The following is a 72,089-nucleotide window of genomic DNA, read 5'->3' on the forward strand; positions in this document are numbered from 1 at the left end:
CTCCCTTGGAGAGAATCTCAGAGTAATACGAGTGGGACCCTAGTGGGGACCCCCTATTTATAACTTGCTAGCGAAGAAAATCGACGGCTAAGACGCCCTATTGGCAAATCGATGGTCAAGGAAACTATACTGCGCAGGCTAATTTGAATGTTTAATTTTGTGTCCCTAACTTGCACGCTCATTTAAAATTTCAAAACTTTAACCTCTCTGTAGTCCCACCCATCCTTGAGCTGAGTTGGAAGAGTGAGTCGAGCGATTTGTGGACTAACCGAACAAATTACTGTAGACTAAGAAAAATGACTACGAGCTACTTCCTTCTCCTAGCTAGTGTCAACTCGGGAGTGGGGGGGCAATTGATGAGGGATAATTTGGCCCTTTGAATGACATCATGACATGTGGCATTTCAAGACAACTCGAGGACACCTAAACTCCAAATAAGTTGATCACCTTGGTAGAGAAGCTAGTAGTAGCTCGCCTAGTGCCGACTTATAATACCTTGGCCTTGCCGGTCTAAGGGTCTTCGATGTGAGAAGTGACCTCCTCAATGGCCTTCCTAGTAGACTAGGGTCCAAGTGGTGACCTACGAAATGTGCTCGCTGACCTATTCCTTAACCTTATTATTAAGGCCAACTTCTCCAGGGTAACAACGCTCAATCGTTAAGTCCGCCTACTCGCATAATTTGCATTAGAATCGATTGAACGAATCTCATCCCTCTGCATGGATCACGTAACTAACTTAGATATCCTCTCTGAGATTAGCAGAAGCAGTCCCTCGGGAATCTCAGACCCATTATAAAGAGCCTTCGGTTCCTTGCACCTATATAAAGGCATCACTTCCCTAAGAAAAGGTATGTGCAACTTATCTCTCATAGCTCTCTAGCTCTCTCACTTTTAGCTTTCTCAAATATCTTTAATTTGCTAACTTAAGCATCGAAGTGCCCACCTAGGTAAAGCAGCCTGGTCACTCTAACACTCTCTCTTTACAGGTCGACTCGACGAACTAGCCAGCTTAACATCTGAGTTGTCCTCCAACAAGGAGCTACCAGATCATGCATCATCAAATAGTACTATAATTTTATGGATTATTAAATTCAATAAGTAATTAATATTTTAAAATTTAAATAAAAATATTATTTTAATAAATAAATAATATTGAAAATAACTAATTTCATTTATACCAATTAATAATTCTAGAAAATAACTTTCAAAAAATTATTGTTTATTAATAATAGTTTTAAAAACTTAATATTTATTTATTATATATTTATCTATACTAAAATTAATATTTAATTTCAGTAATTATTTATTGTTTTTGTGATAAATATATTTTCAATAAAATTATGTATAAATCTATTTTTCTTTTGTTATTTAATAGAAAGTTTTCAATAATTATTAGAGTCTAAACTACCATTATTTAGCATTTTAAATTTAATTTATTGTGTATTTTCAATATAAATTTTTAATAATTATTTGAGATTAAACTATTGTTCATAGGTTGGTTCAGTTTAGCTATAGGTTGTTTGGCCAACAAAATCGATCTGGTTAGGTTGGGGGGTTGCTCACTAAGGTTATATCGGTTTGGGTTAATTTTCAGTTTGGTCGATCGGTTCAAAAAATTAAACTTAAAAAAATTAAATTTAAATTAAAAAATTACAATTGCATTATTTAAAAAATAAAATTTATGATATAAACTATTTTAGCCTAAGAAACATTGGAATTTTCCCACTTTCTCGTAAAAAAATATATATTAAAAGTAATATATATATATATATATATATATATGGTTGGTTTATTTGATTTTAGTCAATTTATAAATGGCCAAAGTGAAACTGATCTAACCCAGTCAGGTCAGGAAATTGTTGAACCAAAGTCGACTGAAAATATTAGAATTCGGGTTGGTCTGTTCTATTAGTTTGATTTGGAATGGAAACGGGGTGGGGTGGGGACAAGGAGCCTCTCCCCATCCCCATCCCCATGAAAATCCCCATCCATGTCCCTATCCCTATCCCTGCTAATGGGGACAAAGTTATCCCCATTCCCGTCCACACAAGGATCTCCACTCCTTATGATTCTCTATAATGTCAACCATTATATTTTTGTTTTTTATTTTATTTAAAAAATAAAAATAAAACAAATAAAACTTACAAACATATTCAACCATTATGCATATATATATAATACATATATATTAGCGGGGATTAGGGACTACACGGGGCAGGGGGTGCTCTCCCCATCCCCGCCAATGGGGATGAAAATTTCCCCATCTCTGTCCCCACGGAGGGAAAATATCCCCAACTCCATCCTATTTGGGGCACATCCCAAGATAATTGAGAAAATGGAGAAAATTGCCATCCCTAAATTTGATAAACAACCTTATCTAAAATGAATTATTATTATTTTTGTATTATAAAAAATTATTAAAAATAGTATATAAAATATAGATAATTATTAATTATTATATAAAACTAAATAATTGTATACTCTTACATGTTTTTATTTACTTATGTTTAATAATTACTAGTATTAATTATTAATTAGGGTAAAATACAAAAACCTCCCCTCTAGTTTAACTTTAGCAAAATTCTCCCTTCTATTTTCAAAAGAATTGACAAAAACCTCCTCTCCGTTAATGAATCAGATGAAAAACATTGAAAATTACGTTTTTATCCTTATAGATCATCTAAGCTATTTTCAAAATACCAGTTCTACCCTTATTCAAAAAAACTCATTACTCTCTCTTTGGAAAACAGTCGAACCCTAAACCATAACATTAATAGTTGCAAGCAGACATAGTGCTCAAAATATTCCACTTCCCAGAATATTCTAGCAATGATTCTTCATCGGATGACGGTCGTTGATGAAGGGTGATTTGGCCCGACCTAGCAAAAAAGGGACACATGGGCACAACCTGACTAAGAGATGACAGCTCAGCCTGGCAAGCTTAGTTCGCAACAATTGAGCTTGGGTATTCAATCACCTCGGCACAAGATCACATCGGCGTAGGGTCACCTCAACGCAGGGTCACCTCGGCATTCAATCCAGTTCAGAACAAAAAGACTGAAGTATCAACTCGGGGCTACCAACTCGGACTGCCATGTAACGATCCCGGAAGTCTCTCCAAAAGACTCCGAACCTCATGGGATCACGCCGCGTAACAACAGGCCTAATCTTCTCCCCGTCCGGATCAGGTGGATTTGATAGTCTTTATCAATTGATGCGTTATCCCCCAATTAAAGTGGAAATGGATCCCCTCAAGATGAAGATCCTAGAACTGGTCTACAAAACCCGCAATGGCTCAACTATATATAGGCACCAACCCCAATGACATGAGGTAAGCGTGATTTTTCTACTATCTAGCTCTCTAAGCTTTCAGCTCGCATCACAGTTTACTAACTTAAGCATCAGAGCAACCTCGTTGGGTTAACCACCTCGGGTTCTCTGATCCGCTGTCTTGCAGGTTCACCTAGCTCGTTGGCAGGGATATCCATGATAGTTGCAACAAAAATGAACTGTCATAAATAGTACCGAAATAAAACAAAGAAAATACAACAAACAATGACCTACCAGGACTCAAACCGGCTTGCATGAGCTTCTCCTCAACCACGAAGTCTTCGAAATTCAGGCTAAGCTCCGCCCAAAATCAAAGCGCCTCCCTCGTCTTCAGGTCCAACCTGACACCAGGGTCTTGGATGGATGCCCTCCAATGGGTCAGGAAAGGCTACCCCTCAGTGTTGCGGGCCATGAAATAGCGCCTCTTCCAGGCCGAGACCTTGTTCGGGAGCTCGTGCAATAGTTTGAAGCCAGGACGAGGTGACAGTTAATAAGTTCACCTGTACTCGGGCAGAACACATGATGAGTTCTTTTTGATGGAAAGAGTAGAAGAAAAGTAGTCTTGAAAAAGAGAAATGGTTCCTACGACGTTGCGGATGGAGTTCGGGTGCAACTAGTCTATGGTGATGTTGAATAATTTTAGGATTTCAACTATTAGAGGGTGAAGTGGAAGATGAAGACCAACTACGAGCTGTTTCTCAAAGATCACGATCTCGTTGTGACCATGTTCCCAAGGGAAATTACCTATGGAGATACTGTAGACGAGGTCATTGGAAAGTCTGTACCAGGCTACTGGGGATAGGAGCCTGTCCGCCGTCATTGTCGATGGGCCAAAGTTATCTGGCAGTCGACCTTGACGTGAGGTGGAAGCTAGGCTACCAGAGGCCTCTCGCTCCCCCCGAAGTGAGTGTTAGACAGTGTATGCACTTAGCTCCAATCAGAATGATGTACATTATGACATTTAATGTAAATGAATAAAGTACATATTTGATTCATGTTATTGTGGTGTGTTTATGTGTAATACCCATAAACTGGACACATATGAGACTTTGTTAGTTTAAAATGTTCATAGCCATTGGATAGATCTAGGAAGATTTATCCTGCTAAGGCTGACACTGATGTGCCACCAAGTTGGTTGGGGTAGCCTAACTCAACTGCCAGGGTGAGACCTGAGGTACATGCAGTGTAGATTTACTTGAAACCCTAAGCCAAACCAGAATTCCAGTATTGCCCTGGACCTTGGTGATTAGTGGGAAAAACTGGAATGTTACACCTGATCCCTAGACTCGATTATGATACTGCACTAGGTGTCAGATTGGGTTGTCTTTGATATGCCAATCGGTGAGATCCTTAGAGGGGGTCAAAACCTGTGTATGTTGGGACAGTTCGAGAATTCATCTGAGTGGGTGATCATAATGACAGGATCAGCCCCTTTGTCGGACAAAAGTAATGATCGGGGATGCACTCTCTCTGATGGAAACCTAAACTACCGGTAGTTGATTTCATTCGTTGAACTTTGTTTGCAATATATATATATATTATGGTTTCAAAATGTTTGCAAAAATGTTTTAATTCTCGGGATCCAAGTAAGTAGAGAGTGCAACACTGTTCCTTGCAGTCGAGGGAGAGGTCCTCTCTTGTCGGGCAGTGTTTGAACATTATGGGCTGAGAGGTTAAGTGTAAGACCATTGAGGGTAATACCTGATGGGCTAATCTTGCATCTGCCCATAGTCCCTAGGTTTTTATAAGGTGGCTTGGCCTAGGGACCACTTAGTGTAAATGTTGGGTCCATTAAGAGCCCATGGTGATGGGCTCAGGGGTTCACTGTCCATAATAGTGAATTCGGCTAGGCCTTGTAATAGAGGATAGGCTGAACCCATGTGGCTGATGTGTAGATCAATGTTTGGGTCCCGCACCATACAAGGAAGCCCAAATGGGCATCAGTTTGGAAGGTTAGTGAGCACATGGACTTAATGGGCCTAAAGCCCAATTTGAACTAGTTTAATTAGATTAATTAAAGAGGGGCAGATCTAGGATTTAAATCAGTAAATAGGATAGGGAGTTATCCCTATCCACTTAGAGAGTCCAGATCCAAATAGAGATTTGGATCAGGAAGCTCCTAATGAGATTAGGAGGGCTAATCTAGATCTGTAGATGAGATAAGGGATTATCCTTATCTCTTAAAGAGAGTCTAGATCCAAATAAGGATTTGGATTAGGAAACTCCTAATGAGATTAGGAGCTCTCTTTAAGGTTATAAAAGGAGGAGGAGGGCGAACTTTCAAACACAACAACTCAATCAGATCCCAGATCACAGAAAGAGAGAAGACATCAACAGTAAGACTGCATCATTTTCTGCTCTTGCGCCCTCCTCCTGCTACCGCCATTGCCAGTTCGTTCTCCACTGTAGGAGCGATCAAGAAGTGTTCTTGATATTAGTTTTTGGTGAAAAAATGATCTTAAGTCGTGCTCACATACCCTCCATCGAATTCTTGCTGAAGGACTCGGTTCTTGTGAAGAACCACCTACTAATTCTGCTCCACCCTACGCTGTGTCATCTTTAGTGGGAGTATTCTTTGGAGCTTTCCTTCGGTGTGAATGCAGATTTTCTAAAATAGAGAATGTGATTCCCACATGGGAGAGAGAGAAATTTTTTAAATTTTGCCTAACCTACATGCAGGGTTCGGCTATCCATATGATGGATCTCTCATCCCTTCAGTGGTATCAGAGCCAAGTTCAAATCTTGAACCGAAATAGATCATATCTGAACCTGCACAAATGGGTAGAAGGTGTTCTACCCGATTTGTGTCGATAATTGTTTTTCTAGGAAATCGGTTCCCAGATTTAGGGCGAATGATCTGAAATTAAATCTTTTTAAATCTAATATTTATTTAGAATTGTTCTTTATAATTATCTTGATTTATGGGTTGTTCATACGGTGGAGATCGAATTCTTTAATGGCGTAGGAAATCTGCGATTTTGCAGCTCTATTAATTTTGGTCTGTAATTAATTTTTTTTAAATTTCTAGATTGAATGTATAGGAATTCGATATGATGTAATAATAATAGAAAATTAGGGTTTTTCTATTTTATTTTGTTTTATGATCGAACCTGGATGCGCAGGAGAAGGAGATTTCGTAGATGGAGAAATCACTATCTGCAATTTGCAGTTTGTGAAACTGCAAAATATGATCTAACATCTGCTTTGCAGGTTGCAGATGTACGAACAACCCTAGTTCTGATTTTTGATTGTCTTTAATCAGTGATTTAAATTTTTTTTATATCAATTCTTGAATTAAAAATCAAACCCTAGACCCATTCGAACCAGATCGGACCAAACTGGTTGGACCGAATCTGTGGTTCGATGGGGGCTGATTTCAGCCCTAATTTCCCACTCTTGGATCAAGAGATTGATGTTTAATTGTAAGACTTAATTCGGCCCACACTTGTAAGGCCCAGTTTTAAATGTTAAAACTGCTCAAGCCCACTAACAGCAGAAAAGCTATATGGATCGAACTGCTTAATGCTATTCAGCTCATATACCTAGATAATATTAATCAGTAATATTATGGATTAAATTGGGCTTTAGTGATGGGCTTTACAGATATTAATTGATTGGATCAATTCTATCCCTGCATGTGATGTATGGATGTGTAATGTGCAACGATCATGCGCCATAAGTACTTGGCCCATGCAGATATGATAGTGGCTCTTGCACACACCATGGCTGAATGCACATCATTGCCATGATGTCCCTAAAGATCATTGGATGATCTCCCTTTGTGGTGGGACCCACACCTCCTTGAAGAGGATCTGTGTGGAACCCTATCCGTTTAGGGCCCACCAAAATCTGGCTTTATGAAAGTTAGTAGGAGCCATTTTGGTTTGACCTAAATTAAACTAGGGCGTAGTAACTTTCTTCCCTCCTGAAATATGAGTGCATGTGATAGGGAGATTCATATGATGAACTCTCTAAAGGCCTTCCATCATTAGCATGAAGATGGATCCTTCAGTAATGAGGAATGTCTCATAAGTTGATAGGGGCATCATAGACCGATGTGGGAGGGGCCTATCCTAAAATGGAAGACTCTCTCACGGTACCTTGGCGTTCACGAATATGATGGGTGAACTCTCACTGGACAGGAAGGTTTAACCTAAAATGGCAATGAACCTTGTCTGACAGAGGCCAAAGGGAAAACTCATATGATGAGTGGATATGATCTTTCACAGAAAGGTAGTAGGGTTATGCAGCTGAAACAGTTGGCTCCATGCACCCTATGCCCTTAGCTCCAATTAGAATGATGTACATTATGACATTTAATGTAAATGAATAAAGTACATATTTGATTCATGTTATTGTGGTGTGTTTCTTTGTAATACCCTTAAACTGGACACATATGAGGCTCGTGTTAGTTTAGAATGTTCACAGTCGTTGGATATATTTGGGGAGATTTATCCTACTAAGACTGATACTGATGTGCCGCCAAGTTGGTTAGGGTGAGACCTGAGGTACATGCCGTGTAGGTTTACTTGAAACCCTGAACCGGACTAGAATTCCGGTATTGCCCTAAACCTTGGTGATTAGTGGGCAGAACTGGAATGTTACACTTGACCCTTAGACTCGATTAGGATACTGTACTAGGTGTAGGATTGGGATGTCTTTGATATGCCAATTAGTGAGATCCTTAGAGGGGATCAAAACCTAGGTATGTTGGGACAGTCCGAGAATTCATCTAAGTGGGTGATTAGAATGACAGGATCAGCCCCTTTGTCGGACAAAGGTAATGATTGGGGATGCACTCTCTCTGATGGAAACCTAAACTGCCGACAGTTAATTTCAATCATTGAAATTTGTTTTGCAATATATATATATATATATATATATATATATATATATGGTTTCAAAATGTTTCCAAAAAGGTTTTAATTCCGGGATCCATGTGAGTAGAGAGTGCAGCACTGTTCCTTGCAGCCAAGGGAGAGGTCCTCTCTTGTCGGGCAGTGTTTGATCATTATGGGCTGAGAGGTTAAGTGTAAGACCATTAAGGGTAATACTTGATGGGCTAATTTTTCCTCTGCCCACAGTCCCTGGGTTTTTATAAGGTGGTTTGGCCCAGGGACCACTTAGTGTAAGTGTTGGACCCATTAAGAGCCCATGGTGATGGGCTCAGGGGTTCACTGTCCATAACAGTGAATTCGGCCATGCCTTATAATAGAGGCTAGGCTGAACCCATGTGATTGATGTGTAGAACAATGTTTGGGTCCCACACCATACAAGGAAACCCAACTGGGCAGCAGTTTGGAAGGTTAGTGAGCACATGGACTTAATGGGCCTAAAGCCCAATTCGAACTGGTTTAATTAGATTAATTAAAGAGGGGTGGGTCTGGGATTTATATCAGTAAATAGGATAGGGAGTTATCCCTATCCACTTAGAGAGTCCATATCCAAATAGAGATTTGGATCAGGAAGCTCCTAATGAGATTAAGAGGGCTGATCTAGATCTGTAGATAAGATAAGGGATTATCCTTATCTCTTAAAGAGAGTCCAGATCCAAATAAGGATTTGGATTAGGAAACTCCTAATGAGATTAGGAGCTCTCTTTAAGGTTATAAAAGGAGGAAGAGGGCGAACCTCCAGACACAACAACTAAATCAGATCTTAGATCATAGAAAGAGAGAAGACAACAACAGTAAGACTGTGCCATCTTCTGCTCTTGCGCCCTCCTCTCGTTGCCACCATTGCCAATTCATTCTCCACTGTATGAGCGATCCAGATGGGTTCTTGATATCAGTTTTTGGTGAAAAACTGATCTAAAGTCGTGCTCACATACCCTCCATCGAATTCTTGCTGAAAGATTTGGTTCTTGTGAAGAACCACCTGCTGATTCTGCTCCACCCTACGCTATATCATCTTTAGTGGGAGCAGTCTTTGGAGCTTTCCTTGGGTATGAACACTTTCGTTGGGAGTTACTGCTACTCCGTATCAGGTATATCCCTCTCCTACCTTTTGGTTTCAGATCTGGTTTGGTTTAGGTTCTATATTGATCCTTTAAAATGTAGATTTTCCAAAACAGGGAATGTGATTTCCACATGGGAGAGAGAAATTTTTGAAATTTCGCCCAACCTACCTACAAGTTTCGGCCATCTATATGATGGATGCCTCATCCCTTCAGTGAGTCCACCTCAGGAGGAATCTACTGCCCGAGTCGAGGTACCCACCTCGGCTCCAGCGCATTCACTGCTCTCGTTAAGAGGCTATCGAATCTAAAGCTAGACATAATAGAATGACACGGAATCGAAAAAGAGAGCTAGGGGAGACTCACCAAAAGAAAGACCGGAGAAAGGAAGACGACCTCGGAAAGACACTGAACTAAAGGACTCGAGCGCGACCTCAGATTCCGAATTAGCGAACTTGTGGTGAAGAAAGTGAGGCCCTTGCCTCCTATTTATAGTCGGTGTGTCTGTGGATCAACGGTCGAGATCACCATGATCTGACAGCTCCTAGGAAAACTGGTTGCACGACCCCCAAGGTTGAAATTGGTTTAGCGCTTGTTTTGACGTCCACAGAGTTTATAAAACGGCGTGATGTCCGCGTGTACATAAGACACAACCTGGGTTATTCCTGTTTGAGTCAGGCGTCCGAACAGGTTCGACCAATGATTCGCCCATCAAGCCGCCTAGACCTCGTGTCAAATCCACCTAGACTCGTCATGAACTCCCCACACCGGGTTGAAACCCCTGGCTAGGGGAGTGGGGGACATTTGATGAAGGATGATTTGGCCCGACCTAGTGAAAAGGGGACACGTGGACATGACCTGACTTAGAGATGACAGCTCAACCTGGCAAGCTTAGTTCACAACAATTGAGCTCGGGTATTCAATCACCTCGGCACAGGATCACCTTGGCACAAGGTCACCTCGTCGCAGAGTCACCTCGACATCGAGGCACCTCAGCATTGAATCCAGTTCGAAACTAAAAGACTGAAGTGCCAGCTCGGGGCTACCGACCCGGACCGCCACGTAACGATCCCGGAAGTCTCTCCAACAGACTTTAAACCTCATGGGATCACTCTGCGTAATGGCAGGCCCAATTTTCTCCCCGCTCGGATCGGGTGGATTTGATAATCTTTATTAATTGATACGTTACCCCCAATTAAAGCGAAAACAAATCCCCTCAAGACGAAGATCCCAGAACCAATCCGCAAAACCCGCGAGGGCTGAACTATATAAAGGCACCAACCCCAATGACACGAGGTACGCGTGATTTTTCTACTCTCTAGCTGTCTAAACTTTCATCTTGCATCACAGTTTACTAACTTAAGCATCAGAGCGACCTCGCCAGGTTAGCCACCCTGAGTTCTTTGATCCGCTGTCTTGCAGATTCACCTAGTTCGCTGCTTGACTGGAAGCCAGATCATCCTCCGGTATAGTCATTACTCAGATCACACTACATCAGTCGTGTTTCATCTTATTGGCCGATTTCTTCACCAAAGTTCGTTTTCTTCACAAGAGTTCATTTTCTTCTTCGCGAGAGTTCGTTTTCTTCATTCTTCATGAGAGTTCGTTTTCTTCTTCCTTCTTCACTATAGTTCGTTTTCATCTTGCAGTGGTTGTGTTCGGAATAGTTCGTTGTCTTCTTCACTGTAAGTGGGTAATAATGGAGTGATAGAGACCGACGCTTAGGAAACATTGGACGGTCACTTAGGACCCATCAAACATGCGTAACAGGGGTAGCTCTTTGGAAACATTGGATTAGGAAGAAAACAGGGGCAGGTCCGATCCGACCACAGATTCCAAAGAAATGGTGTAGTAATTGAGTTGAGGTTGCGTTTGAGGCCATCAGAAGAGAAGATGAGATTTGGGAATGGTAAATTACAGAAACCTAATCGGTTGAAAATTGTGCAATCTGGTCGGTTGGAAATTGCAGAAACCTAACCGGTAATCCCCTCTTTCTAAACCACTGGTAAATCATTGGTAAATCAGAACTAGAACCAATGGTAAATCAGAAATAAGGGCAGTGGCTCTGTATTCATCGTCTTCCTTCTCCGGTAAATCATTGGTAAATCAATCCTGCATGAGAACCTTCAATCAACATATCTGACGATAATAGAAGGAAGACAGACCAAGATTGCCAAAATGACAATGATTTACCGCTGTCAGAACCTTCAATCAACATTGCCAAAATGACAATGTAAATCAATCCTTCTATTATCGTCGGAAATGATTTACTAGTTGTTCATCGTCAGAAATGTTGGTCTATGTTCATTGTCTTCCTTCTATTATCAAAACCAGAACCACTGGTAATTCATTACATTCATTGTTCTACCATAACCACTGGTAAATCATTGGTAAATTAGAACCAGAACCACTTTCAGTTGTGCTGCCTGAGAAACTAAGGTCCAAAACTAAAATTGAAGACGAACCATCTCTATCTACTGGTAAATCCCTAGCGAATTAAAATGGGGCTTCGTCGTTCCTCTCCACTGGGACCGAAGGTAGCGTTCGTTCCCCTGTTGTGAAGAAGGGAGGATTTTGCACTTCTCGGAATACCCAGAGTTCGTTCGTTCTCCAATGAGACCGAAGCAGAGTTCGTTCGTTCTCCAATGAGACCGAAGTAGAGTTCGTTCGTTCTCCAACGGAACTGAAGCAGAGTTCGTTCGTTCTCCAATGGGACCGAAGGCAGAGTCTAGCCCAAGTCATTTTCTTCTTCACGAGAGTCATTCCACTTCTCGAATTATTTGCTTCCTGGTTCGTTCTCCTGTTGCCACTCTCCCTTTCGTTTCTCACCCATTCTTCAGGAACCAGGATAATAGGAGAGGGAAAGGGTATTTTAGTAAACATGGATATACAATAACTTGTATAGGGGTAAAATTGGTATTTTAAAAAATTATCATCGGTTTAACGTTTTTCGTCTGTTTCATTAACGGAAGGGAGGTTTTTGTCGATTTCTTTTTGAAAATAAAAAGAAAATTTTCGTCTGGTTCTTATATTTTACCCTATAAATTATTATAAATTATTATAAATGTTTAACAAATCTCTTACATCGCACGGGCCCTGCTACTGATATTATATAAGGAGGAATTCTGGTGCAAGCAACCAACTCCAAGAGATAGCTAAATTAGCAGAGGGACATGACTAACAACAATCTTCACGTCGTCATGGTTCCATGGCTGGCCTTCGGCCATCTGATCCCTTTTCTCCAACTTTCCATGGCTCTGGCCAAGGCCGGAATCCGCGTCTCCTTCATCTCCACTCCCAGGAACGTCCAGAGGCTCCCAAAAGTTCCTCCAAATTTAGCTGCTCTCGTAAGCTTTGTCGAGCTCCGCTTACCCACTGTCGAGGGCCTACCCCTCGGAGCTGAGGCCACCGTCGACGTCTCCATGGATGAAATCCAGCACCTCAAGGCGGCCTACGATCTCTTGCGCCATCAGGTCAAGCAATTCGTCGCTAATGAATCACCCGATTGGATCATCCAAGATTTCATCCCCTTCTGGGTGGCCGAAATCGCACGAGAATACGGCGTCCCATTAATCATCTTCTCTGTCTACTCTGCTGCCACGCTGGGCTTTCACGGACCCCTGGAGTACCTTACCAATGACGGTCATGCAAAATACTGGACGTCACCGGAAAGCATGATGTTTCCACCGGAGTGGGTCACGTTCCCGTCATTGGTTGCCTTCCGGCGCCACGAGGCAAACGCCGCATTTGCCGGGTTCTTTGGGCAAAACGCGTCCAGTATAACGGACAACGAGCGAGTAGTTGTAGCTGTTGAAGCATGCCAGGCCGTGGCCATCCGTAGTTGCACGGAATACGAACCAGACTATCTGAACCTGGTCGAGAAGATATGGCGGAGACCGGTGATTCCAGTGGGCCTGCTTCCACCGGCGCCGAGCAGCACAGAACCAAAAGAAAGGGAAGGAGAGTGGGGCAAGATATTTAAGTGGCTTGATGGGGAGAAACCCAGAACGGTCGTGTTTGTGGCGTTTGGTAGCGAGTGCAAATTGAGCAGAGATCAAGTGAATGAGATAGCCCACGGGCTTGAGCTCTCGAACTTGCCATTTTTATGGGCTTTAAGGAAGCCCACGTGGGCGGTGGACGAGGACGACGCCCTGCCGTCGGAATTCAGGAGACGGACGGAAGGTAGAGGGGTGGTGTGCATGGGGTGGGCTCCACAACTGGAAATTCTGGGGCACCCTTCGATTGGAGGGTCGTTGTTTCACTCAGGGTGGGGATCTATCATAGAGACGCTGCAGCATGGACACGCCCTGGTGGTGCTGCCGTTTGTGGCGGACCAAGGACTGAACGCACGGCAGCTGGTGGAGAAAGGGTTGGCGGTGGAAGTGGAGAGAAGCGAGGAGGATGGAAGGTTCGAGGGGAGCGACGTCGCCGAGGCTCTGAAGAAGGTGATGGTGGATGGGGGAGGGGAGAGCCTGAGGGCCCGTGCCGCATCGATGCGTGCCGTTTTTGGCGATGTGAAGCTCCACCAAGACCACTACATTGGGGGCCTCGTTCAGTATCTGCAACAGAAACAGCAAAAGCAACGACAAAACAAAAGCACTCTCAATGATTATAGGTAGGGATGCAAATTGCAATTGAGCCGAGCCCAGACGAAGTTTGGCATGTGGCTCAGTTAATGAATTCGAGTTCGGCTCAAAGGCTCGAAAATAAATATATTTATATATATGATATTTTTTTGTAATATATAATATATTCTTATATTATATAGAATAATATATATATATATATATAATATTTTATAATATTCTTTATAATATATAATATATTTGTATGTATGTATGTGTTAATCGAGCCAAGTTCGTTAGCTTTTGAGCCAAACTTTTTATTGGTTGAGGTTGAGTTTAAGATAGATTAGAATTGAATTCAAATCAAGCCTAATGAATTCAATTCAGATTGGAATGATCTATTCCCATAATCTGTTTGGTTGAGACAAAAATTAAAATCAACGGAAATGGAATGATTTCATTCTCAAGGAAGGAGAGGACATAGACATTGCGTCTGGTGGAATAATCTATTCCATAAAAAATGGAAATGAGATTTTTATTCCACCCAACCAAACAACTAGAATTGGAATGACCTATTCCTCAGATTCTAAACCCCAATTGTGAACCAAATGGAAATGTATAATTGATAATTCCAAATTGTATGCTTGTATTAGTCATCAGCTGATTGGTTTGGAGGTGAAACTTAATTTAAGACAGATATTAAAATTATGATTCGGTATATTTATAGTGAAATTTCAGTTCGTGCAAATGATTTTTTTTTTGTTTGGGCATTTATAACAGTTTAAATCGCTTTATGAAGATTTTTTTCGAAGTTAACTGACAGAACGCTAATATAGGGGGTCTTTGTATAATAGCCAAAGTTCAAAGGGTGTTTATCGCAAAAATGTCCGAAGTCTGAGGGTCCTACAATTTATCGAATAAGTAAGCCAGCGAAAGTGTCCTTTGACAAAAAATAGCTGTCAGGAAAGATTTGCTTAGGAGTCCGAATCCAGAATTTTCAAATAAAAGTCACACTTGATTCCGAGGTCTAAGCCCCTGTTTGATAGCGATTGCTTCAGCCTGGATAGGTGTGGTTTGCTCATGGCTAAAATTTAAAGTAAATGATTTATTGCCTTTTTAAAGTGAATTAAATGATTAAATAATAAAATATTCAAAGTATGGTAATTTACCCAACTTCAATCTCAAAAGAAACAACATTGTTAAAATCTTATATCGGGAGAACTAGATATCGACGAAGACACTGATATGCAAAAATTTTAAAATCTCATCCTTCTAATGCCTATATAATGAAATGAGAGTTAAAAAAATAGAATGAAGTATTGGTGATATCTGATGTATTAATATTTTAGGACAAATTTCTTAAAATATATTATCTCTATCCTTATTATTTATATATTATCTTAAAATGATTTTACGTTTTTTGATAATTGACTAGTTTTACGTGTCGTTAACATTATTGGTGTTTCGTCACAATCTGTATACATGTCACATCGTATATTTTTTTTAAAACTAATATTACCCTCTGTCATGTTCTAACGAAAGGTTTGTACTCAAATGCCTATGTTTGAACGGGAATCAGTATTGATACCTTTTTTTTCTGTAGGTCTTCCTCTCCTAAGAACCGCTGATGGGGAGGGAGTGGCGGGGGTGAAAATTGTAATTGAGATGACTTCGGTGATGGATCGTTGATTGACCGAGGATGAAGCAAATTTGACGTATAGCAGATGTATAAGGCCTTTCCATGAATTATAGACAGTCGGAATGCTGAAAAGACGTAAAAAGCATTTTGGGCTGATTTAAGGAAATTTCAAATGAAACCTTTGCGTATTTTGCATTTTATTCTAATACAAAAAGATACGAAAAGATGTATAAAAAGACATACATCTACCAAACTAGTTTCAAGTTTCTCAGATTTTCATGCAAAATCTCAATGTATTTTTTGACCGTTAGAATTACCAAAAAATCTTCTAAAAAAACTTGCCAAATGGGCCATAAAATTGTAAGGCTCGTATCATTGGGCAGACATGGAAGAAGACTAGAGGTGTAAAGTGGGTCGTGTCAGGCCAGCACGGCACGACCCATGGGTAGCCCGCACTTTGTGCAGCTCGTGCATTGCTCATCCACAGGCCATCACGGGCCGTGCTACCCTCCCTAGTGAAAAATTTGAGGGTCGGGCCGGCATGGCCCACGGCTCAGACCCATGTGGGCTTGTGGGTCTTGGGCCAAGTAGGGCCGTGTATTGGGCCAAAGCTATGTATTTCAAAAAATTGACAAAAAAAACTTAAAATTTTAATTTTATATGAATTTTGTGTATAAAATTACTTATATATGCAATAATGAAATAAAATTAAAAAAATATTTATTTTATTAATATATTATATACTATATATTATATAATTATAATATATATAAAATATATATAAATATATATAAAACATATATATGGGCTATGCCACAGGCCGTACTGGGCCAGGCTACGGGCTGGGCCGGGCGGCACGGCCCAATTTATACCTCTAAAGAAGTCCAGGCAACTTGCCATGTAAGAGTGCATGAGTTCAGAGACTTTATCTCGCTTGTTATGTTTAATGCTCCTTCGAAGTATAGCTATATTTTGTGACTTCTTTGGGTCCAAATCATGTTCACTGGTAGGCAGTATACTTATAGTTGCTTCTTTTGAACCGAATTTGTTGAATTGGTATTTTAGGTGAGATATCATTGGTGACATGACGTCTTCAACAGTCATGCAATGCTTTTAATTCGCTTAACTGATTCTTTGACCAAGTAGGTTATATTTGGGGGTTGTTTGGCATTTTTGTTGTTTTTTGGAGCAACGGCATCATATCAAAAAAACGATGCTCCAAGAAACAGACATTTATTTGAAACCGCTTTTTTCATAAAAAATGGTGCCCCAAGATATGCCTCAGAAATTGGGAAGTCATGGCTTGGAGCAATGCCAAATTTGACATTTCCTGGAGCCGTAACTCGTTGCCAATAGGGCAGTGATGTGGCACTAGATAATGGGTACCAGTGCTGAAAACATTTTTTGGAGCAATGGTACCAAACATGAAAAGTTGTTATTGCTCCAAGAAGCGTCCTACCTGACAACAACGATTCCAAACAAAAATAAATGCAACATTTTCTAAGAAAATTGTGCTCCAAGCTACACATCAGCAGTAAGAAAACTGTGTTGCAACTATAGCATCGATGCCAAACATATACTTGGAGTATTTATTGTTTAGTATCTAGTGAGAGTAATTTGGTCATCTCAATCATATTGTAATGCGTGGCCTTCGGGTGATATCTCGGCACTGAATAAGCAAACTAGCTCGACAAGTTAGTTTAGAGCACCTCGTCTAGGCCGACCTCTATTTCAGCAAGGCCTAGTAGACCTTGTAAGATTACGATGACCTATATCCTAGAAGCCAGCCGAGCTGTAAGAATCCAAGATGAAATGCAAGGAATAGCCCGGTAACCCATTCCAATAGTACGTTATCGAGTCGAGATCATGGTTTTTAAAACCAACTCGAAGATCAAACCAGTCAAGGGTCCGGTTACCGGGTCAAACGGTTCGATTGTTCGAACCGAGCGGTCGACCCGTTCTGATAAAAAAAATTAAAAAATTTAAAAAATATAAAAAAATTATCAAAACCGCTCAAACAATTGACCACCCGGATCAACGGTTTGTTGACCAAAATCAACAATTTTTGGAGAAAATCTGGTTTTAAGGAAAAATGGAACCAGTCACCTAACCTATTCCCGATTTTTCTAGTCTGACCGTCCGATTTTGAAAATCATAATCAAGATCTTTGGAGCATCGATATCTCGACCGTTGGACCAACTTACGACATCGCATGCCTCAGAATTACTCGAATAGATAATAACCTCCGCACAAATCTAATAATTAACACATTAACACGCCCAAAAAAGGGAAAACGGTTCCGCCTGAACCATCGTGCTACCTGTTATGGCATGCGTGCCGAGCTGGTCCAAAGTCGGGTGACAGCCCGATTTGCAACTCTAATCATATCAATCGTTTTGCTGTTTTGGGCTTTAATAATTTGGCAAAATATCCTTGATGCCAAAAAAAAAGTTGTTTATTGGAAATGCAGTTCTGGGCTTTAACACCAGTTCCCCCTCTCATTATTTTAGTTTTTAGATTTTAAATAGATCTTGGGACATGGGGTGTCATTATTTGACCCCTTTCTCATTCTCAGAAAATAATAATAACAAAAAAAAAAATTTGCTGCTATTTTAATTGAGTGAGGACAATTTAAAAAAAAAAAAAAGTTCTTTTCAACACCTTATACACATTTTTCATAGGAATAATTGTCCACACTGACATATGCATATAGATCTGCCTATGCATCTAAACACTTGACAAAATCACGTTTGATTAGGCAGGTTCAACTTTAAACGTTTATACCACCACCCTTTGGATGGAATTATGTATACCAACTCTTTTGAGATTTTGCAAGCAAAAATTTTGAGGTGAGGGACTTACCATTTAATACCGATTAACGGATCTGTCTGTTGATTAATACATCTCATCTAGTAGTTGTATATTAGAAATATTTGGTTGTACTTTACATCACCTATGGGTGAGCGTGGTTATCAATTATATAAAAATCTACTGTGATGAACAAATCCCAACTGGTGGCAATTATATAAAGAGGAATGCTGGCTGGTGCAAACCACCTCCAAACTAGTCATTATCATGTGTATTGCATCCATTATTTTTTTGGGGTTGATTCAGTCTTTATAAAATTGTGCTCTCATCGTTTTTAAAGTCCTTTTCAGTCTTGCCTTAGAATATCTCTTTACTTTATATTTTTATTTATAAAAAGATAATTCCAAATACAATGTTGTAAAAGACCGAGATAACATATGAACCATAATTGTATCCGCACCAAATCTGATTTTCGGTTATTTGAAACAGTCTTGTAGAGTGTAAAACAGTTTATATAAATTATAAAATTGGATTAATTTTGTATCGATAAATTTATTTTCTTATCAAACAGACTTTTAGCTATAACGGATGCAAACATGAATTTCAATATTTTATCAAAAACCCACTGGGATGCAAATTTTCTTATCAAAAACCCATTGGTCCAGAATGCAACTTTACCCTCAACGAGATTTACACTCAATTTGCATCCTTTCCAAATGAGACGTCATTGGTGACGTGACATCTCCACCAATCATACAATGCTTTTAATTCGATTGAAAGCTTCCTCGACCCGATAGTGTAAATTTGGGGTATATAACTCTTGAAAAGAAATGGGAAAACTAAAAATGAGACGTCATTGGTGACGTGACATCTTCAACAATCATGCAATGCTTATTAAAAGCTACTTTGACCCGATATTATAAATTTGGGGTATTTCTTGTTCAATACCAGTGTTTGGAGTATAACTAGCGAAAAGTTGATCCAACCCAATTCGTATAAACAAGGTTAGAGGTCTATGTGTTTGTAACCGTGGAGTTTTATTATTGAAATAAACATTTTGTATTTGATTTATTTGATTAATAAGAAAATTAATGATGCATTCATTTATTGAGATTTAGGTGCCATATCAGCAAAATATTGAATAAATGTCCACTCATTGTTAGGGAAAGTGTTAAAATGAAAGTCTCTCAAATGGTAAATGTGCATATAAACTAAAGTTTACTTTTGTAAGTCCTTATGCGTATAGAATCACATAATGGGAGAAATGTTGAAGTGGCACAATGGTGTCTCTTTGGTAGTATTCATTTAATAAATGCCTACGGTTCCAAACACACACTACTTGAACATAAGAATGACCCAACCCAACCCGGAAAAACTGGGTTGGGTTGAATCATGGGTCAATCTGTTGACTTGACTGATAGGTCTAATTAAAACTATTTATATATTGTTAGAAGTTTCTATTCTTTAATCTTTACTCTTTGAATTATTAAACAAGTTCTTAATTTTCTATTAGGAATTTTATGATTAATTCCTTTAATCTTGTTTTTTTTATATATATATTTTTTTATTTTTTAAATGTCCAATAATTTTTCGAGATGACCCAAATTGACCAATCGTTCGACCTAAATTGAACATTTAAGGTTGGGTATAGCATTTGCGGCCCAACCCAAAGTATTTTAACCTAACCCGAATCCAATCCACCCAACCCAATCGCCAAGTCTAGTTCGTAGAGTTCGAACCAATGCCAAGTGGGAAAGATTCAAAATTCATTGATGATGCATGGTGTGGGTAAATACATTTGGAAAAACCAATTAAAAATGGGTAAATTTCTTAAACTACCCTTATGGTTTAGCTAATTGACTAAGTATACCCCTACTGTTTGAAAATTGACTGATGCTACCCTTACTGTTTCTAGCAATTGACTAGCTCTACCCTTACCATTTGTATCCATTAAATTCGTATACAGATGGCACATATCTTTTTTAAAACTTGATTTTACCCTTTCTGTCTTCTTCCTTTCAACAACAAACCGAACTGATTTGGTCCTTAACCTACCTCTACATTAACCCTCTCCACCTCCGGCTCCTCTCTCACACACACTTTCTCCAAATTAGGGCTCCCCCTGTCACTCTCTTCTTCTATTAAGTAACAACTCCATCTGGATTCTCTTCCTGGGTTGCCTTTTCCCTTTCTCATCTTCATCATCTGTCAAAAGCATGGGACATTGGACCACCAATGTCAAATTCTTGGAAATCTTAGATTCTTCATTGTCTTTGATTGGAAGAGGCTTCCTCCTGTCTTTCAGAGTTGTCAATCTGGGTAAGAAGCTTTGAGTAGAGAGTTTTGAGAATCTTCCGGTGTTGAGATTCGATGATGTAGAAGGGTCATTGATCCTCTGCTCTCAGGTCTCAGGCTCTGCTGTTGATATGATTCTTGGGTCAAATTAAGTGTTGTTAATTAAAAAGATATATTCTGCAGTTTTCCCAACAAGTGTCATCGATGGACCTCTGCTACATGATTTTTTACTTCAATGATTCAAATAAGAAGATAAAGAGTTGAAAAATCAAACAGTCATAAAACTCCACGTGCTTGAAAGTCTCAGACCTTAGAAATCTCAGATTCTTCATTGTCTTTGATTTGAAGGCAGGACTAGGACAAGGTCTGGCGAAAAGGCAAGAAATCTCATATTCTATGTTGTCGGAATCCCAATTTTCATGTTTTCGCCCTCAACTTGGAACCTATGTGAGAATTGCTAGAATCTTCGACAATTCTTCGTAGAAATCAATCCAAAATAGTAGGGCACTAATGTCAGTATTAGCCCCACACTTACACGCCAACTTACCCATTCTAGTGGTTCTGGTAGTTCCAACAAGAAAATGAGAAAGAGAGGGAGAGATCCAAATTGAGGGTAAAATAGTCTTTTCACATCTCCATTGACGCACATTAATGACTGAGAAGGATTAGTAAATTGTTAGAAATAGTAAGGCTAACATCAGTCAATTTTCAAATAGTAGGGATACACTAAGGTGGCGTTTGATTGCACTTTTTAGAGGTCTGAATATGAAAATGTTACTTTTCAGACCTCAGCCTTTGTTTGGTTGTATCTCTTAAATAGGGTCTCAAACTGATTTTCAAATCTAAAAATCATAGACTTTGGGCCCACTATTAACGTGCTCAGACACGCTTCAGAGCCGGTCCAATGCCCAAAATATCCCTACAATGTTTCGTAAATGACCCGAGTTATCCCTGATAACCCAAAAAATCTAAAACATTTTCGTGTTTCATGAGAGAGTAACAATAGGCGCCGCTGGTGAGTCAAGCTCGAGGAAGACGCCGCTGTCCAAGCTCTAGGAAGAACATCTCTGTTGAATCTCCAGATTCCAGGTAGTCATTCTTCTTCTTCTTCTTCTCCTCCTCCTCCTCCTCCTCCTCCTCCTCCTCCTCCTCCTTCTTCTTCTTCTTCTTCTTCGTTTGATTTGTTTTTGTTTGATTTATTTATGTTTTTTTTTTTTTTTTTTCGGAAGATGATCTGTTGTTTGTTTTCTTTGATGGTTGATTCGTTTTACTTTTTATTTTTGGAAGATAAACTGTTGCTCTGTTGAAGGGAAGATGAACTGTTGTTTGTTTGCTTTTATGTATATTTTTTTTTCCCTCTTCGCTTTGGTTTTCGGAAGATGAACTGTTGATGATTCTGTTGATAATTTATTTGTGTATGTTTCTTTAAGTTCCCACATTTTTATTCGCTTCAATTATTCCACTGTTGATGATTCTGACATTTTTATGTTCAAACCTGTAAAGCTAGTGGACGATATTTTTGTTTCTTTGTTTTAAGGAAACACGAACTTACATGGGATCTGTAACAAGAAGGTGATACAGATTTTGCTACATTCTAAACATAAGAGAAACAGAAAGAAAATAAGACCATTCAAAACTTGATGACGTGGATCCTTCTTCGCTCTCCATGATAGATATTTATGCTGTGCTTCACGATTACAGATAACCTGAGAAGCATCCATCTCCTCTGATGCTTGGTCCATTAAATCAAGCCACGCCTTGTAGAAAAGCCAGCATAGGTAGATCAAAACAAAACACTAGAGTTTCCAGAGAGATAGATACTCATAAACAGTGACCCCCAACAGTAGCACAAGGGCCCCAAATTCTCTTTTTGGAGATGGAACTGAACTCTATCATGCTTATCCTTTCCTCTTCTTAGCTTCTCTCTGCATTTTTTATTCTTTTCTTTATTCTCTTTAATGTAATAATATATGTCCTTTTAAACCTTACCCAATGCCATATGATATATTCATCTTCTAATCAGTGTCAATTAATTTGCTTTTTAAAACAATATAGTTGCAGCTGCCATGGTACTATTAATCTATTATTTTCATTGAAGGTGGCCAATATAATAATCATTTCCAAAGTCAACTATTCTTTCTGTGCCTTCCAATTTCCAAAGCAATAATAAAATATCATGGAGGGACTATTTCTGTTTGTTAATTAATTTATACAAGAGAGAGGGAGGGAGGCTGAGAGAGAGAGAGATGGGGAAGTTGAATCATGATCCAGTGATTCAACATTTCAGCCACCCACATCCCTTGGAGCTCTGCTGCAATCACCAACAATAGAACCTACACGCTGTTTCATGCTCTGGGTGCAAGCTCAAGCTGGCGTCTGCTGGACCCATCTACACATGCAGGTGCTGCAACTTCTTCCTTCATATCTCATGTTCCCAGATGCCTCAGCACATCGCCCAATTTCCATTCATAAGTAGGGTTCCAGACTACTGTATCTCTAGTTTATAAGGTAGCCAATATAATAATCATTCATAAGTACTTCACTCACACAGAAAAGAGGTTCATGCTCATCTTAGGAATCTTTGTTTCTGTAGCAAATGAACCGATGAAATCGATTGTAGTAACAGCATAATTGCACTGTGACAATTAGAAATTACATTATTACAATAATCTCTACAAGAACATTGGTTGTCCCTAAAGCGATGAAACCAATTGTTGTTTCTAACAATAATTTCTCTCCCAACTATGCTTGAAATGAATTTGATTGCACTGTGACAATTGTGGCTTCTTCCCACCTATATCAAAATGTTAAGGTAATTAGTTGACGGGGAAAATTTCAAGCATGCTTGTGAAAGATTTACCAACCAGAAATCAAACATTCAAGATGAAATTCAGCCACATTTCCTACTTCCAAAGTTGTTCTGATCAAATGCATGGATCAAGAGCTCAAAATTTTACCAGGTTCAGCCTAGGAATATGCTAGGCTCAAACCCAATTCAATTGACTGGAACTGATCAGAGTTTTAAGTGCCAAATTATCAGCTGTTAGGATGTTGTTCCATGGGCTGTTATTAGAAAATCACCAGTTGCCCATGGGCTGCATTACAAATCAGTTGCCCATGGACTGCATTACAGATTTATCATTTCTGAAACTTGAGGGGTTATGGAGATAGTGCAATTAATGTATTTTTCATTAAAAAAGGGAGGTAAAACACCCCCAGATACACTGGATTTACACCCCCAAATATAATGACTTTACACCCCCAAAGGTATGTTTGTTTTGCTGATATAAATGAGTATATTCTAATATTTCTCTTCTTTAACTTTGAGAAGTTTCTTTTTGTTATAACTCTTTATGCTTTGAGATTGGGCTTTCTACTTTTGACATAGGTCTTACATTATCATTTATAAGGGATAGTAATGGCTACTGGAGATAACTTTGATAGAGCCACTTGGAAGGACAGCCCTACAAAAACTTTTATTGGACTTCTGCATTGATGAGGTGTCCACTCATGGGAGACAAGGTGGGTCACTTAAGAAAGAATCATGGAGACGAATTCAAAAAAAGGTAATGGAAAAGCTCCATAAGAATTTTTCACAGAAGCAACTTAAAAATGGCTTCGATTATTTAAAGAGAAAATATCAATTATGGGTGACCCTCATCAATAGGACTGGAAACGGATACAACCCGTCTACCGGTACAGTGGACTGGTCAAATGAGTAGTGGGAAGAGTTCTTGAAGGTAACTACCTTGAATTTTTGTTGTTGATAGGTAATGTATATGTGTGTAGGATCTAATAGGATGGGTTGTTTGTTTGTATGATAATAGGCCTACCCAAATGTGAAGGTTTTTAGGTATGCAGGACTCCAATTTGCCGATGAGTGTAGCGCATTGTTCGATGGGGTCTATTCAACTAGAGAAGTTGGTTGGACTTCGTTGGCAAATAGGTCGAGACCATTGGCCTCTATGGATCTATCAAATGCTTCACTAGGTATTGATTTTGATGGTGAGACACCAAATGGTGATCCTATTGACATTGACGATACACTTATCATACCTCCCGCAAGGTCCCAACCTCAAACACAACAAAGTTTTGAGGAGTCTACAAGTCCAAGTGAACGCCCCTCCAAGAGGCAAAAAAAAAAATTTTACTAGTGAGCTTGATGCTAAGATGGAGAAGCTTCTTGATATTATGATTGCTGATGATGGAGGACCAAGTTTAGAAGAATGTATTCAAAAGCTTGATGATTTTGGTTGGACACCTAGTACTCCTTTATATATAGAGGCTTCAGTCCTCTTTGCGGAAAGCCCAAAAGCAATAATGGAATGGATTCATTGGTGTGGATCTAATTACACACCCAATGAGGAGGGTGGATATCGGTTTATGCTAAGAGGATGAACATATTGTAGGACTTGTCTGTCGGTTCTAATTGTACTTGGACTTGATGTTTTGGTTGATTAGATGGAACTCCTTTTTTTGTTTGTTAAATAGTTTGGGTTTTTTTTATATATTTTGAGTATGTTTACACAAACTTGATGAGTTCATTGGATGAAAATGATATTTTGATATATTGATACTTTGCATTTAGATTAATCTCAATGTGCATTGTAACCATCAGGTACTCAAAAAAACATGTTGACACCTAGGATGAAGAGGTTGGGTAGGATTATCCTCTTATATTGGTATATGAAAAAACTTTACGGAGGCGTATTCCAAGGATGCCCGATTGTGAATCTGCACTACCCGGTCATCTTTATACACAGGAGCTATTAATTGGAAATGACTAGCAAATCATCAAGGTGATGAGGATGCCGATTGAAGCATACGTACGGATTTGTGGCCATTTTCGTAATCGTGGATGGTTGCATGATAGCCAATACATATCAGGGGAGGAGAAGATGTCTATATTTCCGTTGTGTTTAAGCAATAATGAAAGGTTCTCTATTATAAAAAGAAGATTCCAGCACTCCACCCAAAAAGTGCATACATATTTTCATCAAGTGCTATCTACTATGATGGAATTTGCACGAGAAATGATCCACCCGACTACATTTGACCCAGGCCCAAACATCTCAGGGCACCATAAACGACTCCAACAAGTATTCAAGGTAAATAATTGACAATATCACATAAGTTTCATAATTTTGATTGGTGTAGGGGTTGAGATCAAAACTAGTTATTTTCTTTTGTTGTCAAAGGGTGTTGTTGGTGCTTTAGATGGAACACTTGTTCATGTTGTGGTACCACCGAAAAAACAACTAGCATACCGTGGAAGAGGAGGGAAAGAATGTTTCCAAAATGTGTTGGTTGTTTGTGATTTCATAATGGTGTTTACATATGTTTATGCTAGATGGGAAGGAACAGCACATGGTGCTAGGGTTTTTCATGAGGTTGAATACAACCCTATTAACAATTTTCCATTTCCACCTGCTAGTAAGAATGCTGTTGTATGGATGCTTATTTTTCTTTTAATAAATTCATTTGTTTGATAGATATATTTGATTGACACAAACAAGTACTATCTTTGCAATACTGCATACGCAAATACAAGACATTTTATGGCACCCTATCAAAATGTGTGATATTGGGCAGCAGACTTTCGTCATGAGCATGCTAGGACAAAAGAAGAATGATTCAACCAAACACATGCAAAGTTAAGAAATGTAATTGAGAGATCATTTGGTGTTCTGAAAGCTCGGTTTCCAATTCTTAAACGGATGGCACCTTTCAATCTCCATGTCCAATGGGACATAGTCATTGCATGTTTTGCTATCCACAACTATTTGAGAAGGGAATCAATAGTTGATACTCTTTTCAATGAATACGATGAATCTAATATGCAAGTGCCTAATGAAAATGTAAAAGAATCAGAAGAGCACGACGATGGAGAGACACATTATGGGCAGGTTGATGCACAGTTCATGGCTTCATTGTGAGAGGAAATTGCACAAGAATTATTAAATAGGAACATGCATTGGACTTCTTATCTTTGATCCTAGTTATGTACTTGAACTATGTAGAACCACTTGTTTATTTGTCGTTTACTATTATGGTGATGTAGGTGAACAAACTTTTCTTTTATGTAGGGAGAATGGTTGTTAGGCGATCTCCAATAATGTGTGTATGCGGGGCTGGATATATGGAACTTCACAATATTATTTTATTTGATTATTTTATTTTTTATTTGTTGTTGAAGATATTTTTAATCAATATTATTAATTAGTAACCATTAATTTTTATTAAATTTTAATCATTTTATTATTTTTTAATAATGAGTAATTATTTTTTATTATTTGAATAATGTTATTTATTAATTACTAATTATTTTTGGTAATTATTATGTATTTAATTATTTTTCATTTGCATTAGTTCAATATTATTATAGCTATTAATTTTTATGAAATTTTAATCATTTTATTATTTTTAATGATGAGTAATTATTTTTTATTATTTTAAACATGTTATTTATTAATTATTAACAATTTTCCGTAATTATTATGAATTTAATTATTTTTTATTCGCGTTAGTTCAATATTATTATAACTATTAATTTTTATTAAATTTTAATCATTTTATTATTTTTAATAGTGAGTAATTATTTTTTATTATTTTAATCACATTATTTATTAATTTTTAACACTTTTTCGTAATTATTATGTACTTAATTATTTTTTATTTGCATTAGTTCAATATTATTATAACTCTTAATTTTTATTAAATTTTAATCATTTTATTATTTTTAATAGTGAGTAATTATTTTTATTAATTTAATTATGTTATTTATTAATTATTAATAATTTTTCGTAATTATTATGTATTTAATTATTTTTTATTCATGTTATATCAATATTATTATTACTATCAATTTTTATTAAATTATAATTATTTTATTATTTTTTAATAGAGAGTATTTATTTTCTAATTATATTATTTATTAATTATTAATTATTTTTTATAATTATTATATATTTTAATAACGTTTTTGTATGATTTCAATATTATTTTATATGAAATAATACAAATTAAGCTTAAGGATATATTTCAGGAGTAAAATAATAAAAATAGTGAATTTCAGATGTTGAGAGTTTGGTCCAACACAAACAAGCCAAAGTACAAAATCACCAAACCTCTTTTCATGTTTCAACAGTTTTAATACCTTTTTATCTTTCCAGATCTGAATTTTTAGATCTATGGAACGCCACTTTAGTCAATTAACCAAAGTGGGTCTTTTCTGCTGCTATGTTGAGCTTCGTCGGACCGCCGGAGTACCTATTTGAGGACAGCTACACGAAACACTGGCCCTCACCGGAAAGCATGATGTCTTCACCAAAGTGGGTCACGTTCCCGTCATCGGTTGCTTTCCGCCGCCACGAGGCAAGAGCCATGTTTTGCCGGGGTCTTTGGGCAAAACGCGTCCGGCGTGACGGACGGCGAGAGGTTCGCTCGAACCTTTGGAGAAAGCCAGGCCGTCGTCGTTCGTAGTTGCACGGAGTACCAAGGTGACTATCTGAAATTATTAGCCGAGAAGATATACAGCAAACCGGTAATTCCGGTAGGTCAGCTTCCACCGACGCCGTTGACCAATAGTAGAGAAGAAAGGGAAGGAGAGTGGGGCCAGATATTGAACTGGCTCGACCGGAAGCAGCCCAAAACAGTTGTGTTTGTGGCGTTCGGTAGCGGGTGCAAATTGAGCAGGGATCAAGTGTATGAGATAGCCAAAGGGCTTGAGCTCTCGAACTTGCCTTTTTTATGGGCTTTAAGGAAGCCCACGTGGGCGGAGGACGAGGACGACGCCCTGCCGTCGGATTTCAAGAGACGGACGGAAGGTAGAGGAGTGGTGTACATGGGGTGGGCTCCACAACTGGAAATTCTGGGGCATCCTTCGATTGGAGGGTCGTTGTTTCACTCAGGGTGGGGATCTATCATAGAGACGCTGCAGCATGGACACGCCCTGGTGGTGCTGCCGTTTGTGGTGGACCAAGGATTGAACGCACGGTTGCTGGTGGAGAAGGGATTGGCGGTGGAAGTGGAGAGAAGCGAGGAGGATGGAAGGTTCGAGGGGAGCGACGTCGCCGAGGCTCTGAAGAAGGTGATGGTGGATGAGGAAGGGGAGAGCCTGAGGGCCCGAGCGGCATCGATGCGTGCCATTTTTGGCGATGTGAAGTTCCACCAAGAACACTACATTGGGCACTTCGTTGAATATCTGCAACAGCAAAACCATAATTGAGCTATAATGAACGATTGATCGATGATTCAAGCTTCCTTTCTCCATCTATATTTAAATCTACCTCTCTCTCTCTATATATATATCATGTAATATAAACGAGGATGGTCACACAGTATTTGGTCAAAATACTGATTCCACTTTTCCTTTCTCTTTTTCAGCATTTAGACAATAATAATGGCCTTCCATTTTTACCCTCTAGTTTTTTCTTCGGCTGCGTTTGGTTGGAGTAAGAATACAAATTTGTAGAGTGTAAAATAAAAATGTTTAGTTCATGTGAATGCAAAGTGGTTTATACACACCCACTTTGCATTCAGCTCATTTATTTTGAAAGATGCAAATAAGAATACAATTTTTGTGCATATTTGACATTTTCATCAATGCAAATACAACTGTTTCTTGCTACCAAATTGTATTCCAGCTACTTACTCCCACCATTAAACAAATATAGCAAAAATAACAGACCATTAAACAAAATTAACAGCTACTCCCACCAGCTACCAAATGCAACAATAATTTCATCAATCTGGGTAGAGAACCTCCTGGATGGGCCACAGCTGAAAAGATAAACAGCTGTGTGATCCTAAACATCCAATTTGGCTGACCCTTAGACAATAAAACTATGAATAAGAAGAGTATTGCAGTAGGGTTCAACAAGAGTACCTTGATCTACAGGAATTCTTTCCCTTGCTGCATTGTTGGTGTCCAACACCTGAGACAAATATATACCAAATCCTCATGATCAACAAACAAAAGGATATTTAGAGAAAAAGAATTGTGAGCATAAATTCAACTTTAAAATGAAAAACATTGATTATCATAAACAGAATACATTGGCTATATTATTGCAAAAAAAAAAAAAAATCATGAAATGCTTAACATTGCCTAATCTTTTAAAATATTCAATGATATTTTTTCAGAAATGATGAACACAGAGAAGTAATTTAAAATTATTTTATCACTCTAATGCCATATATAGCTAACAAATACCAAATGGATAAAGGTGCACTCTGTAGTAAAGGTGTTGAATATCATTTTGTCTTATGTTTATATGATAGGAAATGAAAGGAATGCCCAAACTACTAAGTCCTTTCTACAATGCAGTACCCAGTCCAAACTACTAAGTCCTTCATAGGCAATTAGGAATATAAGATGTTTGGAGATGACTCGTGATTGATTAAGGCCTGGTTGCAGCAGAGATCTGGGATGAAGGCCTGCCTTCACCAGGATTAGGGGGTCTATAGGCATTGTTAAATTGAGTCCTCAAATTGTTTCTCACCTCATCTCTTTTTAGCCTATATCCCTAGCTCTTCTAATCTTTTCAACTTCTACCATATTTATTTAATCCATGTCCTCTCAGAAATAAGGGGAAAAACAAGGTATTAACCATAGAACTTCAATCAATAGACTTCAAAATAATGAGTAAATATAAATAAATAAAGATAAGAGTCTTACAAGCTTATCTATTGAAATATTACTTGACAATATTTCTCTATATGTAATCATCAAAAAAAAAAAATTCCCTATATGTAGACTCAAATATTTCTCTACTTTACACTACATCATCTAATATGAGCTAAGAAATACAGTGAGGTACAACTGAAAAGGCCATAGAGGGGTGTGTAGAACTGAAATATGATGACTTGTTGCTGCAAAAGCCATGTACTATTAGTAATTAGCAAGGCAACTCGCCAAGGGGGCTTCAAATGAGCTCCTGACAGAAGATTGACAATCATAAGAGCATTCTCATCCACAATCACAGGGATGGCCTTAAGTAAAGGTAATTTGATATGTATTCAAATCATAATATCATACCACAAACACCAAATTATAAGAAAAGGCTTGTGAACTCCATGATAAATTCCAGAAATTAGATTAGCATTAGAGGAAACTTACCTGAAAGGCAGATCCTATATCATAAGCATGGCCTTGAAAATGATCGAGCTGCATCAAAAAGAAATACAAAAAATAGTAAAAACTCAACAATTCAACTAGCTGGGCATGAAAACAAGACAAAATGATTTAAAAATTCTTCCCAAGATTGATATTTGCAAATTTCAATAATTCCAAAAAGACAGCCTTGTCATTGCTATTACCCCATTATGACAAAGAGTTCTGTATATACAGCAGAATCTGTCTTTTAGAAATGATTGGATGCACAAACCTTGATTGTTCTGTCACCCAAGTAAAACTAAATGCAACAAAAAAAATTAAGAAGTTTTAAAGGGATGATGCTCAAATAAACCAATAGTGAAAACAAAATGCAAATAATCTATATCAACAAAATTCAACTTCCAATAGTTGAGGCAATTGGTTCTAACCTTGATTGTTCCACCATAAACCATGATACTTGGTTGATTAAGTCGTCGTTCCATTTCCATAATCAGATTAGCATTACAGAAGTAAAATAAACCAACTGGGTGGATAAAAAAAAGTATGCCATATTGCTATGAAGACTGAAAATGGATCATAGCTGAAACATTATTACTGAAATTAATATGTCTTCTTTTTTCTAAGAGGAAACTGAGATGCTAATTGGCAGTAGAATTAACACTCTGGACTAATGCATCTTTTATACAGAGGATGATCACTGTCGTGGCACAATTAGAAAGCAGTAACAGAGTGGATTAATAACAATAGAATGATCCGTTCTCTTGAGATCTAGTGTGCCATAAACTAATAAGAAAGGATTGTATGGATGGCTTGCATATTCACCACTTCCAATACCACACTAATGTCATGATAAGACATCAAAGAAAAAAAAAAAACAAAACAGAGTTAGAATAATCAACAAATAATTAACAGAATGGCAGGTACAAGAAAAGTGAAAGACAATAACTAAGAATCAGGTTAAAGACTTAGAAAGTGGAAACTAGAAGCATGCCGGTTAAGAAATTGTGTTTCGTTCTTTCCGAGCTCCAAACCAAATCGCTATGTTCTTAACCATAGCCCCTCATGAGTACCAATAATCCAATGTCCAACTGATACCTTAGCGGTGGAAGCCCTAAGTGGCAAGTTAAAAGATTTAAAACTCTAAACAGGCAATAGCAAAATCAGTAACCCTTGGAAATTCAGGGCGAATGACAAATTGAATCCCACGGGAAAAACAAGATCTCAACATATAATATTTGTTTTCTCATAACCCAAAATTGCCATGATAATAACTGTATCTTTGTTAAATCAAAAGTAATATCCTTGTGCGGATGTTCTGTAAATGTGTTTTGTTCTATCAAGAACCATAACCAAAACATGGCAGAAAAGAACCATAATCAACAACTCGGACATGCTATGGCATCTATGCATGGGATAGCCCCAAAAGTTACTATGCGCTGCTTCAGATCCTCAGTCAAATGTATTTCTCCCACTGCTCAACTGCAACCACAAAAAGAAGAAGATTCAATAGATCAAGCATTTATAAACCCAATTATATCAAAGCATGAAAGGGACAAAATGAGAGACGATTTAAACCTGTGTAGATTAGTAAAAGTATCTCCTCTCACTATCTCTGGTAAGAAATATTTTGGCTTCCCCATCATTTCGAGCAAAATAGCCAGACACATCATTTAATTCTTCGTGATCAAACCCATCCAAGTCCTTAACCTCATTCCACAGCTCCTTGAGAAATTTTGCTCATTTGAACTATGAGAACATTTGCAATTTTGTTCATTGTTTCATTCATTGTAATAATCGCACTCATAAACTCATCATCGGATCTTGTTCATCCTGGTGTTGATGCATCATCATCAATATCTACATCATTTTCATCACAACCAATTCCTTCACTCTTTGTTTCATTTGCCAATTCAATACCTTCTTTAGCATCTTCACCTATTGCTTGGTCAGTTCCCAATACCATGACACGACCCTTTACATTAGTTGCAAGAGCCTACATTGTATAATTCATAATTAATACATGCTTCACTAATCATTTTTTTATAAGTGAAGAATTACATAAATATATGTTTACCTGTAGATATTCCTTCCAAACTTCAAGGTCAGCTTGAATTTGATTTTTTGCTTCATTCCAACCGAAACCACTTGTACCTAACAACTTCTTAGCCTCTGTAAATTGGCTTCAAGGTTCTCATCCTATTCTTAATGTGTAGTGTTTTTAGTTTAAATCCGAATTGATCGGTCATTTCCTTGCATACATATGTGTATGCTGATGTTTTGAACCCTTTGTCAATCTTGTTGCTTAGTGCAACTTGATCAGTAAGTAGTTCAATTAATGCTTTATCCATCGCATCACTCCATTGAAGATGTCGGATTCTTTCATGCTTAGTAGAGTTAGAGCGAGAGGAAATTAGGGTGTCCATCGCATCACTCCCCACACATGAAGCTTGGATATCCTTTCCAGAAACCATCCCTAACAGACATTATATCCCATGAATAAATAGCATACATGTAATTAACAAATACATTAAGAAATAAACACAAATGAGTCATAAATCCAATTAAAGATGTTTATAATAAAACTAGTATGTTCAAAAAGCTAATTAAAGAACACATGCAACAACAAAACAATGGTTCAACATCGATGAGATTCTAGCAATTAAGACACATCATCAAATAAGACCATGTCGTATTCTCCTCCAGTCGCAGAACATGTCTAATCCAATTTGATCCCTAAATGATGACCATCTTGCTAATCCATTCCTTTGGAGTCTTTGTGTTAGCGATTGTGGGAGGGGGTCATTATCTACATCTTCAACATCATCTACCATAACACATCTATCTGCTTCTTGGGTCCCTTTTCGAGTAACTTGGTCAAATGTATCAACTCCCATTATGTGATTATGGAACACACAACATACCACAGCAATCATAACTTGTGTAGGAAAGTCGAAGTGTTGGGTGGCGTCAAGAATGTCCCATCGCTTTTTTAAAACGCCAAAAGCAGGCTCCACTGTATTTCTCAATGAGGAATGTCGATGGTTGAATATCTCTCTTGGAGATTCCTGACATGTTTCTATATCCAACACCTACCAGATAGTACTTCCCTATATTTACACCTAGCACAATTAAGAAAGTTTTTGATCCCTCTAGTTAATGATTGGTGGTATGTTAAGGATGACTAGAAGCACATTAAGTTTTTGATCCCTCATTAAGGAATCATAGAAGATTGTAGCCAATCCCTCCCATTTTTACCCTCTAGTTTTTTTTTTTTTTTTTCTTGGGAACAAACTTTGGGCTAGTGGCACTTTGGTCCTCTAACTTTAAAATGCAACAGTTCAACACCAAACTTTTAAAACATGTTGATTTTATATCTATCATTAATCAGTCGTTAAGTGGCACTTGAAAAGACACAAATACCTTTCAAGCAATGTTTCAAAAACTGACCCAAAGGCCAAACCATTTTTGCCTCCGGATCGTTGGTCATTGATTCAAACAGGTCAAACTGTCTCACAAGTAAGGTTATATCTTCGCTTGAAAAGGGTTATATCTTCTAGTGGTGAAGAGGGTTATATCTTCTATTCACCACTAGAAAAGGGTTATATCGTCACTGGTCCCAAAAAAAGGTTCAAAAGGGTCAGACTGTCTAGGTCACCGGTGCTCGAAAAGGGTTATATCTTCTATGGGCACCTACCATTCATCCAATTGTTCTCAGGCCGTTCTCTACCTAGACAACACGAGGTTGCTCCATGGGAAAAACACGTTGTTTTTTTCCCATTACCAAAGCCAATAATTCCCTTTTACTATTGTTGAGTGTTTTGATCTTTGGCCACCGGTCAACACCATTACCAAAGCCAACAAGTAGACACCGGACGACAAAGTAGAAAATATAACCTTAATGGGTCTCTGGTCACTTGCCAGAGCTTCTGCATCGGATAGGGGATTGTAGGAACACGGAATGGCATCTCTCCTACTCCGTACCCACATTTAATTTCAAGTGGTGCCTATCTATATATTATTTTTAATATTTATTAATTTATATATTAAATATTTTTTGATGAATAAATTACAAAGACCCCCTTGTACTATGGGGTCTGTGACAAAACCCCCTCTGTACTTTATTTTGCGACAAAAACCCCCCTTTGACCATTAAGTCAATAACAGAATACTTTAAATTACCAAAATACTTTATTAAACTTTTTCTATCTTCTTTTTTTACCTTTTTTCTCTTAAAACCTATTTAACCTATTGTTTTCCCTTCTCTTCTTTTCCCTTCCCTCACTGTACTCTCACATTCTTTCTCTCTCCCAACTAATTAGCTACTAATCAGTATCGATTCATGGTCATAAAAGTCTGTATCAGTGATGATTTATAAAAAAAAATAAGTACCCAGAAAAAAAAAGTGGGATTTTGAGTTAACAAGGACTAACTCTTTGACCGAATTAATTGAGTTTCGTGGACTCAACTCATTCTTACCTTATATTGACATGATTACAATATTATAATCATTGATGTTGATGATGAGAAGTCGGTTTCGCTGTTTGTTCTTTCAGATTCAGAAACTCATTTGTGTAAGTGTTAATGGAGAGAACAGAATCGACATGGCAGCATTGGCCGTGAAAGCCAGTACTGCCCTTTCTTAGGCTTCCGACACAGAGATCTCTGCCAAGCGAACTGTTCAACATCGTCCCAGAGATCTCTGGCTGTTGAAATGGGCTTATCATCCCAGAGATCTCTGCCAAGGGAACTGTTCAACAGAGAGATCTGTTGACCAAAGATTTCTGTTGAAATGGACTCAAAGAGTCGTCGTGTGCTTGAACATTTCAACAGCACACAAGCGAACTTGAACATTCTTGTTCAAGTTGCGAACTGTTGAACTAGAGATCTAGTTCAAATTTCTATTTACAACGTAGTACGGGGACGGTCTTTTGGGACGAAAATCTAAGTGAAGGGGTCTTTGTCTCATGTTTTCATAGTACAGGAGGGTATTTATCACATGGAGATCTTTGTGGCAGAACAAAGTAAGGAGGGTCTTTGTAATTTACCCTAAGATTTATTTATAATTTTTCAGTTCTTTGAAGTGATGTATATACCTTAATATTTGAGAGTGGGTCCCACGGAGATCTTCGATGCTGAATGGGCCTGTCGTTTAACTCTGCCTACAGTTGGCCTTTTTTTGAAGTCGATTGTACAATGGAAAACATGCCCTTTCTAAAAATTACTGGGGTTGTCATAGCAAAAATCTTATAAATAAGCGCTAAATGTTAGCATGATTGTATCCTTTCATTTTTACCCTCAACATTTTGAGGGTAAATTATAAAAACACCCTTGAAGTTTTTGGTTGTTGCTGAAACCTTTCTTGAAGTTTGGTAAATTGCAATCACCTCCCCTCAATTTTCTTATATAGTTGTATGTAAATCTGCTCTGATAGAATATATATAAAAAAGTCATAAAATGTCCAAAATACCTATGCAATTACTTTAATAAAAATGTTTATTTTTCAAAATTTTTCTTCATATAAATCATTACCCTAAACTCTTCTAATCTCTTTTCTAGAATTGATTTCGATGAGGGCAGATTTGACCCTCCAATGACATTATGACACCTGACAGCCACTTGACAGTTAGACAGCTCGAGCTCACCACAGGCAGCTCGCCATCATGTAGCCTGGCACCTCAGAACAACTAGGTGACACCCGAGACCACTTTGGCAACAACTTGCCTTTGCTAAATTGATGGTGTCCCACTAGGCGTAGCTTGGCACAGGTGCGGCCTGGCACAAGCGCGACCTGGCCCTGGCGCGAGCTGGCAGCCTGGCCTTAGCACGAGCTGGTAGCCTGGCCCTGGCGAGACCTGGCCCTAGCACAAGCTGGCAGCCTGGTCCAAGCACGAGCTAGCGGCCTGCCCCAAGTATCGACCTGGCGGCCTGACATAGACGCCAGCTTGACAACCCCAAGGAGCTCACCACTGTACCCCGCATTTTACGGGATTGTGATTTGTAACGGCTATATTAGTTCACCCACTCCCCGAGTTAGGCATAAATGGGCAACCTTACCAGTTGGTGGCTTTATCCCCATCTAACACAAAAGCATGTCCCATCACAGCGGGAATCCAGGAACTGCTCCACCTAACCCACGAGGACTCCAGTATGTAAAGACCTCACCCCTTAGAGGGGAGAGGGAATGGAAGGATGGGTAGTCTCTGCTCTCTACCTAAATGAGAATTTAGGTAACTTTGAGTGCTGAAATTAATTAAGGAACAAATCTTGGTCTAGGATAACACCCACCATTAGAATTACACTATTGCTCATCTATGCAAAGCTAAATCAATTCAATATTTGAATATTCATCGTAGGAATTAATTTTCTACATCTTCCTACTATCAATTTATCGGAAAACAAGCGATCCTCTTAACCCTTACTACTGAACAACCCCTAAACAAGCGTTAAAGATTTAATCCAGCAATAGCATTAAGCATTAGAGATCGATGAAGCTAAACAACACAAGCACAAGCGATTGCATTTAATTTAGTTGACTGTTCTTCCTACGATCTAACAATTTCTGACGTAGCAAATCATTAAACCCTAGTTGCTTCATGGATTAGAGGGATCAAACAATTACGGATTTGATATCTAATCTAGCAATAGATTGTAACGAATAATAAACTAGTAGGCATTCCTAGCAATCAAACGAAACAATCATGGATATAAACATAGAAGAACATTCGATATCCAAAGCATGAATTAAACAATAAAAACCAAAATAGATCTCACTGTTTGGTGGATTCTGAGGTTTCTTCTTCCTTTGACCAAGTACAAGAATTTAGCCATGCATGATCATGGTGAAAACTCTAAGAAAATCAGAGAATGAAGAAGAGGGGCGGAGAGAAGAGAAGAGAAGAGAAGAGAAGAAAAGAGAAGAGAAAAGAAGAGAGGTTCGGCTGCTCCCAATCTGCTTCCTTCTCTCTAGGGTTGAGTGGTGCCTTGGATGCTAGTCCGCCTCCTTTATATAGACTTAGGAGGGAGCTATCTCCTGCTCCTCTTAGCAGTTCTTTCTTCATTGGGAGTTTAGTTCTCTAATAGATAATGCCTAGATTAGATCTAATCTACTCCTATCTCCTAACTGGTAATCTTAATCTCTTTTACCCTTCTAGAAATACAATAGAAAATTGAATCTAATAGAACTCTTTGATGTTTCTTATTCTTGCAATCGTATTGGATTTCTTCAACGAATTGGGTTGTTGCAAGGCTTCTCTGCGAACTATGCTTCTGTTGCGAACTGCGCATCTCTACAAATTGGCTTAGAATTAGGGCTCGATTTTGACCTTGATTCGTTCCAATCTATCAAAACTCAAAACATGAAAGTTGTAGGGTTTTTCTTTATCTTTCCAATGCATCTTAAATCATCTCATTCTAAGTCCGGATGGGAGAGTTAAGCCCAGATTACTGTACGGCGTCGAAACTATGCAAAATTACCCGATTAGCCTTTTTTTTCACCCTACGCCTTCTTTCGTGCCCTAAATCGAAATACAAGAATAGTGAGTCCAATTAGGTACTAAATAAGTGTAAAAGACTAAATATTAAGGGATAAAAATATGATAATTTTTATTCACATCACTCACCTTTTTAGAAATTGAAGCCCTCGCTTTGTAGTTCCATTTTTTATGAACTCAAAGACTATACAGGGAGCTAACGGCCTAGTGGCCTGCGCACAGCCTGGCACATGCGCCGACCTGGTGCAACCTGGCACGGGCACCGACATGAAAGCCTGGCCCAGGCACAAATTTATGAACTAAAAAGGCACCAGCCTCAAAAATAAGTAAACAAGCTCTAGCTCTCAGATTGTAATTTCTAGTTCGCAGCCTACTATGAGAGTACTAACTTAGCTATCGGAGTGACCTCACATGGTTAGCTACCATGAGTCCTCTGACATTTAGTTCCTTGCTGGTCTCTAAAGAGTAACGGAGCTCATCAATCCAGCTCGGCACCTAGTCAGCCCAGCGTCTCACAGGCAGCTCGGCACCTTACAGGCAAAGACCTCGGCGCTACAATAAGACTTAGTCGCCTCTACGACATGGGCAAAGTTCAGGGGTGGACTACAAGTCGCTCACAAAGCCTACGGGCCACACTACTTCTTAAGACCCAGTCGCCTCTATGGCATGGGCAAAGTTCAGGAGTAAACTACGAGTTGCTCCCCGAAGCCTAAGGGCCACATTACTGCTTAAAGACCCAGTCGCCTCGTCGACATGGGTGAATTTCAGGAGTGGACTACGAGTCGCTCCTAAAGCCTACGGGCCACACTACTGCATAAGACTCAGTCGCCTCTACGGCATGGGAAAATTTCAGGAGTAGACTACGAGTCACTCCCCGAAGCCTAAGGGCAACACTACTGCTTAAGACCCAGTCGCCTCTACGACATGGGCAACACTACTGCTAAAAGACCTAGTTGCCTCTACAGCATGGGCAACACTACTACTGAAAGACCCAGTCGCCTCTACGGCTTGGGCAACCCTACTGCTGAAAGACCCAGTCGCCTCTACGGCATGGGCAACACTACTGCTGAAAGACCCAGTCGCCTCTACGGCATGGGCAACCCTACTGCTGAAAGACCCAGTCGCCTCTACGGCATGAGAAACATTACTACTTAAAGACCCAACTGCCTTGTCAGCATGGGTGAAGTTCAAGAGTGGACTACGAGTTGCTCCCAAAGCCTACAGGCCACACTACTGCTGAAAGACCCAGTCGCCTCTACGGCATGGGCAACACTACTACTACTTAAGACCCGGTCGCCTCTACAGCATGGGCAACACTACTGCTTAAGTCCCAGTTGCCTCTACGACATGGCCAATGTCCAAGAGAGTGGACTACAAGTCGCTCCCAGAGTCTAAGGGCTAAAGTACCGAACAGGCAGAGACCTCGATGCCTTACGGGCAGCTCGCTTCCAAGCAACTCCTAGAGCCTAAGAAACTGAATCAGCGCTTACGAGCTCGTCGAATGACGGGTCAAAAGGATAAATCTACTCCTTTCACCGAGTTACTTTCAGCTCGGGAGTGGGGGGGAAAATGATGAGGGCGGATTTGGCCCTCCAATGACATTATGACACCTGACAGCCACTTGACAGCTAGACAGCTCGAGCTCACCACAGGCAGCTCACCATCATGTAGTCTGGCACCTTAGAACAACTAGGTGACACCCGAGACCACTTTGACAATAACTTGCCTTTGCTAAATTGATGGTGTCCCACTAGGCGTAGCCTGGCATAGGCACGGCCTAGCACATGCGAGACCTGGCCTTGGCACGAGCTGGCAACCTAGCCCTGGCGTGACCTAGCCCTGGCACGAGCTAGCAGCCTAGCCTTGGTGCGACCTGGCCGTGGCACAAGCTGGCAGCCTAGCCCTGGCACGAGCTGACAGCCTGGCCCAGGCACCGACCTGGCGCCCTGACAAAGGCACCAACCTAACAACCCCGAGGAGCTCACCATCGTACCCTGCATTTTACGAGATTATGACTTGTAACGGCTATATTAACTCACCCACTCCCCGAGTTAGGCGGAAATGGGCAACCTTATCAGTTGGTGGCTTTATCCCCACCTAGCACGAAAGCAGGTCCCATCACAACGGGAACCCAGGAACTACTCCACCTAACCCACGAGGACTCCAGTATATAAAGACCTCACCCCCCAGAGGGGAGAGGGGATAGAAGGATGGGTAATCTCTGCTCTCTATCTCTCTCTAGCTCTCCCTCATTCTCTAAGGATATTTTTCAGCTCGTAACCAAGTGCTGACTTAGCCATCGGAGTGACCTTGCTGGGTAAACACCCCCGGGTCCTTTGACACCTGGTTCCTTGCAGGCCTCTAAAAGAGCATCAAAGCCCATCAAGGTAGCTCACCTCCAAGCAGCTCATTCTGGTAGCTCACCACCAGGCAGTTCGCCACTAGGTAGCTTGCCACCAAGTAGCTCGCCACCAGGGAGCTTCACTTCAGCCTCTGAGTCACCAACCTCATGGGAATAAACGAAATGACAAGGTACTTAGCCAAAAAATTGATACATCACGAAAAAATGATACACGATCAGAAACAGTTATTTTTAAAATTGATATATCACGAAATGACAAGGTTTCAGATTTATTTTTAAAATTTGCCCTTCATATCAATCACTCAAAGGTAAAACTGCAATTACATAGGTATTTTGAACATTTCCATACATCTTTTTATAAGATTCTACCATAAAGTGTTTAATTGCAACTGTATCGGAGTGCAAGTACTATAAGGAATGTTTCAGCAACAATTTATCCTTTTTGTTGTTATTCTAGTGTTTGATGTACCAGGTGGTGGTTTGGTGACCCTGATGCCACGTAGGGACCGTTGTATCATGGTTGGAGATCTCATAAGCAATGATTTTATCATTATTTATATTTTTTCTTAAATGCTATACCAACTACTCTATTAATTCACTGATATTTAGAATAAAAATTTTGAAAACGTGAACCTAACCTTAGATTAACCTAATGTTATACTGTGTCAACAAACATGTTAAATTAAATCATCTCCAATTCCATGATATAAAAGTCATGCGTGTGGAATCGTCTATATATCAAAACTTGAAAAAGAACACAAAAGACACCCTTATTGAATTAATATTAATTTTAATTAGATAGTAAAAATCACAAATATGGAATTAATATTAATTTAGAGCTCGATTGGATTTTTTTTTTTTTGAGATATGGATGAAACACAGTAGTTAAGAGTCAACAAAAGGCTTCAATTATGTATTATAGCGATATTATGGTTGCCTAGAATGGGGATCCACATTCAATGGACCATAAGAAGTATATCTTCTCCAAAGAAGAAATCACAAAGTCTTATAATTTGGGCTGATTGAGATAACAATTCAATGGAAATCATAAAATTATACAAAGTTATTCTTATTTTAATATTTTATAGCTAAATTGGGAGGATATAAGAATTATGAATTTAATAAGAGAAAAATGCAAACCAAACATTTTTAAGTATTGTGGTACTATAATGTCTCCATCTTGGCATCTTGCTACCACCAACACCATTGATTAAGAGTTTTATTTCTTCTTCTTCTTTTTTTTATGCTTCATAGAGGCAGCCTATCCCCTATCCCCTTAAACTCCCAACCGAAACCCTTGTGGCAGTGGATTTGATCATCAAAAGTGAGACAATTAACAAGGTACAGGATGCCAACGCCATGTATGTGCTTGGGTTAGTTGTGGCTACTAATAGCCTAAATCCAAAGCCCTTCCCAAGTTGGGGTCAAGGCCATTTTTTTATCACAACGTACATTTTCTTTATCACTAGCAGGGACTCGTGCGATGTACAGAAAAATCTGAAAGATTTAATAATTTTATTTTTCATTTAATGTTGATTTTATTAATAATTTGTAGTAATATTAATAATTTTTATTCTTTTTATTATTTTTAAATGAAATTTTGATAAACTTTAAATAAATAAAAATAATTATAAAAACTAACATTTTTATTAATTCTACTAAAAATTAACAATTATATAGGAATGGCAATGGGGTGGGTTCGGGCAGGGCACCCCATCCCTTTCCCTGCCCCATAGTCAAGACAATTTACCCCATCCTTACCCCGTCCCCAATGTCACACGGGTTCAGGGCAAGGTAACCACTCCTCAATGTCGGGCGAGTTCAGGGGCAAGGCACCCCACAACTCATCAAAGATGGAGAATATTAAATTATAATTGTACTATTATTTCATAATTCGTTATTAATTTTGTAAAATATTAAATTATTATTAATATGAATATTATGATATAGTTATTTTTCTACATTTAAGATTTTTTTAATTTATTACATAATTTCGTTATTTTGACTATTTATCTATCAAATAACAAAATAAAAATAGATTTATAAATAATTATTGAAAGCATATTTACAAAAAATAATAAATAATCACTGAAAATAAAATAAATAATAATTATAGTATATATAAATATATAATGACTATACACTATTATTGTCAAATTATTATTAATAAATATAATTTTTTTATAGTTATTTTCTATAATTATTAATTTATATGTGAAATTAGTTATTTAAAATATTATTTAGTTATTGAAATAATATTTTTATTTAAATTCTTAAAATATTAATAATTTATTGAATTTAATAATCCACAAAATTATAATTGTACTATTATTACATAATTCGTTATTAATTTTGTAAAATATTAAATTATTGTTAATATGAATATTATGAATTCTATTATAATTATTTTTCTACTTTTAAGTTTTTCTTAATTTATTACATAATTTCGTTATTTTAACTATTTAAAATTTTGTCATGTTAAATATTTTGTTATTTAAATATTTAAATAATATGTAAAATATTTAAAAGTTTTCATTATTTGAATTTTATTATTTAAATGTTATTAAGTAATATTAAACATTTTGTTATATTATTTATCTATTTTTAATATTTTTTATTTAAGATTTTTAATTATTGAAATATTTAAATAATGTTTATTTTTAATGTTAAATTCTTATTATTTTAATAACATTTAAATTGAATAATTCATAAAATTAGAATTTATATTGTTACTACATAATTTCATGATGAATTTTGTAAAAATATTGAATTATTAAGAATATGAATATTATTAAATCTATTAATTTTTTGTGTTTTGAATAAATATTTTAAATTTAGTATATAATTTCCTAATAACATTTAAATAGTTCTGAATTTTTTTGATTGAAACTTTCTTTAATAGATATAGATAAAAAGTGGGGGAGAGGATAAATGCGAATTAAAGATAGTTTAGGAGAGAATCTCTCTATTAAATTAGAGATAATTTAAGTGATAAATAGGAGTTAGAGATAATTCAGGAGATAAATTGGAATTAGAGACAATTTAGGAGGAAGTAGGGGAAAGTGGTACCACTTGGCTAAACATAAAGCAAATCCCACTTTCTTTATGGTTGTTAGAAATAGCTAAGCATATGTGATTTCCTTATTGGTTTATTGGGTAATTATGTGAAATTAAAAAAATAAAAAATTTAAAAAATAGAAAATTAGGAAGGAGGGTTTGAAGCAAGGAGAGGTATGGTGACATGGACAGACCAATTTTAGTATATATATATATATATATTCAGAACAATAAACTGACAATTTTCAAATAAGAAAATTTATTTGTTTACAATACCATCAAACTCAATAATTTAACCAATAAATTCTTCAAGAATTATTAATTTTCTGAAATTATTAAATAACTCATATTGGGGAAGATGTGGATTTGGAAATGGTCATGGGTCGGAACACCCAGAATCCAGGTCGCATTAATCACCTTCTTAACCCGGATTTCTTTATAGTGGTCGTTCGATGCTGTGACCGCGGTTGTGAACACAGGGTAGATTTAGGGTGGTTTGATGGCATACAAATGCATCGCTCGTCGGAATGACGATGGCGTCCATTAAACCAGCCCATTTGATCACCAACAGTCAGTGATTTTTGTTGGGGAAGATGGGGTCACTATAACTTAGGAGGAGAAGCTCTGAGGCGCGTCTGAAGACACTGTCTTTAAAACGTTATTTGCCCCCACTCAGTTTTACTGAGTTTGCTGTTGGGTTACAGGAAAATTCGTTCCCAGGATACAACAAAGCCTTGGGCGAGAATCTGCAACCAGCAAAGTTGAAGAGTCTCCAAAGAAACCTTCTGTGAGACTGTAGCAGACCGGACTGAGAGAGAGAGAGATAGTGAATTTCGAAATTGTGTTTTTGGAGTCTGATTCATGCTCCTTAAATAACTTGTGAAGAGGTATGAGGAAAAGGTAGGTGCTGGTTTAGAGAAGGCACTTTGAACAGTCACAATTTCAACCATTGTGACTGTTTAAAAAGTTGTTAACAGTTGGTGACTGTTAACTTTGAATTGTGCCTCTTGATCACACCCGATCGAATCATGACCGTTGATCTCATCAATGGTGATCAACGGTCACCAACGTACCAAAACCAGAGCCGCCCATCGCAAGTCACGCGAAGTGCAAGCAAAGTGCGCCTCTAAAGTGCCTCATTGCGCCACACACACGCATGCGCGCGCATTGCGCGGTATCGAATCCCCTTACTCTCCTCTACTAATTCTAAGGAGTGTAAATCAGCTCCTATTGAAATATTGAAAACAAAACTTATAATTTTCCAATGTGGGACAAGTTCAAAACTGGGTTTTTGTAAGAGAAAAACTGATTTTTTCAAACAAGTGTATATGTGCAATTTCTCATGTAATTGACCAATCAAACCCATTGGATTTAATCTCTTATGAGATTAAAATCCAACAATCCCCCACATTGATTGATCAATTACATAGTTCTCTCTCAATCCAAACTACTATGACACAGTTATGCATACAAAAGGTGTTTATCAACTTAAACCTCTTATTAGTATAGTTATCTCAGAGCCTTGTCAAAGTTATTGGTGGTAAGACCTTAAACCAACTACTCTCAAGACAGACTGGAGACACCTATACACATAAAAATGTTCAGTCTCTGCAAGAGTTTCAAATTTTGCTCAGCACTATTATGGCCATGTGCTTCTTTCCTGGTTTCATGAACAATCTCAAGAGCAAACCCAAACCCTCGTGAGAAGCGGCACCACTTCTATGTTCACATAGGTGAAGTTCCACTATGTGCTCCGTTATTTGACACATTTCAGAACTTCATTAAGAGTTTATCTCAACCTCTCATCATAACGGACAACACTGTTTATGTTGTGATGGGAAATTTCTCAATGTCAATGCTAACAGTCACATTGTTGTAAGTTGTTGTTACCCATTAAACCCAATACTGATGGCTTTTCAGTTCAGGTTGGGTTACCATTACAGGTGACTAAGTAAAGGGTTTTAATTCCATCTCTTTGGTTGTCATTCTTACCAATTCTCTGGCTAAACCCTTGGTAAGAGGATCAGCCAAGTTTTTACTTGACCTCACATAGGTTATAGTAATGACTCCATCTTGAATCAGTTGCCTAACAAATTCATGTCTCAGACTTATATGTCTGGACTTACCATTGTAGGTACCACTGTAGGCCCTTGACAGAGTTGCCTCACTATCACAGTAAATGGAAATTGGAGGCATAGGACTAGGCCAAAGTTTTATATCCGATAATAAATTCTTAATCCATTCAGCCTCTTTTCCAGTAGCCGCTAAGGCTATGAATTCAGATTCCATGGTCGAGTGAGATATACAAGTTTGTCTCTTGGATGCCCAAGAGATCGCACCCCCACCAAGGACAAAAATCCATCCAGATGTGGACTTGTTATCTCCATTACCGGTAATCCAACTTGCATCAGTGTAACCTTCTAGTACAGCTGGATAATCACAATAAAACAAGCCAAGTTCCAAGGTTCTCTTGAGATACCCAAGAACTCTCCCAATTGCCTTCCAGTGCTCTGCACCGGGATTACTTGTAAACCGACTGAGTTTACTTACTGCAAATGCAATATCAGGTCTGGTACAAAGCATAGCATACATCAAGCTCCCTACAACACTAGCATACTCAAGTTGTGCAATTGCTCTACTAGTATTTTCTACTAATTTTATACTAGAATCATATGAGGTGCTATATTCTTTAAAACCTAAATGCTTAAATTTCTCAAGTACTTTCTCAATATAATGTGATTGGCTTAGTGCATAGCCCCTACTATGTTTTTTAACTTTTATACCCAAGATGGTATCTACTTATCCTAAATCTTTCATCTTGAAAATAGTGGATAAATAGTTTTTAGTTTCATTTATACCAACCATATTTGTACCCACAATAAGCATATCATCCACATAAAGACACACAATTACTCCATAATTTTCAGTGAATTGTGAGTAGATGCATCTATCAGCACTATTATGTTTAAAACCAAAAGCTAGAATGCAAGAATCAAATTTCTCATGCCACTGTTTAGGTGCTTGTTTTAATCCATATAGTGATTTAACTAGTTTACAGACTTTCTTCTCGTTTCCAGGAAGAACAAATCCTTCTGGTTGTTCCATGTAAACCTCTTCATTTAAATTACCATTTAAGAAAGCAGTTTTAACATCCATTTGGTGAATAGATAAGTGATAAATGGATGCTAATGCTATAAGTGTTCTAATAGAAGTTGTTCTAGTCACTGGTGCATAGGTGTCAAAGTAATCAATCCCTTCCTTTTGACTAAATCATTTGGCTACCAATCTAGCCTTAAAAGTTTGCACAGTTCCATCAGTGTTGTATTTTCTTCTAAACACCCATTTACATTTTATTGGTTTTGATCCTAGAGGCAGATCTACTAGCACCCATGTGTTATTTGACATTATTGAATCAATTTCATCATTTATAACTTCCTTCCAAAAGGCAGCATCTCTAGAGGTCATGACCTCACTATAGGTTTTTGGATCATTTTCAATGTTTAGGACAATAGGTATTTTATTTAAAATCTTATCTCCATCAGCCTCAACCAAAAATACAATTGACTGAGTAGAGATAAAATCTGAACCTAAGTGTTTCTCTGTTCTTTGTCTTTGACTTCTTCTAAGTCCTATTGTAGGTGTTATAGTTGTGTCATTTCTTCTTTTAGTCTCATTATTATCAACAGGTATTGAGATCTGAGTTTCTCTGTCATTTCCTGTGGATTCATTTTCTACAGGTTCAGAACACAGTTTATTTTCAAAGAATTCAACATCTCTAGTTTCAATTATTATGTTAGGCTCTAAGTCTAGAAGCCTATATGCCTTGCTATGTTCTGCATATCCAACAAACATACTTTTCTTAGCTCTGAATCCTAATTTGATTCTTTTAGAATCTGGAACTCTATAATATGCTAAGCACCCTCACATTTTTAGATATGCTAAAGTAGGTTTTCTTCCTGTCCATAATTCATATGGGCATTTGTTATTAACTCTAGAAACAATTCTGTTATGTAAATGGCGGGTTGTTAGGAGTTCTTCCCCCCACAGGTTTAAGGGTGCATTAGCTTTTAACAACATGCAGTTTATCATTTCTGTAAGTGTTCTATTTTTCCTTTCAGCCAGACCATTCTGTTGAGGGGTATAGGGAGCAGAACACTGATGTATTATTCCAAATTCTTCACAGAAATAATTAAACTCATTTTTAAAGTATTCAGCACCCCTATCACTTCTAAGGATTTTAATTTTCATTTTAGTTGATTTTCAACTTCAGTCTTATATAGTTTAAACATGTCAAAGGCCTCATCCTTAGTTCTCATAAGGTAGACATAGGTGTATATAGAAAAGTCATCTATAAATGTTATTAAGTATCTCTTGCCTCCTCTAGTTAATACACCATTGATTTCACAGATGTCAGAATGGATTAGTTCTAGAAGTTGAGAATTTCTCTCAACACTAGGGAAATGTTTCTTAGCCATTTTAGATTTTACACATATTTCACATTTTCCAGTTGATTCATTACTGTAAGCAATTATACCTAGTTTGCTCATGTTCTTTATGGATTTAAAATTCAAGTGTGCTAATCTATCATGTCATAAAGAGAAAGAATCAACAATATAAGCAGAAACTTTTCTTTCATTAATACTTAATTTGAACATACCATTACAACCATATCCCTTTCCAACAAACATCCCATTCTTGGATATGATTAGTTTGTCGGATTCAAAGACAACTTTGAATCCCCTCTTATAAACAAGATTTACTGAGACCAAGTTCTTTCTAATGTCAGGAACATGGAGAACATTCAGGAGAGTCAGTGTCTTTCCAGATGTGAAGTTCAACTCTACGTTGCCTCTTCCAGCAACTTTGGCACATGTTTGGTTTCCCATCTGTACCTCCTGGCCATCAGTCACTTCTTCATGTCTTGAATAAGGACTTGTCCTTACAAACATGGACTGTGGCGCCTGAATCAAACCACCATCCAGAAGACGATTCTATCATGTTGAGTTCAGTAATCATGGCCACGAGATTGTCTTCTACAATGTTTGTAGACTTGGTTCCGCCTTTCCGATATCGGCAGACTCGAGCATAATGTCCCTTCTTTCCACAAACATAGCATGATCCTTTCTTGTTGTTGTTCTTTTTGAAGTTCCCATCCTTCTTCTTTACTTGTAATGCAGTGTTAGTCTTCTTCGATCCATTTTCCACAAAATTTACCTTAGAGTTCAGCATACCGGTCAGGGTCTTATCCATACTATCTATAATTCGAGACTCTTCTTCAATACGAATGTGTTGCTGAATTTGCTCCAAGGTAAGTTCTTCAGCCTTGTGCAAAAGCTTCTTCCTGTAATCCTTCCAAGAGGATGGAAGTTTGGCAATGATTGCTCCCACTTAGAAAAATTCAGGAAGGATGATGTTAAGGGATCGAATTTTATTGACTATCACCCGTAGTTCATGAACTTGCTCCGGTATAGGTTTATGGTCGTTCATGGTGAAGTCAAAGTATTCTGCAATAAGATACTTATTCGTACCTGCTTCTTGCACCTTGTATTTGAATTCTAGGGCCTTCCAGATTTCTTTTGGAGATGCAAGTTCCTTGTAGAAGTTGTAGAGCCGGTCTGATAAGGCATTCAGTATGTGTCATCGGCACAGAAGTGAGTCCTCTTCCCGTTTTGCTCTTTCTTTCTTTAGTTTCTCAGAGTCTTTGTCAATGGGTTCAGGAAGTGATTGCAGATTCGGGTCCAACAGATAGTATAGCTTCAGTGTGGTCAGAAAGAAGATCATCTTGTCTTGCTATCGGCTGAAATTTGCTTCATCGAACTAGTCTAGTCGAACAAGATCTTGGTTCATCATCTTGATCAAAGTCATGCTTGCTTCCGCCTCCATTGCAAAATAACGTTCTAAAAATTGTTGGGGAAGATGGGGTCGTTGTAACTTAGGAGGAGAAGCTATGAGGCGCGTCTGAAGACACTGTCTTTAAAAATTGTGACTGTTTAAAAAGTTGTTAACAGTTGGTGACTGTTAACTTTGAATTGTGCCTCTTGATCACACCCGATCGAATCGTGACAGTTGATCTCATCAATGGTGATCAACGGTCATCAACGTACCAAAACTAGAGCCGCCCATCGCAAGCCATGTGAAGTGCGAGCAAAGTGCGCCTCTAAAAGAGGTTGCTAAAATGGTGATTTTGACTGTGAAGAACATGTTACTCATCGGAACAATAACGACGACCATTATTCATAGAAAAACCGACCATTTTGATCGCCAATGCTAAGTGGTTTTTATAGGGCTTGGAGTAAGACACTCCCCTGTTTTGGATAAATATTACAACAAATTCCATGGAAAGTCATACAATTCGGTGACCAGAAAACATAACTGGAGGCGATGCAAAAGAAACCAATTGTCTGAATCAAAGTCAGAAGTTTTTGAAGCACGATTAACTTGCTGTGTTTGAGTAAAAGTTGAAGCTTTTGAAAAAAACAGAGAAAGCTTAATCTTGGTTTCACGACTCGACTTATAGAGTCGTGATTCATTCAACAACTCTTTCTAAGATTGTTTGTTGGGGTGGGCACAGATTTTCCCTGATAAAAGCTGACGTGGGTCAATTACGTGGCCAATAATAGATCAAAATGTGGAATAAAAAAATTAAAAAAAAAACTTTCTGATCGCTTTGTTTTAATATATATATATATATATATATATATTTAACTATTAATTTTTCATTTACTTTCACCCGTACAAATGCACGGGTTTATCCTCTAATATTTATATATAATAATTGAAAGATTAAGAACCCCTTGGGGAGAATCTCCCAAGTATTTGAAGACAGATATACGCCAAACTATTACACTAACAGGAGATGAAATAGAATCGCAGAAATCCAACCATTTATCTATCCAGCCATAAGGCAGATCAACAGCTACTCCTCTGATACAGAAATAATTATGCATCATTCGCATACCTGTGGCAGCTTCGAATAGATCATATATTAATTCTCTCTCTCTGAAAATATAGAAGAAAGGAGTCTGTGCACCGATATCCGCCATAAAAGGGCCAAGCCATAACAAATGGGAAGCTATACGACTCAGCTCCAACATAATAGACTCTAAGGCTCAGTTTGAAAGGAGTATAAATACAAATATGTAAAATACAAATGCATACAAAACAATACAAATTAGAAGGTTTTGCACTCTACATATTTGTATTTGTGCTCCTTTCAAACTGAGTCTAAGGTGGCGTTTGGTAACCCTTTTCAGACCTCTTGCAATCTACATATTTGTATTTGTGCTCATTCCAAACTGAGTCTAAGGTGGCGTTTGTTAACATTTTTCAGACCTGAAATGGTTGCTTTTCAAATATTATGGACATTTGGAATCCGATCTAAATATCGGTAAATCAAAAGAGGTCGGCCAGCCTCTTAACACGGTCAGATGCATTTCAGACCACGTTAAAAGACAAAAATAGGTCTCAACTTCAAACGTCCTCCCTTGCAGGTGCGATTCCGAGAAGAGCTGGGATCAGTCGATAGAAGCAAACTGATTGGCGCTACCACCGCAGTTCCTCGCAACCGTCTGTTCGGTGATAAAGACGAACAACAAATCTGGGTGTTTGGAAGAAGAAGAAGAAGAAGAAGAAGAAGAAGAAGGGGAGAGAGGGGAAATAAAAAGAGTTTAAAGGGAGAATAACTGGAGAGAGGACGGGGGGATACTATCACCCCTGTTCGGCCTTCGCAACGAGAACGGTGATCAATAGTTCTCAAAACTGATCTGCCTCAACTTCGAACGCCCTCCCTCTTATAGGAACGATTCCGAGAAGAGCAAACTAGTGTTGTTGGGACCGACCAATAGAAGTAAACTAACTAGAACTACCACTGCAGTTCCCTACCGCTCTCTGTTGGGTGATAAGAGGAAGAAGACAAACAATAGATCTAGGCGTTTGGAGGAAGAAGAAGGGGAGAGAGGGGAAATGAGAAAAAAGAGAGAGAGAGAGAGAGAGAGTTTAGAGGGAAAATAACCAGAGAGATGAGGGGAGAATAGGAATACCACAACCCCTATTCGTCCTTCGCAACAAGAACGATGATGAACAGTGCCCAAAAGGCCAAAACTGATTACTTATTTTTTATTATTCATTTGTTAATTGTGTTATTTTATAATTATTAATTTTTAATTAGTAATTATTTTAAGTTTTATTTGTGCAAATGACTAACTATTAATTATTTTTATTACTTAATAATTATTTTTTAGTCATTAAATTTTTTAATTTTAATTGTGTTATTTTTTAATTATTAATTATTTTAATTTTATTAAGTATTAATTACCTTAATATTTTTTATTAGTCATCAATTATTTTTAATAATTTTAAATGTTTTATTTATTAATTTATTATTTTTTATTTGTATTATTTTGATATTATTTTGAATTTCATAAATTATTTAATATGAAATAGTACAAATTGAACTCAAAATTATCATATAGTCTGTTTTGGGGGTAAAATAGTAAAATCATCAAATTTCAGATGCTGAATGGTTGATCCAACACAAACAACTTTATCTATTCAGAACATCTAAAAAGTAGAAAAGCATCATAGCTCTTTTTAGATTTCAGACACAATATCTTTTTAACTTTTCAGATTTCAGATTTATCAAACGCCACCTAAGTCACCCTTATTTGCTAAGAAATCTGAAATGAATATGATTTGCTTCTATAAGGGTATATTTGTATTCAATCGTTAGCTCATTCTTTTGCTAGGCCTCAAACCAATGACCACTCTTGAATCTCCTTCAATAATACATTTCTGCTCCCTAAACTCTTTATAACCTTGATATGCATTTCACATGCAGCCCAAAGCTTTCTTTTCACTAATTCTACAACACCCAATTAATAACCTTCAATCTTCATCACTACGAACCAAGCTCTGCCCATATGTGCTACAGGATTATTAGGCTGGTCGATATGTCCATGAGATTGAGTCCATTGAAGACATTGAGGGTGTTTGCTTCCATTTACGTTTATTAAGTATACTTGTGTGACTGCAAAACCGAGAAAAGCAATTAATGAATGTGTTTATAATACATAGGCACCATTAGGCACAACATCAGCAAAATGCTAATAAATACTTACCCGTTTTAGGAACCTCCAAAATGAATCTCCCTAAAACGGGAGATGTGCACAATTTGCAAACATCAATATGTATGAATGTGCATAATGAGGCCATTACTGATGGGGTGCCTACGTGGCAACATTTACTCAATAAACATAAACAGAACCAAACACATACATTGTTCGGCCCCTTTTATAAGACATTGATTGTGATTTGCCTCTCCGTTATAAATGCCCTTTAGAACTGGGCTATTATCTTATCCAGGATTGGCTTGAGCCTATTTACTTGTCAGTAATTTTGTTTCTTTTGTCCTTAAATTGTTTGCCTTTTGATCAACTACTAACTTGATGCCACCAATCTGTGAATTATTTCTCCAAGTTTAGGATTATTCCCCCACATAATCTCAAAACTAAATGATTTGGGGCCAAAATCCATTTCATTTTTCCATGTTGACTATTAGCAGGGTATGATCTCAACTTAGAAATGGAAATACCTCACTGGATGTGCTTGGGTATAAATTTCTCCATTTTAAGTTTATTAGAGTGCAGTCCAGTTTCTCATATATGAGGTTATTTCTTCAAGTATACCTTAAACCCTTAGTTTCCGATTCCATTATGTTACATTCATTGAAGGCCTTTGCTTCGTTTGATGCATGTAACTCTTCTTCCTCCCATTTTTTTTCAAGTCTCCAGGCACGACCCAAGGAAGCTCAGCCAAACTAGTAATTAACAAGGACATGTACAAAGCCAATGACATTGTTTTGCGTAGTCAATTATTAAACTTTGAACCATGCGATCATTGGAGAATATAACATCAACAATGCAAACATATTTTCTCTGAAGGACCCAAATACCACCCGAATACCCATTCGGGTTTACAAAAAACCAAATATAAACAGTTCCTTGACTTGCCTAAGAGAAAATTAAACCATAGATCATCAGCCTCATGTTTCTAAGGGGGAGTTTTTTTTTTTTTTGGATTTTGAGAGGGGGAAGTTGGTCAATGGGATTTTAATATCCATAGATCAAGAAACCTAGGGGTGAGCATTATTTGATTAAAACTGAATTATTGAACCAAAAATTTTGGTTTCAGTTTTTTTCGGTTCGGTTTTTTTGGTTTTTGGATAATTCAGTAATTTCAGTTTTCAGATTTAGAATTTTGGTTAATCGAAAAAACCAAATTAACTAAAATTCATTATATAATATATAATATACATTATATAATATTTAATATGTAATATTCTATATATTTTTATATTAATTTATTATATATAATGTATTATAATGAAATTAAATTTCATAATATATATTATAGGTTATAATATATATATATATATATATAGAGAGAGAGAGAGAGAGAGAGAGAGAGAGAGAGAGATATTATAGTAATTCGGTTTCGATTCAGTTTTCATTTTTTTATTTCGGTTTTAAAATTTTGGTTTATTTGGTTCGGTTTTTAATCGAATAAACCGAATGTTCACCCCTAAAGAAACCCACGTTCATTTTTCAAATTTATGTGGAGATCAGTGAAAGTTTATTTTCATGGATATCACTTACCCAGGTAAGTGATACCCATCTCTTAGGTGGGTAAATTAACGTTCCCATCTAGGGGAAAGTTGACAATACTTGGATGCATGGGACAAAAATGCCCCTTTTAATAATTGAATTTTTATGGATAAGATTGTCACTGCCTTATTTACATGGGAAATAAAAGAACATGGGTAAGTGACTTACCAAAAAGCGAACTGGGCATAAGAGGAAATTAAACAACATATGGATAATGATGGTTAACCAATTCCTTGGCTTGCCAAGACCAAAATTTCAGCCCAGCCCAGCTTGGAAATTCTAGGCTTTAGGCCTAGGTTTTGTGTTTAGGCCTAGCCTAGGCTTAGGCATGCGTCAAGCCCGACCCGCATTTATTTAAACTTGCACATTTTAAGTATAATGTATATGTGTATATATGTTATTTTGTATTATATTACATATTGTGTATAAATATTATAATATGACACGTATAACTTGAAAGTGAAGCTAACTACAATTCAGTTAGGTCACTATGAGCTCCAAAATGCTCATGACCAGCTCAAAAGGGTAGGAGTCGCCACCCATTTTTTTAGAGGAAATGGGCCCTTAATTTTGGGCTTGAAAAATGGTTTACTGGCCTTTATAGTGACTCTATTCTCCACCAAGGAAAGGCACTGAACCGAAAGGCTTTAGGTTCAAAGGATTGAGAGAGGAAAGGTCTTAGGCACCCCTCTCTCCAAGCTTCTATAGTAGCCCACTACGGGAGTAATTTTGGCTCAAATTCAAGTAGAAACACGCACTGACAAAATTATCTAAAGCTCTTGAAATCTGGCGAAAATGTTTCTTACTTCGCGTAGAATTGATTTGAGGTGATATTATCGGGTCTTAAGTACTAGTTTCCCTAAGATCCTCGCCTCTCTACCTCTTTTTCTCAATCTGGAGGAAGATGGGAATGCAAATATCCCAAGATTTTAGAGCTTTAAGCAACCTGAAACTAAACTAAAAGCAAAGAGATGATGGAGTGAGAGGCTTACCTCTCATGTACGACCTTGAAACAAGTTTTCCAATAGCCGAAAGGTCTTCAAATAAAACTTGAACAAGGCAAGAGCTAGGCTGGGCATTTTTGGCGTTAAGACTGCAAAACAGAGGATGAGGCATGGGTTTGGCTGCAAGGATTCTGAAATTTCAAGCAAGTTGGGTGTGTTACAGGAGTTGGAAAGCCCTCCCCCCCCCTTCCTTTCAAGCTAGAGTCGAGCCTCTAATTATAGAGAAAATGGAGGGGGATGGGTCTAAAACTCGTCCAACTACAGTGTTTGTGGCTCAGTAGATCTTTTTCATCGAAATGAGTAAGGATTTTGAGAGAAAGGGGCTTGTAGTTGACCATTCCTTCTTTGTGCAACAAGTCTTCTCGATTTTGGGTGATTTCTCATGGGTTTTGTGCGTCCAATGAGGGATTGGGGCGTGCTAGACGTTGCAGCCCCGTATTTGGGACTGACAATGGCAAAAAATGCAAATTTGAAAAACTTTTAAATGTTATTTTGTATTTTCTTGATTTTAAGTAGGGGACTGTTTGGCATTTTGGGTTTTTAAGCCTATTAGGCTCAAAATCATTGGTCCAAGTGTTTTAATGGGGTTAAGTAAGAATCTAACATCAATCCCCACCCACTTAAGATCCTAGGTTGGACAGTTGATGTGGCGGTTCAATCGGGTGCATCAAAAGGTATCTCTCTAGTTTAATGGTCAAACAGATGAATCTAGTAATGAAATTTGGTGTGTTGGGTTTTTTTGGGTCTCTGAACACAATGATGTGGTCTGATCAGACAAACAGGGTTGGGAAGATTGAGATATGTGGTTGACAAGTTCGGATCAAAAAGATTTGCTGAAATTTAATCTTTGTTTGATGAAGGGTGAAACAGGGGACTTTTGGAATGAAATTTGGTGGGTAGGAATTTTCAAACATCCCAAATCTGATGGAAGTGACGAATCTTTGATCAGAGGTGTGGATTGACTGATTTAGTTTAGATTATGGTCTTAACTTATGGTTTTTCAATCAACGAGAGGGCCCAGAATGGAATCTTGCTTTTTCAATGGTCAAACGGAGGTGTTTAGTCGTGAAATTTGGTGTGCTGGGATTCTTTGGGTCATTGAACATGGTGGTGGGGTTTGATTGGTCAAATAAGGCTTGGATGATGAAGGCTTGTGATATGTGAGCTTTTGATTAATAAGGTTCACCAAAACAGAATCCAAGCTTGACGCTAGGTCAAATAAGGGAATTTTGGGATAAAATTTGGTGGGTAGGTATGGATTGAGATTTATAAGGTTGTTAGAAGGGTTTGATCAAGTTAGGTGTGTATAGATCATGAGCTTTAGGTTCGAGGAGCATCGTAGTGTTATATGCGTCGAAATGTGGTCTCTGATGGATGATTGATTAAATCCAGGAATTTGCGGTTTAAATTTTGCGTGATTGGTTGTTTGAGGATTTTGTTTCACATGATGGATTTTGATCAGGGATCAGGTATGGTGATGTGGCACAATCAAGTGGATTTAACGCTGGATTTATGGGCATTTGGGCTAAAATTGGGTTTCTTAGGATTTAGGCATATTTTAAAGTGATTGGCATGCTCCGATCAGGCATCCGGAATGTAGGAGATGGGTCAAAGAAGGGACCGAGCAAAAATTGGGTGCTAACAGTCACATTTGTACTTTGAGGTGTAAATGAGAACCAAGGTAAACTTTACACCCTAGTTCGATTTTACAAGCGCTTGGTAGAGGTGTTAATATACCTCACAAATCGATCTAAAAATTCATCTTGTCAACATTTCTCTCAAAAATCAGCAAAAAGTTTACATCGATTTTAACAATGTAAAACTTCTTCCTCTTCTAAACTCGATGAAGTCTCTCTCTCTCTCTCTCTCTCTCTCTCATACTTCTTCTCATTAAAGAAATCCTTCCATCCCAATGAGAACATGAGCGTTCACTCGTTAATCTAAGGTTTAAAAAATCCTATGCACAAGAAAATACCAGAGGCAGAGGAACAACCCAACAGCCAATCTCTCACTGTCTATGATCAATCTCCTTCTACCCCGATACTTTCTTTCTCTCTCTCTCTCTCTCTCTCCCTTTATACCACTCTAATCAATCTCCATTGCTTACTGATGTAATTGTTTCCTGTCACGTACCAATTTTTTGTGTTGTATCAATTTTTTTGGCTAAGTGCCTCGTCATTTGACCTGCTCCCAGGAGAGGATAGTGGACTCCCTGGTGGTGAATTGCTTGGTGGTGAGCTACTTGGTGATGAACTTCCTGGTGGTGAGCTACCTGGTGGCGAGCTACCTGGTGACGAGCTACTTGGTGACGAGCTCCCTGGTGGTGAGCTGCCTGGTGACGAGCTCCCTAGTGGTGAGCTACCTGATGACGAGCTCCCTAGTGGTGACCTACCTGGTGACGAGCTCTCTAGTGGTGAGCTACCTGGTGACAAGCTCCCTGGTGGTGAGCTACCTGGTAGCGAGCTACCTGGTGACGAGCTCCCTGGTGGTGAGCTACCTGGTGACGAGCTCCCTGGTGGTGAGCTACCTGGTGACAAGCTCCCTAATGGTGAGCTACCTGGTGGTGAGCTACCTGGCGGTGAGCTACCTGGGTGGACTCGTCATTTGACCTGCTCCTAGGCGGCTTGTAACTCAGGGGATGGTGGAGCTCCCTGGTGTAGCGCAACCCGACTGCCCTCTACATGAGGTGATCTCCTCTCCTTTGTAGGCGGCGGGAGCTGAGGGACTTGCGGGAACTAAATCAGAGGACCCGGGTGTATTTTCCCGATGGGGACTCTCCGATGCCTAAGTTAGTATTCTGATTGTAGGGAGCTTGGAGAGAAATGAGAGAGCTAGAGACAAGGGATTACCTCCATTTTTTCATTCTCTTATGCTTGTCTTTGGGGGTCGGAGTCCTTATATAGTGGTGTCCTATCAAATCAGTCGTAACCGCCTCTCTCTCTCTACCACAACCGTTACTACCAGAGCTGAGGTGGCGGGTGCAAGCGGGTGCTGCAGAGTATGGCTCTGCCAGTCAAGGGACAACTCTCAGTGCTGGCAGGCACGGCACCGCCTAGCGAAAGACGTGGGCGCAGGTCTCTGGATTTGTCAGGTATAGTTGTCAAGCAGGAGATCTTCCTGCGATACGCCGAGCTGCCCCTAAGTGGAGAGCTACATATGCCGAGCTACCTGTAAGTGCCGAGCTGCCGCTAAGTGGCGAGCTCTTCGTAAGATGCCAAGCTGGCTATGGAGGGGCCAACTGCCTATTCCGAGCTGCCCTTAGATATACCGAGCTCCCCGAGCTATGCCGAGCTGCTTGTGGCAAGCTCTAAAGAGCTGCTTGTGGCGAGCCATTCCGAGCTGTCTGTAAGTGGCAAGTTGTGGCAAGCTCTGCCGAGTTGCCCGAGCTTCCCGAGCTACCCAGTTGTCTAGAGGCTGCACTTGGCTTGCATGAGATGCCAGGTGTCACAATTTCATTGGAAGGCCAAATCCGCCCTCTTCATTTGCCCCCCACTCCCGAGCTGAGAGTAACTCAGCGAAGGGAGTAGATTTCTTCTTTTGGCCCATAAATTGACGAGCTAGTAAGTGCTGATCCAATTCCTTAGGCTTTGGGAGCTGCCTGTATCTGGCGAGCTGCCTGTAAGGTGAGGAGGACTCTGTCAGTTCAATAGTGTAGCCCTTAGGCTCTGGGGGCAACTTATAGTTCACTTTTGTTGATCTTTCTCATGTTGAGGAAGCGACTGGGTATTTACCAATAGTATGGCCCGTAGGCTTTGGGAGCAACTCATAGTCCACTCTTCTTGACTTTGCCCATGCCGAAGAGGCGACTTGGTCTTAAGCAGTAATGTGACCCATAGGCTTTGGGAGCGACTCATAGTCAACTCTTCTTTGACTTTGCCCGTGCTGAAGAGGCGACTGGGTCTTAAATAGTAATGTGGCCCATAGGCTTTTGGGAATGACTCGTAGCTCACTCTTTTTTTACTTTGCCCGTGCCGAAGAGGCGACTGGGTCTTTAGCAGTATGTGGCCCGTAGGCTTTGCCTATGAGGTGCCAAGCTGACCAGGTGTCGAGCTACCTGTGAGGTGCTGAGCTGACCAGGTGCCGAGCTACCCGTGATTGCACTATATCAGCCTCGTAATGCCAGTCACCCACTCCTACAAGAAGCTACTAGGAGCTTGACCTTCGGGGGCAGCACTACTAACTTTAGGTCACCAGCTCACACGAGAGCCTTGGAAGGCTCGACCAGCAAGGGTGCCTATGTAGTCTATTGGTTACCAACTCCCACGGAAGCCTTGAAGAGCTCATCTTTGTAGAGGGGACCTTGCGGAGATGACCGATGAGATTTTATCTGAATTGAAAGTTGGTAGAGCTACTTAGTCTACTGGCTTCCTGCATAGTCTTTGAGTTCATAAAAGATGTAACTTATAAAGCGAGAGCTTCGATTTTTAAAAAATGAAGACTTAACTTTCTAGGAGAAGAGGACTAAGCTTCGGTAGGATGAGAACTTAGCTTTTTGTAGCGTGTTCCCACAGACGGCGCCATTTGATGTAACTGTTTTCGGTCACGTACCAATTTTTTGTGATGTATAAATTTTTTTTGGCTAAGTGGCTCATCATTTGACCTGCTCCCAGGAGAGGATGGTGGATTTCCCTGGCGGTGAATTGCTTGGTGGTGAGCTACTTGGTGACGAACTCCCTGGTGGTGAGCTACCTGGTGACGAGCTACTTGGTGACGAGCTCCCTAGTGGTGAGCTGCCTGGTGACGAGCTCCCTGGTGGTGAGGTACCTAGTTACGAGCTCCCTGGTGGTGAGCTACCTAGTGACGAGCTCCCTGGTGGTGAGCTACCTAGTGACGAGCTCCCTGGTGATGAGCTCCTTGGTGGTGAGCTACCTAGTGACGAGCTCCCTGGTGGTGAGCTACCTGGTGATGAGCTCCCTAGTGGTGAGCTACCTGGTGGCGAGCTACCTGGCGGTGCCGAGCTGCCCCTAAGTGGCGAGCTCTTCGTAAGACGCCAGGCTGCCTACGAAGTGGCGAGCTACCTATGCCGAGCTGCCCCTAGCTATACCAAGCTCCCCGAGCTATGCCGAGCTGCTTGTGGCGAGCCATGCCGAGCTATCTATAAGTGGCAAACTATGGCAAGCTCTGCCGAGCTGCCCGAGCTTCCCGAGCTACCCAGTTGTCAAGAGCCTACACTTGGTTTGCATGAGGTGCCAGGTGTGACAATTTCACTAGAGGGCCAAATCCACCCTCATCATTTTCCCCCCACTCCCGAGCTGAGAGTAACTCAGCGAAGGGAGTAGATTTCTTCTTTTGGCCCGTAAGTTGATGAGCTAGTAAGGGCTGATCCAATTCCTTGGGCTTTGGGAGCTGCCTGTATGTGGCAAGCTACCTGCCGATGGCGAGCTGCCTGTAAGGTGAGGAGGTCTCCACTAGTTCAGTAGTGTAGCCCTTAGGCTCTGGGGGCAACTTATAGTTCACTTTTGCTAATTTTGCTCATGCTGAGGAAGCGACTGGGCATTTAGCAATAATGTGGCCCATAAGCTTTGGGAGCGACTCGTAGTCCACTCTTCTTGACTTTGCCCATGCCAAAAAGGCGACTTGGTCTTAAGCAGTAATGTGGCCCGTAGGATTTGGGAGCGACTCGTAGTCCACTATTCTTTGACTTTGCCTGTGCTGAAGAGGTGGTTGGGTCTTAAGTAGTAATGTGGCCCGGAGGCTTTTGGGAGTGACTCGTAGTTCACTCTTTTTTGACTTTACCCATGCCAAAGAGGCGACTGAGTCTTGAGAAGTAATGTGGCTCGTAGGCTTTGCCTGTGAGGTGCCGAGCTGACCAGGTGTCGAGCTACCTGTGAGGTGTCGAGCTGACCAGGTACTGAGCTACCCGTGATTGTGTTGCATCAGCCTTGTAATGTCGGTCACCGACTCCTACAAAAAGTTACTAGGAGCTTGACCTTCGGGGGCAGCACTACTAACTTTAGGTCACCAGCTCACACGGGAGCTTTGGAAGGCTCGACCAGCAAGGGTGCTTATGTAGTCTGTTGGCCGCCAACTCCCGTGAAAGCCTCAAAGAGCTCATCTTTGTAGAGGGGACCTTGCGAAGAGGACCGATGAGGTTTTATCTGAATTGAAAGTTGGTAGAGCTGCTTAGTCTGCTGGCTCCCTACATAGTCTTTGAGTTCATAAAAGATGTAAACTAATGGAGGTAGATTTGGCTCGCCCTCTTGGCTGTGTGACATGTGGAAGAAACTGGGGTGACCTAGCAGGAACGTCAAGTCAGCACGGCGACATAGCATGGCCATTCCCCAAGAAGAGGCCCGAGCTCCCAAAAAGGAACCCACACTTCCTGGGAGGTGAAACCCTAGCTCTCCCTAAGAACCCTAAGGTTAACAAAGAAGCCCGCAAGGGGCAGAGCCCAGACTAGCCCACTTCGGGTCAGTCCGGACCATATGTCAGCACCTCGGGACAGTAGGACATACTCCCATTCGAACTCAAGACTTCACCTCGCGCACCACTCCGGCACCTCGGCTCCAAGTCGCGCAACTGTGAAACTGTACCTGACAGGTCCGTACTCTAAGGCAGCACGCCTGACTGGTATGGATCTGACAAATGGCAATCACACCGTAACGGCCACCTGCTACTGCCATCTCAGTTGTGGTAGAGACGGCCCTAACAGGGAGGACAGTGGCGGTTATATCTGCCCCCCACAGAGGCGGTTATACCTGACTTGACAGAAACTTGGGAGTGAGTGCACCAAGTGATTATAAAAGACCTTGTTCCCCAGAGAAAGAGGTATGTGATATTTGTGCTTTTTGGTCTTGAAATCTCTTATTTTCCCTTGCCTTCTCAAGAGTATTAACTTGAGCTTCGGAGTATTCCCACTGGGTTCCTCCCAGAAAATCTCCAATTTCTTCCTTGTTTCAGGCATCTTCAACCCTGTCAGAGGCAAGGTTACCAGTAGCTGAGACCGACCAGATTGTGCATCATCATCTGGCACCATCTGTGGAAACGACTTCAAAATGCATCCCCTAACCTTTAACTCTCTTCAAAAGAAAACTTAGCATTCATGGCTTCCTCCGGCAGTGACAGACGTAACGCCGACCTGAATGCTATAGGAGAACACCCTCAGCCCGCCATTGTATGCACCGAGCAGTTCACCGACCCCTCTCGACGAACGGAATCCCTAGCCTCAATGCGCCACGAATAGTGGTGCCTATGAATGTTCCCCTTCCCCCCTCTATCGAGATAACCTTCACCAAACCAACCGTTGTCCCTCTAGCGACTAGCCAGAATCAGTTTGATGAATTGATGCAATGCATGCGGGTCATGCAAGCCCAAATGCAACAGTTTCAAGAACAACAACTCCATCAGCAGCAAGTACTACACCACATTTCTCAGTACCACTACTAGCAACTGTTCCCCCAACTGCCTCAGAACCAACCATATCTACCACCTCGGCACCCTGCTGTCAAGCAGGTCAAGCCCTCTCCTCAGGGTGGGCGCCTTCACTGAGGGGAAGCTTCCTAGCCTCAGAACCCCTCTAGAAGCCAAGCCTCATCCCCTAGCAGGAGGGAAAGACTAACTACCCCCGCCTCATAGCTCGCCGGCGGATTGGGAACCTCCTAGTCCATCAAGTCGGCACCACCTCGGCACTCTAAGTTCGGGCTCCCGCTCATGAAGAACCAATTTGACATCCTAGCCATGGACTACCACCAGCAATCCGGGCCCATTGAGCTTCGAAGTATTCCCACCGGGTTCCTCCCTGGAAATCTCCAATTTCTTCCTTGTTTCAGGCATCTTCAACCCTGTTAGAGGCAAGGTTACCGGCAGCTGAGACCGACCGGATTGTGCATCATCATAAACTATAAAGCAAGAGCTTCAGTTTCTAAAAAATGAGGACTTAGCTTTCTGGGAGAAGAGGACTTAACTTCGGTAGGATGAGAACTTAGCTTTTTGTAGTGTGTTCCCACAAACGACGCCAATGGATGTAACCGTTTCCGGTCGCGTACCAATTTTTTGGGATGTATCAATTTTTTCTTGGCTAAGTGCCTCCTTATTTGACCTACTCCCAGGAGAGGATGGTGGAGCTCCTTGTATGTGGCGAGTTGCCTACCAATGGCGAGTTGCCTGTAAGGTGAGGAGGTCTCCGCCAGTTTAGTAGTGTAGCCCTTAGGCTCTGGGGGCAGCTTATAGTTCACTTTTGCTAATTTTGCTCATGCTGAGGAAGTGATTGGGTATTTAGCAATAGTGTGGTCCGTAGGCTTTGGGAGCGACTCGTAGTCCACTCTTCTTGACTTTGCCCATGCCGAAGAGGCGACTGTGTCTTAAGCAGTAATGTGGCCCGTAGGCTTTGGGAGCGACTCGTAGTCCACTCTTCTTTGACTTTGCTCGTGCAGAAGAGGCGACTGGGTCTTAAGTAGTAATGTGGCTCGTAGGCTTTTGAGAGTGACTCGTAGTTCACTCTTTTTTTACTTTGCCCGTGTCGAAGAGGCGACTAGGTCTTGAGCAATAATGTGGCCCGTAGGCTTTGCCTGTGAGGTGCCAAGCTGACCAGGTGCCGAGCTACCTGTGAGGTGCCGAGCTGACCAGGTGTTGAACTACCTATGAGGTGTTGAGCTGACCAGGTGCTAAGCTACCCGTGATTGCACTGCATCAGCCTCGTAATGCCAGTCACCCACTCCTACAAGAAGCTACTAGGAGCTCGACCTTCGAGGGCAGCACTACTAAATTTAGGTCACCAGCTCACACGGGAGCCTTGGAAGGCTTGACCAGCAAGGGTGCCTATGTAGTCTGTTGGCCTTGAACTCCCGTGGAAGCCTCGAAGAACTCATCTTTGTAGAGGGGACCTTGCGGAGAGGACTGATGAGGCTTTATCTGAATTGAAAGTTGGTAGAGCTGCTTAGTCTACTAGCTCCCTGCATAGTCTTTGAGTTCATAAAAGATGTAAACTATAAAGCGAGAGCTTCGATTTCTAAAAAATGAGGACTTAGCCTTCTAGGAGAAGAGGACTTAGCTTCGGTAAGATTAGAACTTAGCTTTTGTAGGATGAGAACTTAGCTTTTTGTAGTGTGTTTCCACAGAAGGCGCCAATTGATGTAACCATTTCCGGTCACGTACCAATTTTTTGTGATGTATCATTTTTTTTGGCTAAGTGCCTCGTCATTTGACCTGCTCCTAGGAGAGGATGGTGGAGCTCCCTGGTGGTTAACTGCTTGGTGGTGAGTTACTTGGTGATGAACTCCCCGGTGGTGAGCTACTTGGTAGCGAGCTACCTGGTGACAAGCTACTTGGTGACGAGCTCTCTGGTGGTGAGATGCCTGGTGACGAGCTCCCTGGTGGTGAGCTACTTGGTGACGAGCTCCCTGGTGGTGAGCTACCTGGTGGCGAGCTACCTGGTGATGAGCTCCCTAGTGGTGAGCTTCCTGGTGATGAGATCCCTGGTGGTGAGCTACCTGGCGGTGCCGAGCTGCCCCTAAGTGGCGAGCTCTTCGTAAGACGCCAGGCTGCCTGTGGAGTGGCCAGTTGCCTGTGGCGAGCTGCCTATGCCAAGCTGCCCCTAGCTATACCGAGCTATGTCGAGCTGCTTGTGGCGAGCTCTACCGAACTGCCTGTGGCGAGCCATGCCGAACTGTCTGTAAGTTGCAAGCTATGACAAGCTCTGCCGAACTGCCCGAGCTTCCCGAACTGCCCAGTTGTCAAGAGGCTGCACTTGGTTTGCATGAGATGCCAAGTGCCACAATTTCATTGGAGGGCCAAATCCGCCATCATCACCTACTGTTGCAAAAAACTAGAAAGATGGGTCTGATTGAAGAAGAGAGGATGTTGGAGTCCGATCAGTGATTCGAACATTGTAGCCGTAGGAGTGTGTGCAATCTCTGTCCAATGGTCTCCTGTACTTTCTTCTCTTGCCTCTCCTGCATCAGTCTCCTCTCTTCCATTATCCAATTTGCGACGGCTCACCTCGTGTCTTCTTTCTCTACCTCAAGATGCTGAAAGTGGGATTTTATTGAGTCTACACCCGGTTCCACAACAACAAACCAATGGTGACTATAAGAACCTGAAAATACCTTCTCTTACCTTTTCTGAATCTCTGAAGCCCTCTTTGAATTTTTTTGTCACAAGAGCTTGTTCTAGAGCTGGGTTTCTTCTTGTTTGGGTGGGGACTGTGAGAACCCAATTGGCTTTTATTTTGATTTTGAGAGGTTTAATGGGGGATTTGGGTTTGAAGGTTGAACCCATTTAGGTTTTGGAGTTGTTTCTACAACGGTGGAGACGGATTATAATGGTGACCAAAAGTCTTATGGAAAGTCCTAGATGACTGTTACTGCCTTTCATTTTTTATGGATTTGCTTCCAATTTGTCATTGAATGGGGTTGATGCTGCTCCGGCAAGTGCTGGCGATGAGCCTATGGGTTCAAAGAGGAAAGTTGAGGATGAAAGGGGGTTGCAGGCGGAAGTATTGGGTATGGCATTAATGCTCTCAGTTTATGTCCGTCAGCCCTTAGTCTTCATTGGGCATTTGTTCGTCATACTCTTCATTTCCGCTACTTTTTTCTATTCCAACAGTACAAGTAGATTCGATGGTAGGGAGAGTGTTTAGAGCAGAGAGCAGAGGAGTGAGAAACTTTTTCACTTTTACACCATGACAACCAAACACCATAAGCGTAAAATTCAAAAATAGCCCGGTTTCAATTTCCATCAATCACTAAACCCGAACCTCTTTTTTCAACAACGTAAAAATGAATTTACATCTAAAACAAACATAACCTTAATGTAGAGACAAAATAGGATTTGTGAACACCTCTCACAATAAGTGAAATTCAGTGTTCATTGTGCCCTCAGATTGGGCTTCCTTGAAAATGCAGCCTTGCAAGTTACACATACCCATTTCAAGATAGATGCTGCTGATGGAAGTTGGCACAGCTTTCCACCAGAATTATAGAATTTTCTCCAATGGTTAGCATACCAAGGCCCTATTTGATGATTAAGTGGTTATTAAAAGAAGTACTTGTTGCACAAGTACTTTTTAGAAGTACTTATTTTAACAACCACATAAGTTGTTTAATGACCCACTTGCCAAACCACTTATTATGTTATTAAGCACTTATTGGGATGGAGATGTTTGGTAGCCTACTTTCCCCATAAGTGTTTATATTGAAACAAATGACAATTTTAGCCCTCACTTCACTCATACACAATACAATGTTTTTCACATATTATACTATACATTTCAATGAAAATCACCACATAATGACAATTGAGAACCCACATGGGCCTACATGTGAAGCACCATGTGGATCTAATTAATAATAATAATAATAATAATAATAATAATTTCACAAAATAAAATTTTGGATTATCAATAAAATAATATTAATTATACATATTAATAGTAAACCAACATATTAATAAAAAGCACCAATACCAATGAGAATTTCTACATAGAATGATACATATTTATAATAATAATACAATTTAAAATTCAGATTATTCAAAAAAACACAAAAAGGATCACCAATACCAATGACAATTTCAAGAAAAATAAAAATAGGATAATACTAAGTAGACATGTTAATAATAAATCAAAAAATGAAATTTTGGATTATTCAAGAAAATATAAAGAACACCACCAATATCCTATTTAAAAAAATAAAAATAGGATAATGCAACAAATTAAAATTCGGATTATTCAAAAAAAACACAAAAAGATCACCAATACCAATGAGGATTTAAAGAAAAGCAAAATAGGATAATACTACGTATACATGTTAATAATAAATCAAAAAATGAAAATTTGGATTATTCAAGAAAATATAAAGAACACCACCAATATCCTATTTAAAAAAAATAAAATAGGATAATATTAATTACATACTAATAATAAACCAACATATTAATAAAAGCACCAATACCAGTGAGAATTTAAAAAAGTAAAATAAGAAAATTTGGGTTATTCAAAAAATTGAAGTTTTGGGTTATTCAAAAAAATAATAATATATGAACAAAAAAATCATGAAAGAATACAACATCACCAAATAATATTTCACTAACAAAGCTCCACCATTACACTTAAGAAATAAAAAATGCAATCACAAGTTTTCAAAAAATAAGTCAAACATTTCACTAATTATTAATCACAATAACATATACAAAACATAACAAATATTCACATAAAAAATAAAGAAAATGCAATCACAAATCAAGAATACATATAAACATTTAACTTAATACTAATCACAACAAAATATAAAAGACATCACAACTATACATATCGAAAATAAAGAAAAATGCAATCACAAATCAATAAAAATATAAACATTTAACTAATTATTCATACAAAAAATCAAGAAAAGAAATCTTTAACCCACATATTTCAGCATATGTTTGCATAATTTTTAACAAGAAAACGAAAAAAAAAAAATCTATTCATGCATAGGAATCATCACATAGACAATGCAAAAAACAAAAAACAAGCAAATATTTTGGATTTATCTCTAAAAAAATCAGTTTTAATTAAAATACTGCACTAAAAATAGTTTTAAAGCAAAGACGAGGGAGGAGGATGGCTGACCTGAGTGTTGCCGGCAAGAGCACAGTGAGAATGTGTGAAATTGCCCCAAAAAAAACAGATTTGGTAAAGAGGGTTTCAAGCATTTAAAACTTCAAAAAAATCCAAAATATTCAAGAATATATGTAGAAAACAAATCCAAATGTGAAACCGACCTGGTCACCAATGAGTTTGTAACTTGTTTGATGATTATCGATCACTCCCAAAACAGGTGCCACCGTTGATATGCTCGACCCTGTTCAAGTGAGGAAGAAAGGAGCTTAAGGAAATACAAGGGTCTTCTGATAATTAAAAATTTTAAATAGGGACTGAATAGTTCCAAAATTTTTTGAAGGTCCACTTATTAACAAGTAATTAAAAGCAACTTTCAAATAGATTTTTTAATAAATACTTCTTTATCAAATAATTACTTTTCAGTTTATCAAATATCCACATACCTATTTTCCACTTTATCCAACACATTTATTAAATACTTATTACAAGTAATATCAAACAGGGCACTGGATTGTTTAAGACAGTTTTACCACCTTTAAGGAATGTCAGAAGATCTCAGAGTCAACTGGTTGCGGTAGTGAGAAATGATTATCCCTTGCTTTGATTTGCAATAATTTAATTTTCAACCCAATAAAATAATTTACAATAAATCAATTATGCCCCTGGCACCTACCCCCAACAGTACTTACTTTGGACCTAATCTTGACCCTTGGCTGAACCGTCATTCTCCCTAATTATATTTATATACGGTTCTCATCCATCACTCGAAGCATTAGACCAATTCTAGATCTCCCTCTCTCTGTCTCATTCATTCATGGATAACGAGAGGGAGAAGGATAGCCTTCACATTGTAATGTTCCCATGGTTAGCTTTCGGTCACATGCTACCATTTTTAGGAGCTGTCCAAGTGCTTATCTCAAAGGGGTCACCGCATCTCCTTCGTCACTTCCCCAAGAAACATCCAAAGACTCCCCAAAATCCCTCCTAATTTATCACATCTCATCAATTTAGTCAACCTATCTTTACCTCCGGTCGATGACCTGCCGGAGAATGCCGAAGCCACCACTGACCTTCCATACGACAAGGTCCAGTACCTTAAGAAGGCCTTCGATGGTCTGGAGGAACCTCTGGCTCGTTTCTTGGAGGTCTCGTCTCCGGACTGGGTTATTTACGACTTTGTTCCTCACTGGTTGCCCCCGATTGCTAACAAACTTGGTTTGCCTGGAGCCCTCTTCAATATATTCAACGCAGCGATGCAAGCCTTCAATCTGCCACCGTTGACGGTGACGGACGGTGAAGATCCAAGATCGGAGCCAGAGCACTTTACTCCCTTCCAATCTAGCCTATCGCCTGCACGAGATCCGCCGAGTATTCGACTTCCAACAGAACGTTTCAGGTGTTTCTGACATGTTCCGGTTCTTGTCGGTTGTCAGAGGCAGCGATATCATTGCTGTTCGCAGCTGTGCTGAGTTCGAAATGCAGTGGCTAGGGCTCTTAAACGAAGATATTTGCCGAAAACCCACTATTCCGGTAGGGTTACTTCCCCCTTTGGCGCAAGGCATTAGAGAAGGTGATGACAATGAAGCGTGGATCGCCGTCCGTGAGTGGCTAGACAAACAGGAGAGCAGGTCCGTGGTATATATTGCACTTGGGAGCGAGGCGACACTGAGTCACGACGACGAGACAGAGCTTGCTCTCGGTTTGGAGCTATCGGGGTTGCCTTTCTTTTGGGTACTGAGGAGGCCGCCTGGATTATCAGCAGCCGAGGAGTTGCCGGTCGGATTTGAGGACCAAAGCAGGAGCCGCGGGGTGATCTGCAGGGGTTGGGCCCCTCAGATGAAGATATTGGCGCACCCGTCGTTAGGGGTATTCCTGACTCACTGCGGATGGAGTTCAACGATTGAAGCACTTGGGTGGGGAGTCCCTCTGGTTCTTCTGCCCCTGACATCGACACAGGGCCTTCATGCGAGGCTACTGGTATGGAATAAGATTGGAGTAGAGATACCGAGAGACGAAGGGGACGGCTCGTTTACAAGGAACTCGGTTGCCGACACACTGAGATTGGTGGCCGTCGGCGAACAGGGCAACGCCGTGAGGAGCAGAGCAGAGGAGATGAGAGGGATCTTTGGCAACAGCAGCGTGCACGATGGATACATGGATAATTTCGAACGCTACCTCAAAGACCACAGGCGCAGTAAGCTCCATAAACCAGGCTAATTTTAATCTGTTTCTGGGTAGTTAATTGAAAGTATTTTCAAGTTCTTCCTCTTCCTCTTCTCATTTGGCAATTAAAATAGAACGGAAAAAAATATGTAATCATATCAAAGGTCTCTCTGCACTCCGCTCAACTTTACACAATAAAGAAGATCTTTCGATCTCTAAGCTTGTAAGGCCTTTGCGTCATTCCTAAACGTGGCTGTTACAGCCTAAGAGGAAGGCAGAAATTTTCTCCGACAGGGAGTCTACTTCACCTTTGATTTCCATCTTCCTGTGTACTCTAAAATTTCACTCTGTCAGATTGCTTGAAAGTTTATTGTTTTAGCTGTATTATTAATGTATTATAATGCTTGATTCTGTGACTTAACCGTTCTCTAGCTTCTGCTGCTGTTTCTCATGGGGATATCAAAGGTAAGAGAAAAAAAGACAAAAATTCTCTCAAATAGCTACTACTGCTGCTGTTTCTCATGGGTCCTTCTCTAAAGTGGGTGAACACATCAACCATGAATGTGATAAAGAAGTATTTTAAAAAGGAAAAAAAATGCCAAATAAGCTAGCTTCCAACGAAAAATGCAAATTGCAATTTCTTGTCTAGACAAACATCTTCTTTTAACCAAATCAGTATGAGAATTTTTACCACATCAAATCAAACCCAAAAATATCAAGAATAAAAGCAATATTCTGGACCAAAGTTGGGGTAGGTGTCAGCTTGGAATTGATGCCAATACACAGGTGGGTATTAGTGTTTATGTGGAGGTGTCAACTTGGAATTTCTACAAGCCAGATTGCTAATATTAGAAAAGTTGGTGAGAGCAATAGGGCTAGATGTACTAGGCTTCCTTATGCTTTTATTTGGGCCGAAAAAAAAAAACCTAAAATAATCCCAATTGAATTAGGAAAACGAATGCACGAGTTTCTTAACAATCCCTCCTACTAGTTAATAAAGATAAGTTCTAATCTAATTAGAACTTCGAGTCCCAACTAACAGCTTAATAAATCCTTCTTTATCAAGGAAGAGTAAGCTTGTATGGTACGGGCCCCATAGAAAACTACTTGTAACCAAAATAGGGAACCCCACATGATAGAAACAACGTGAGAGAAAAGAAAAAGCGAGAAAAAGAAAGAAACAACACAATTTTAGTATATATATATATATATACTAAAATTGGTTTGTCCCTTCATCATACTTCTCCTTGCTTCAGACCCCTTTTCTAATTTTCTGTTTTTTTTTTAATTCCACATAATTATCCATTAAACCAATAAGGAAATCATATATGCTTAATTATTTCTAACAACCATAAAGAAAGAGGGATTTGTTTTTCTAATGTTTAGCCAAGTGGCAACACTTTCCCCCACTTCCTCCTAAATTGTCTCTAATTCCTATTTATCTCCTAAATTATCTCTAATTCCTATTCATCTCTTAAATTATCTCTAATTTAGTAGAGAGATTCTCTCCTAAACTATCTCTAATTCCTATTTATCCTCTCCCCCACTTTTTATCTATATCTATCTAAAGAAAGTTTCAATTAAAAAATTTAGAACTATTTAAATGTTATAACGAAATTATATACTAAATTTAAAATATTTATTTAAAACACAAAAAATTAATAGATTTAATAATATTCATATTATTAATAATTCAATATTTTTACAAAATTCATCATGAAATTTGTAGTAACAATATCATTTATAATTCTATGAATTACTCAATTTAAATGTTATTCAAATAATAAAAATTTAACATTAAAAAACAAAATAATAAATAATTAATATTTTAAGAATTTAAATAACAATATTATTTCAATAACTAAATAATATTGTAAATAACTAATTTCACTTATATCGATTAATAATTACAGAAAATAACTATCAAAAAAATTATATTTTGTTAGTAATAATTTTACAATAATAGTGTATATTCATTATATATTTAAATTACTATAATTAATATTTATTTTATTTTCAGTAATTATTTATAGTTTTTTTATAAATATTCTTTCAATAATTATTTATAAATATATTTTTATTTTTTGTTATTTAATAGAAATAA

General features: G+C 39.1%; 1 protein-coding gene, 2 long non-coding RNA genes and 2 pseudogenes across 5 annotated transcripts in view; 4 read left to right on the top strand and 1 right to left on the bottom strand.

Annotated features, from left to right (window-relative positions):
• Window positions 1-12,318: 12,318 nt before the first annotated feature.
• On the top strand, window positions 12,319-15,776 carry LOC148876572 (UDP-glycosyltransferase 91C1-like). The gene is made up of 2 exons (XM_088949377.1): window positions 12,319-13,901; window positions 15,455-15,776. Exons 1-2 carry the CDS (start codon window positions 12,460-12,462, stop codon window positions 15,477-15,479), a joined length of 1,467 nt encoding a protein of 488 aa, XP_088805503.1. The 5' UTR covers window positions 12,319-12,459; the 3' UTR covers window positions 15,480-15,776.
• Window positions 15,777-21,564: 5,788 nt separating this feature from the next.
• Window positions 21,565-26,088, top strand: LOC148876573 (uncharacterized). The gene is made up of 2 exons (XR_016110163.1): window positions 21,565-21,682; window positions 25,212-26,088. It is a non-coding gene; the product is annotated as an uncharacterized LOC148876573 (long non-coding RNA).
• Window positions 26,089-27,697: 1,609 nt separating this feature from the next.
• Window positions 27,698-29,093, top strand: LOC148876574 (putative UDP-rhamnose:rhamnosyltransferase 1 pseudogene; annotated as a pseudogene). Its single transcript, XR_016110161.1, has one exon. The product of XR_016110161.1 is annotated as a putative UDP-rhamnose:rhamnosyltransferase 1 pseudogene (transcript).
• A 381-nt stretch (window positions 29,094-29,474) lies between these two features.
• On the bottom strand, window positions 29,475-32,637 carry LOC148876575 (uncharacterized). The gene is made up of 3 exons (XR_016110166.1): window positions 32,286-32,637; window positions 30,714-32,189; window positions 29,475-29,529 (listed from the first exon to the last, which is right to left on the bottom strand). It is a non-coding gene; the product is annotated as an uncharacterized LOC148876575 (long non-coding RNA).
• Window positions 32,638-68,608: 35,971 nt separating this feature from the next.
• The window catches only part of LOC148876576 (UDP-glycosyltransferase 91C1-like), a 6,196-nt pseudogene continuing 2,715 nt past the window's right edge, over window positions 68,609-72,089 (top strand). Inside the window, exon 1 of the transcript XR_016107065.1 lies at window positions 68,609-70,016. The product of XR_016107065.1 is annotated as a UDP-glycosyltransferase 91C1-like (transcript). The remainder of the gene's footprint in view (window positions 70,017-72,089) is intronic.

The sequence above is a fragment of the Nelumbo lutea genome, chromosome 1 (genome assembly GCF_056320005.1).
Source record: "Nelumbo lutea isolate HS-2025 chromosome 1, American lotus-T2T, whole genome shotgun sequence".
NCBI classification, from domain to species: Eukaryota; Viridiplantae; Streptophyta; class Magnoliopsida; order Proteales; family Nelumbonaceae; genus Nelumbo; species Nelumbo lutea.

Coding starts and splice junctions, on each gene's coding strand:
- LOC148876572 (XM_088949377.1), top strand. CDS start 12,460: ATGACTAACAACAATCTTCACGTCGTCATGGTTCCATGGCTGGCCTTC. Junction 13,902..15,454: donor AGCACTCTCAATGATTATAG/GTAGGGATGCAA, acceptor TTTTTTCTGTAG/GTCTTCCTCTCCTAAGAACC.